At 41.3% G+C, this 72089-nt stretch overlaps 1 protein-coding gene across 1 annotated transcript; it reads left to right on the top strand.

Moving 5' to 3' along the window:
• The first annotated feature begins 26037 nt into the window (after positions 1-26037).
• Positions 26038-68089, top strand: Frrs1 (ferric chelate reductase 1). Its single transcript, XM_051185608.1, has 16 exons — positions 26038-26141; positions 38249-38472; positions 39880-40016; positions 41458-41552; positions 42861-43008; positions 46052-46234; positions 53677-53778; positions 55257-55404; positions 58751-58864; positions 60063-60178; positions 62310-62396; positions 63741-63838; positions 64113-64171; positions 66762-66905; positions 67324-67385; positions 67470-68089. The coding sequence occupies exons 2-16, from the start codon at positions 38277-38279 to the stop codon at positions 67560-67562; spliced, it is 1782 nt and encodes a 593-aa protein (XP_051041565.1). The 5' UTR covers positions 26038-26141; positions 38249-38276; the 3' UTR covers positions 67563-68089.
• The last annotated feature ends 4000 nt before the right edge of the window (positions 68090-72089 follow it).

Genomic DNA, 72089 nt, shown 5'->3' with positions numbered 1-72089 from the left:
AATGTATATTATGGGCCTAGAAAATTCTGAAGGAAATTTAACCCAAGGAATCAACCAGATGAGGTTCCTCTGGCCTCTGTGGAACAGCCTAGAAAATGACCAGTCTCCAGTTCAGCAGAAGAAAGGGGTTCTAAGAGAGGAGTCTCTCGAAGCAAAATGGTTCCTGAGAAAAGTGTTGGAATCGTTTAAGTGTGGGTTTGATGAAAATGTGTTTGGGAAGAGGAATTGAAGACAACGTGACTACCCATCTTCAACACCTACTTCAAAGCATTCTGTCTCATGAAGCCTTTGTTCACTACTCTCTCCCATGCTATTTTTTTTTTTTTTGCATTGCACTCTATCTTATAGTGAGTTTGTTTTCTAGTTATTTTTTGTTGTTATTGATCTTTGACTAGAAGGTCATCTAAAGATAGCAGGGATCATTTTCTTCCATAGTGATGGATGGCAGGCTTGAAATGATCTCATTGAACGGTTATTATATTCTAACATATTATATTTATTATATTATATTATGTTAATGTATTATATTTAGATATAATATAGTGCCATATATTTGCAATGGTTTTAATGCATTTTTTGAAAGATTTATTTATTTATACAGGTTCTTTTATCTGCATGTACATCTGCACACCAGAAGAGGGCGTTAAAATTCATGAAACTACAGTTATAGGTGATTGTAAGCTGCCATGTGGGTGCTGAGAATTAAACCCAGGTCCTCTAAAAGAGCAGTTAGTGCACTTAACCACTGAGCCACCTTTCTGGCCTTTTTAATCAGCTACATACTCCAAAGGAAATTGTGATTACCACTTGAAGAACAAAAAGAAAAAAAAAAAAAAAAAAACCAAAAATAAAAAAAAACAAAACAAAACGAAACAAACAAAAAAAAACCTTCTCCAATGGCCTGTTCAGTTAAGTAAGTTAACCTGAACATGAGCCAAATGCACTTAATATATCACAATTATTATAGGGAAACCCTCTGAGTTTGTCATAATATGATAAACAAGATATTTGGGGGCTGGTACTGGCAATCAGTTGGTAGATTCTTTCCTAGCAGGTAAAAGGTACTGGATTTAGTTCCCAGTACTGCATGAACCACATGTAGTGACACATGCCTACAATCCTAGTATGTGGAAGGAGGAAGCAGGAGGCCCCTGAGCTGCATAGTGAGTTCAAGGCTAGCCTTGAAAATAATAATTAAATAAATAAACAAAACTCCGAGTATTTTTAGTTCTAATTTTACTATAACTTAATATAATTATTACCTGATGAAATCTGAAGGTTTTGGGAACTGGTCCCACAGAAAACCAAAGGGATGTTTCATTAAATACTCTGTTTCTCTCCTCCTTGGTAACTCTAATCTGACCAGTTGACAAGCTCTGGGGATCTGTATCTAAAATAATCCTAATAATCTGGTTGCCTCAAATTTCACATTTATAGAACTTGGGTTGCAGGCTCCTTCACACGCTCCTGTCTCCCTTCGTTTCCTTCACCAGCTAATGTAGTAAAGGTAACCTCAGGGCACCAAACTGTGTCCATGTCTAGTTAGGGAATGAAAACAAGTCACTTTCTCTTGCACGACTTAGAGCAAGCCCAAATTCAAACTCTCCCTGTATCTTCAATCCGCCTGTAGTTCGTAGTTACCGGTCTGTAGTCTGTTGTTTGTCCCTGACAATGGCCTTTGTTCTACATTGATCGAACAATACAGAGCACCCAGCATGAGAAAGGGACGAAGACTTCCTTACAGACTGACAGAGTTTCACAAGGGAAGAGGTCACTTTACTGACCCAACAGATCACGAAGCTCTCACTACTGCAAACACATTGTCAAACTTTATCCATGTTGTTTGCAAAATTTATGGTGGACGTTTGTTTTAAGGCTGTTTTTGGCAAGTGATCACCACAACACATACATACATACATACATACATAATTTTGGATTAGGGACACAAAAGAGTATGTAACAAGATTAAAGCTATGGCGGCCTAGAGAGATGCCAGGGAAGTTAAGAGCACTTTTTTTGTATGTTTGTAGAGGACCTGGGTTCAATTCCCAGCAACTACATGACAGTTAACGACCTGTATCTCCAATTCCATGGGATCTAACACTCTCTATGGGTCTACATGGACACCAGGCACATGGTGCATGTACATGCAGGAAAAATATTCATGAGTATAAAATAAAAGTAAATAAAAATTTAAAAATTAATTAAAGCTATCATTTAACTTAGGTTGTAAAGCTGGTTGAATGCACAACCCCAGGTGGCTACTTTGTTCTCTCAAAGGCAGGTTAAACTTACATCGGTCAAGTACATAGCAGGATAGCAGGTTAAGTATGTAGTCTTGAATGATCTCATGCTAACTATCTTATTAACTTTGGTGGCAAGATTTGGAAAATACCTTATTTTTAATGCAAGATATACTTTCTCAGACATGTTTCCCTTGTCTCTGTCCACAACATTAAAACAAAATGCCATATACCTGCTACCTTACAATGCTGAGGCTTGGCAAGTCCGTGATCAAGGCTCCCAAAGATGCAATGTCTATTGAGGGTTAATTTCCTACTTCATAGATGATGCCTTTCTCACTCAATCTTTACATGCTGGGAAGTGACAAGTTTCTGAAGCTTCTTGTACAGGGCACTAACTCAGGGTCCACTCTGACAGAGACTGGCTTTACATCACACCTGCTGGGCTCTAGTTGTGACTTAGACATCTGAGGCTGTTAGTATTGACATCTTAAGTCCCTGTTTCAGGGGTTCTCATTGCTCCTCCCCAGATTGTCACTGTCGTTGTAGGAGTTGTGGAGGATACAGCCCTTGCTCTTTGCAGGTAATATTAGTAACAGTGTTTGGGAATGGATGAGGAGAAACAGGGTAACCATTTGAGGAGAAACAGAGTAACCATTCAAGGATCAGACAGAGGAAACCTTGAGTTGCCATAAAAGGAAACAAACTTGTTCTCACTTAGAGGCAGGCATTCTCAACCCAATTTCTGGTGTCTGCTGCCACCATGTGGACATTTACAGTTGTTGCCTTTAAACGGGTTTTCTTTATAAGGCTGGTCCTATGCCCAAAGAAAGATTGGTCAAATACAAAGAATTTACCGCCCATTTTTAGCCTTTGTTGGCCCCAGTTTGTCTCCTAAATCACCCTAGGTTCTCTGTGCTCTCAGGTTCACAAGTTCCCGCTATTAAATGCCTTTTTCTCCTATTAGTGCAGGACATATGTCCCTCTATCTATCGACATCCCCCCCCCCCTCCAAGCTTGAGGCACAGAAAACTCCAGATAATACTCTATCAACTCTATCATCCCTGAATTCTAATATTGATGGCTTATGTAATCCCTTTTCTCTTTACTTTGAATGTAGATGGCATCTATGACTTGTTTGTCATTAGTAGAGCAGGGCAGAGAGGATGAGTTGTCATTTCTATGATTATATCATCTGGTGCTTAGAATGTGGTATTTATATTGCTACTAGGCTGTCTCAATCACTTTCAGAGCTTTTCATGTGTGAATAAGTAGCCACGCTTGGGGAAGGGCAGTGAGCAGGAGCTCAGGGGGGTGATTGCTGTCAACCTGAAAGGAAGGGAGCCATTGGAGCAGCAGGACCGGCACAGTCAACCACATGAAATTGGAAGCACATTTCGCTATCAACCACGTGAAACTGGAAGCAGACAACTCTCCAGCCGAGAGCCCAGACCCAGATATCACCTGACTTCAGCCTCCCAGTGATGTAAAAACCCGAGAGCTGCATGAGGCTGTGTCCAGATTTTGCAGAGGAAGAAACAGGTGCTATTTTCTACCAGCAGGCGTATGAGAACATTTACCCATTAGCAGAGAATCAGAACACCGGCTCTTGGTTTTACTTATCACTTACCTGTCTCTAGGGCTGTACCACACATCCTTAGACTATGTGTTCTAGTGTGCTGTCTGTTGCTGTGATAAATACCAGCAGCTTGGGGGAAAGCAAGGGCTGAAATCTATAAAGTAGAAACCAGGAAAACAATACAAAAAAAATCAATGTGACAAAGAGTTGGTTTTTCGAGAAAATCAACAAGATAGACAAACCCTTATCCAAACTAACCAAAAAGCAGAGAGTCAGAACATGCAAATTAACAAAATCAGAAACGAAAAGGGGACATAACAACAGACACTGAGGAAATTCAGACAATTTTCAAGTTGTCATACTTTGAAAACCTGTACTCCACAAAATTTGAAAATTCAAAGGAAATGGACAAATTTCTGGATAATTATCACTTACTGAAATTAAATCAAGAACAGATAAACAACTTAAATAGACCTATAACCCCTAATGAAATAGAAGTAGTCATCAAAAAAAAAAAAAAAAAAAAAAAAAAAAAAAAACTTACAACCAAACTTCAGTGCAGAATTCTACCAGAAATTCAAGGAAGAGCTAATACCAATACTCCTCAAATTGTTCCACACAATAGAAACAGAAGGTCCATTACCAAACTCTTTTTACGAGGCCACAATCACCTTGGTACCCAAGCCACACAAAGACAGAAATAAAAAAGAAAACTACAGACCAATATACCTCATGAATATTGATGCAAAAATACTCAATAAAATACTGGCAAACCAAATCCAAGAATACATCAGAGAAATCATCCACCATGACCAAGTAGGTTTCATCCCTGGGTTGCAGTGATGGTTTAACATACGAAAATCTATCAATGAAAAAGAAAAACCACATGATCATCTCACTAGATGCTGAAAAAGCCTTCTACAAAATTCAACACCCTTTATCTTTTAGACAGGAATAGGGAATGGTTGGTAAAGGTATGGTTTAGATGGGATATAGGTAGATTAGCCTATTTTCTTGAAAATTTGAGTAAGAATGAGATAGTATTTTACAGCTTACATTGTTGTGTATTCTTATGTGGTAAGCTATGTAAAATTAAGCTTATATTTTGTTATATTGTGTTAAATGTTTCCACTTATAATATTTTATGCACATTATTTTTTACCATATTCTATGTATGTATACTTTTCCTGTATTCAAGACATTTTGTATATTGATACAATTTAGGATATTTATCTTGCTGCCCTTTATAGTTCTACCTCTTGTCTTGACACTTATACTCTACCTCTATTTTAGGGATTTACATGTAGGTATATGTAAATAGTTATATTGTTTAAGTATTTGTTCCTGCTTTACTCAGGAAAGTTTTAATCAGTCTTTTTAGCTAAGTTCCCGAGTATTACAGATTATCTTCACTCACATTTCCTGTACCTATGAGATTAGTCAGATATAGATGCTTAATCTTCAATCACTTCATAGACATGCAGAACATGGCATTTAAATGTTTTAATATTAGTACTCCATTGACATGAGACACTGTTGCTCCTGACAGCACCGTGCACTTTCCCCGAAAATATGTTGGACACTGTTGTTGCTCCTGCTGGAGTTCAATCTCGCCTCAGCTAATGGCCTGTTGGGCATAGAATTGCCCCCACCTTGACCATTGATTTGAACATGCAGTCCTATGTGCTTGCAGGAGACAAATATAAAAGACTGCTTGACCTTGCCAAGTCAGGGTAAGACAGCCATTCTATTTCCCTGCTGTTGTTGTGGTCTGTCAAGTTCTCTTGGCCTTAGCCAAATCTGGGTGTACCAACGTCGCTGTGAGACCTAGGGTGACTGTTCAGGTGGCTTGCTGTTTCTGTCCTTGCTGCACCGTTTTGGAAGTTGTCCATCCGCATTTCCTGTCTACTCTAGTATTGTTATTTTCCTTCTCAGGTCTTGATGAGGTTGAAGATTAAACTATCACAACTATTATTCTCTCTTCCTAGTTAGATATATTAGGTACTAGACTTACGTTTTCCAGCTTAGGACAACTCTATTGTAAACTCCATTATGCCCTCACCCTAGAACTAGATATGTAGGTCATTTTGTTCTCGATTTTCCTTTTCTTAGAGCACACTTGTTATTCACTGTTTTGTATATAGTTTTGTATTAAGCCTAAATCTTTTCTTTAGACTAAAAGGGGAATTGTAGTGAGGTAGTCCTTCTGTAGCACTGACCACGCCCATTGGGGGATGGAGCGATGGGCGGAGGAAGGAGGTCGAAGGGGGCCAGGAAGGCGCTCTCTCTTTCTGGCGTGACTCGGACAGGAGAGGATCGGGTTAAATTTCCTGGTGTTCATCTGTCTAGGTTGTAAGTTATTTCTCCCTAAATAAACATCTATTCGGCCTATTTGTTTATCCTGATCCTTATTTACCACAATACCCTTTCATGATAAAGGTCTTGGAGAGATCAGAGATAACAGGAACATACCTAAACATAACAAAAGCAATATACAGTAAACCAATAGCCAACATCAAACTGAATGGAGAGAAGCTTACGGCGAGTCCTCTAAAATCAGGAACAAGACAAGGCTGCCCTCTCTCTCCATATCTCTTCAATATTGTACTCCAAGTTCTAGCTAAAGCTATAAGACAACAAAAGGATACAAATTGGAAAGGAAGAAGTCAAACTTTCACTATTTGCAGATGATATGATAGTTTACATTAATGACCCAAAAAAACCCTACCAGGGGACTCCTACAGCTGATAAAAACCTTCAGGAAACTAGCAGGATACAAGATAAACTAAAAAAAAATCAGTAGCCCTACTATATACAGACGACAAAGGGGCTGAGAAAGAAATCAGAGAAACATCACCCTTTACAATAGCCACAAACAACATAAAGTATCTTGAGGTAACTCTTACCAACCAAGTGAAAGACCTATATAATAAAAACTTTGTGTCTTTAAAGAAAGAAATTAAAGAAGATACCAGAAAATGGAAAGATCTCCCATGGTCTTGGATAGGTAGGATAAATATATTAAAAATGACAATCTTGCCAAAAGCAACCTACAGATTCAATGCCATCCCCATTAAAATCCCAGAACAATTCTTCACCGACCTTGAAAGGATAATAATCAACTTTATTTGGAAAAACAAAAGACCCATGATAGCCAAAACAATCCTGTACAATAAAAGAACTTCAGGAGGCATCACCATCCCTGACTTTAAGCTCTACTACAGAACTATAGTCCTGAAAACAGCCTGGTATTGGCACAAAAATAGACATTAGCCCATACACCTACCAACACCTGACTTTGAAAAAACAGCTAAAAGTATACAATGGGAGGAGGAAAGCATCTTCAACAAGTGGTACTGGCACAACTGGATGATAGTGTGTAGAAGACTGCAGATAGACCCATGTCTATCACCATGCACAAAACTCAAGTCCAAATGGATCAAAAACCTCAGTGTATATCAGCCACATTGAACCTCTCAGAAAAGAAAGTGGGAGGTACCTTTGAACAAACTGGTACAGGAGACCGCTTCCTGAACATAACTCCAGTAGCATAGACGCTGAGATTGACAATTAATAAATGGGACCTCCTCAAACTTAGAAGCTTCTGTAAGGCAAAGGACAAAGTTGACAAGACCAAATGGCAGCCCACAGACTGGGAAAAGATTTTCACCAAACCTACATCTGACAAAGGGCTGATCTCCAAAATATACAAAGAACTCAAGAAACTAGTCAACAAAACACCAAATAACCCTATTAAAATATGGGGTACAGAAAAGAATAGAGAGTTCTCAATAGAGGAAAAAAAAAAAAAAAAAAAAAAAAAAAAAAAAGGCTGAAAGTACTCAACATCCTTAGCTATCAGGGAAATGCAAATCAAAACTTTGAGATACCATCTTACTCCTGCCAGAATGGCTTAAATTAGAAACACCAATGACAACTTATGCTGGAGAGGATGTGGAGAAAGGGGAGCACTCCTCCATTGCTGGTGATCAGTATGGTGGTTCTTAGGAAAATGGGAATCAGTCTACCACAAGATCCAGCAATCCCCCTCTTAGGCATATATCCAAATGATCCACATCCATACAACAGAGACGTGCTCAACTATGTTCATAGCAGCATTTTTGTTATAGCAAGAACCTGGAAGCAACCTAGATACCCCTCTACTGAAGAATGGATAAAGAAGACATGACACATTTACATAATGGAATACTACTCTGCGGGAAAAAAAAAAACAAAAGAAAAACAATGGAATCTTGAAATTTATAGGCAAGTGGATGGAACTTGAAGAAACCATCCTGAATCAGGTAACCCAGTCACAGAAAGAGGAACATGATATGTACTCACTCATATATGGATTTTAGAATTAGAGCAAAGGATCACCAGCCTATAATTCACATCACCAGAGAAACTAGGATACAAGGAGGATTCCAAGAGATTCATATAAGGTCCCTCACAGAAGGGAAAGTGACAAGATCTCCTGAGCATATTGGGTTTGGGGGTGGAGAGGGGGCTAGGAGAAAAAAAGGGAGGAGAGGAAAGTACATGGGACTAGGAAGATTGAGTCAGGGGAGGAGTAGAGGAGAGAAGAGATAGTGAGACACACACACACACACAGAATGAGAGAGAGAGAGAGAGAGAGAGAGAGAGAGAGAGACCATAAAAGAGGGAGCCATTATAGGTTTGAAGAGAAAACTGAACCTAGAGAAATGTCCAGAGACCTACAAGACTGACCCCAACTAACAATTTGAGCAACAGTGGAAAGGCTAATAAATGCCCTTCCTTGATAATGAGATCAATGACTAACATATCCACCATCATGGAGCCCTCATCTAGTAGCTGATGGAAACAGAAGCAGACACCCACAACTAACACTGAGCCAAACTGGAATCTAGATGCAGAGAGGGAGGACAAGACCAGGCAGGCTACAGAAACACATAGAGACAGCTGACCTGAACAAGGAGGAGCTAATGGAACCCAGACTGATAGATAGCTGGGAAACCAACATTGGTCCAACACAGACTCCCTGAATATGGGTCTCAGCTAGAAGTCCTGGACAGTCTAAGGGACCTCAGACAGTGGAACCAGGATGTATCCCTGGTACACTAAATGACTGTGGGAGCACATTCCCCATGGAGGAATATTCCCTTAACCTAGAGACAGGAGAGAAGGCCTAGTCTCTACTCCAAATGACTTGACAGATTTAGATGACCCCTCCTGGAAGTCATCACCCTACATGTGGAAAGGAGGTGGGTGGGAGGGGAGGGTGGGGGGGCATGAGATGGGAGGAAGGGAGGGTGAGGGAGCTGGGATAGATATGTAAAATAAAAATTAAAATTAAAAAAATAAAAAAGATGCATCGGGCTTGGGATGCAGATTTACAGTCATATTTCCACTATCAACCTCATGGAATTGGAGGACAACTCTTCGACTGAGTCCAGACCCACATGACTCCTGACTTCAGCCTCCCAGGTTCTCGGGAGTGTTTGTCCAGTATGTGAGGTGTCCTGAAGTCAAGACCCAGCACCACAAAAGAAAATAGAAAGTAAATAAAAGGTGCTTTGTTCTTAAAAAAACGCTTCGGTATCAACATCAACGTGTTGCTGAGAGGGAAAGCTGGGCCAGGACTGTCACAGTCTACTTAGTTTCAGAGACAACCAGGAGCTTAAAAACAAACAAACAAACAAACAAAAAACCGTTATCAACTGAACATATGCCATTGGAGAGGCAGGCAGTCGGTTATTTCAATAGAATGCTTCTGAAAGATCATCCTGATTAATGTAAGAAAATTAACCTAGGATGATAGTTAATTATGAATTAGCTTCTACCCAAAAACATCTGCTGGGGCTGCGAGATGTTCTGCCAGTGAAGGAAATGATTACCAAGCCTATGAGTTAAGACCCAAGGCCCACATGGTGAGAGGAAGTAATTCCAGCTCCTTGTCCTCTGACCTTCACATGTATACTGAGACATACATCATGCTCACACATGTATACATACTAAATAAATGTTAGACACCTTGCTTTTATTCTCAAATATTTTTAAATTGATTCTAGGGTTTCTTCAGGTTTTAGAATTTAATTTTACTCTTTTGTTTGTTTTTTAAGGTGTGGTCTCACTTGTTTGAGATCTCTGGAGCCACATTTATACTGTGCCTGTGGGCTTTGTGCATGCATTCTCCCAGGGCTTTGTGCATGCATTCTCCCAGGTGAGCAACACCCTAGCCTTAATTTTCTCCTTTCCTGAAAATCAGAACTGCATTGACTCAGGTCCAGAAGCTGAGCTGTGTGTAAACCTCAGGTGTGTGCTGTAGGTTTTTTGTTTTGTTTTGGCTTAGTTGAAATAAGCTTAGCTATATAGCTTGTTTGAATTCAACCAGAGGGGCGGTCTGTAAGGGAGGGAGGTTGTTGTGTGACGTCCTATGCAGAACTGCTCAGGCTCTATAATCAGCCCCCCTGGGTAACTTGGTGTCTACAGTGTGTTCCAATGTCCTGCCTAAAGCGAGACGACACTTAAGACTTAAACCTGCCCCGTCCCAATATTTTAGTTTTCATAAACATAAAACAATCCCCATTGTCCAAAGAGGTATAAAAGGTGTAGTTGATAGGTAATACTGGAATTCAGGTGAAGTGTCATGGTAAAAAAAAAAAAAAAAAAAAAAAAGAAAGAAGAATTGAAGATCTGTGAGATAATTTCCATCCTAGATATATATCTTAGAACAACTTTTCAAAGCTCTCATGGCAGATATTTAGTATGTCTGAGGAACTCAAGGGAAGGACACCTGAGCTAAATAAAGCCCAGACCTACAAACTGGACCAACATAGCAAGGGCAGAATATTCATGGTAACACATAGCACAGGATATTGGATAGTCCGTCCAAACCCAGATCCTACCACTCATGACACTAAGCACCCCAAATACTCCGATGTCTTTTAGTTTACAGCAAAGTGGGGCTACACAGGGTGGGACTTGCATAGATCTTTAGAGTACTAAGACACATGTATCAAGTCAAAATTGTGGGATTCTGGGGACAAAAAAAGGAGCCACCTGAAGACGACCCAAGATGTCCGAGTTTAAGCAGAGGAGTTGTCGGGCTTAACCCTGGAGAAGGGAAGAAGTGAACATCCGCTCGGCTGGAAAAGGGGAAGAGACTCTGTCGCCAAAGGAAAAGCGACGAGTTCTAGGAAAATGAAATGGAAAGATCTACGCTGCAGACGTATTTCCCTGTTTTTTGTGAAATTGCTTGTGAATTTTGTTTTTAGAATTTGGCTTGGGGGAGGCTCCCAAATTACGTTGATGAAACAGTAATTGGGCATCAGTCACTGTTGGGGTGCAGGGCACAACAGAGAACATGATAATAAACTCGGAAGCAGCTGTAGCTCGTGCTCCTCGGGACTGATCTGGGACCTCCACTCTCTCCTCACCTGTGTCAGGGTCCTGCTGGCGGCTCTAGGATCCCAGCATGATGCGTAACCCTAGGCTTGCACTGCCAATGAGACGATCCTCTAGAAGCCTGGTTGTGTCCAGGACTTGACTGCAGCTTGGGGTTCTGTTAGGGGTCCACCCACCTTTTGTTCGCATCTTTCAGTCTGTCCTAGTGGCTGCACTTAAAGTTTCTGTCTGGTTTGTGCCTTTAAGCAAGGCTTAAAGTTTCTCAGCTGCTCTTGTGAAAGAATATTGGTTGATTTTTTTTTGGTATTTGGGAGCTAGCAGGCGGGTTGGGCTGTTTTGTTTTGCTTTCAGTTATCTACTCAAGGTAAAGCTGGTTTAATGACAAACTTTGTTCTTTCACAATATGCCCTGTTAAGACTTTCCATGGCCTCATTCTTAAGTTGCAACAGGCTCCTTAATCCGTCCACAGTTACAGGAAGCTTATAACACAAAGAAGAAAACCAAGAGAAAACGAAGCAACAATTCCTGAGGAAACAGATAATTCACAGAGTGGAAAAAATTAAGCAACTATTGAATTCATAAAGAAAGATAAAAAGCAGGCTATGATGAATGTCACAATGCAGCTATAACATGAAGACTTCAGAAAGAACTGTTCAAGAAACACATCCTAAATTGATCCAATATGTAGCATAAAGTCAGCAGATAAGGAAGAACTCAATAGATTTTAAGCTATTCATAGAGCAACTGACTATTGTCTGGGTAATTGGGTGGGATGTGTGTTTCTCTGTTCAAAAAAATGACCAGTGAGGGATTAAGTGATCAGATCACATAGAAGGGAGAAGTAAGAGAGTGTAGCAGGAATTTAAAAGAAAAAAATATCCCGGTGGTGGTGGTGCACACCTTTACTCCAAGCACTCAGGAAGCAGAGGCAGGCAGATCTCTGGTGAGTTCGAGGCCAACCTGTCTACGAAGCCACACAGAGAAGCCTTGCCTTGAAACTCCCAGCACTTGGGAGGCAGAAGCAAGTGCATCTGTGGGTTCAAGTCCAGGCTGGTCATATAGGGCTACACAGAGAAAATTTGTCTTGAAAAAACAAACAAACAAACAAAAAACAACAAACCAAAGAGAGAGAGAGAGAGAGAGAGAGAGAGAGAGAGAGAGAGAGAGAGAGGTATGGCAAATTACTGGTTGACTGGACTGTTTGGGCAGTGAGCTCCAGGGTTCTGTCTGATTCTGTCCCTCTTCCCCCCTCTCAGGACTGGGGCTTCAGGTATGTGGAGAGCAGCAGGTAAAGAGGATGTTTGTAGAAGTAATTTAGGGTAGTGGTTCTCAGCTAGTGGGTTGAGACCCCTTTGGGTTTTGCTTGTCATGTGTTTACATTATGATTGATAACACTATCAAAATTGCAGTTATGAAGTAGCAATGAAATAACCTTTTGATTGGGGAACACCACAGTATGAGGAACTGTATTAAAAGGTGTCAGCATTAGGAAGGTTGAGAACCACTGCCTTAGGGAATGGGGCACAGGCTGTATTGTGTGTGCGTGTGTGCAAGATGCAAACTTCAGGGGCTGGAGAGATGGCTCTGTGTTTCAGAGTGCATACTGTAGGCAGCAGATACATAGGCAGGAAATTTGTCAGGATGTATGCTTGCTCCTTATTGGATAAAGGCTGGAGGTATGTAGTTTTGTGGGTTTTGCCTTTATAAGCACCTGGCTAATGTAATTCACAGCTATTCTTGGGGAGTCCCAGGTATGGACCTGGCCAGTGTCCATCATCATGGACAGTACTTAGTAAAGCTTGCTACTATAAAGCACATGGAGAACCTTGCAGATTCCATGGCAGGCTCCACCTTTTACTCAAAAGTTGTGGCAATGATCTTATTCTCAACTGGTAGGATTAACACTGAGAACAACTGTGCCAAAATTTTTGAAATGTCTCCTTCAACATAGAGTGAAAGTATATCTGACTAAGAAAGTGTCTTTGGCATATTTTGATGGTTCATCCTTTTAACCAGCCCATAGGAGGCAGTGGAGATAGTGAATTCCAGGGCAGACAGAACTACAAAATGAAACACTATATTAAAAAAAAAATTGCATCATTGAGTTGTTTGTGGTGGTACACATATACAATTCTACCACTTGAGAGGAGAGGTAAGAGGATCACAGCAAGTTCAAGGCCAGGCTGGTCTTTGTACCAAGTTCTGGCAAGCCAGGGCTCCTGGTGAGACTGCTTCAAAATAAATAAATAAATAAATACCCCCCAAAACTCAAAACAAGCAATATCTAACAGAATTGCTGTTGTTCTTTTGATACAACTATTGTGTATGAAACACAAACACGAGACTCAGCCCCCACATGGAGTTTATTGAGGGAAGGGAGAGAAAGAGGGGTAGCTGGTGGCCAACCGAAAGCTGGAGAGAGAGAGAGAGAGAGAGAGAGGGAGAGAGGGAGAGAGAGGGAGAGAGGGAGAGAGAGAGGAAAGAGAAAGACAGAAAGAGCAGAGAGAGAGAGAAAGCCAGAGAGAAAGAGCAAGAGAGAGGCCTGCTTGGTGGGCTTGCTTTAAAAGGGAAACTTGGGCATGTGTAATTGAGTCCTCTGCCAGCCAGGTAAAGCTTGAGCAGCCAGGTAAAGCCTGACATAGGGATGACATGGCCATGAGCATCCCACCCATTGTTGGGGGCAGGGTCAGCAGACTGCTGGTTCCCAACAACTGCCATCTGTGAATTTCTTCTTAAGGAGAGAGTGTTGGTTGTTGGGAGATGTCATTCTGTAAATATGTTTCTCATATTGGTTAATGAATAAAGCACTGTTGGCCAATAGGAAAGCAAGATAGGTGGGACTAGGAGACAAGGAGGATTCGAGGAAGTAGTAGGGAGGAGTCAACATGGAGAGACTGGGTAGAGCATACCCTGGCTCCACTTCCCGGTAAGATGAGACCACGTGGAAATACTTAGATTAATAGAAATGGGTTAATACTTAAGACAGAGCTAGCCGATAAGAAACAAGTAACTGGCCAACAGAATTATATCAAATACAGTGTCTCAGTGTGATATTTGGGGCCATCATGGCGATGGGACCAGGCAGGCTGGCGGAAAAATCTTACTCGTAACATATGGCGCCCAATGTGCAGTGTCCATACATCCAGACAACCCTATCTAGCAGACAACAATGTACCCAATGTTTTTGTAATGAAGGTCACACAGTCTATCACATCTCACAGTTACATGAAGGAGCAGTCTGCATGGAGACATTTCTACTAGTACTTTCCCAAGGTGGACACTCAGTATCTTAGAGATTATGTCCACCAACCTCCTGAGATGACACACCTGCTGCCCTACACATCAGCCATCCTGAGACTGCAGGTCTTTGGCCAAAGGCCCAGAGGGTGAGCCATCTGCAAGATTTACAAGAGGGGAGGTGGACAGAGACACCCACAGAAGGACTGCTGTGCGCCTGGGTTCTGACAAGGAAGCTGAGGCTAGGGCTGACTCAGCAATGGAATATTCTAGCTCAGAGGCAGCTTTAGTCCTAGACTTGATCAGCCACCTCAGTGAAGGTGGAGAAAATTGTTTTGTGTTGAATAAACTAAAAAGAAAACCATGAAAATAAAAACACCGTAACATGGTCTACAGAGAAACACTGCCTGCTTCTGAGTTTCTCTAGATTCATCACATTTCCCTATTGATCAGTATGGTAGTTTGAGTGACATGTCATCCACAGTGTCTAGGAATTTGTGTCCTTGGTCTCCAGTTGGTGGCCCTGTTTGAGCAGGTTTAGGCCTTGCTGGAGGAAGTGTGTCACTGGAGGTAGGCTTTGAGGTTTCAAAGCCTTGCACCATTCCCAATGCACCATCTCTGCTTCAGGTTTGCAACTGAAGATGTGAGCTGTCAGCATCTATCTGCTGCTGCCCGCGTGTCTGCTTGCTTCCACACCTCCCTAGTGTGGTGGTGATGAACTTTTATTTCTCTGGAATTGTATGCCCAAAGACACACTTCCTTCTACGAGCTGCTTTGGCCATGGTGTTTTGTTAACAGCAACAGAAAAGTAGCCAAGAAATGCAAGGTTAAGAGAGAGTTCTGGGGATGTTGTTTTCTTTGCTCTTAGATAGGTAAAGCTGTCCATAATGCAGATAAAAAATTTAACAAGTATTTTCTTCTATAGTGTCATCATCAAGATTTTTTTCTTTAAATTATGATGATTTTAATAAAAGTCATAAGCTGGGAGGTAGTGGTGCACACCTTAATCCCAGCACTGGGGAGGCAGAGTGGATCTCTGTGAGTGCAAGGCCAGCCTACTCCAAAGAAAGAGTACCAGGACAGGCTCCAAAGCTACACAGAGAAACCCTGTCTCAAAAATAAATGAAACCAAAACAACAACAACAACAAAAATGATAATATTCATAAAAGTCCCCAAGTCTCTGGGTAATACTATAAAACACAGTAAGGGTGACCAAGAATGTTAATTGCATAACTTCCTTGTCAAGTAGTGTTTCCCTCAGGGAGAACAAAGGCTCTCTATATTTAGTTTCCACATAATTATACATTGTGGCCTCCCTGGTTTTTACTGAAGGGTGACACTGAAGTAGGTAGGTAAAGGAACTGACATGAAGTCTGATCACAGAATACACATAGGAAAGACCCAGAAATCTGTCATTCCTTCATGTCAATATCTTAAAGAAACATGTAGTTGGTCTAGAGATGACAGACATCCCAGCACTAAGTTAGAGTACAACTGCCCAAAGCCTAGATAACTGGTGTGGCCAGTCTTCAGCTCTGCTGTTGGCTGATTGGAGGTAAGAGACTGGAACAAGGGTGAGTGATGCAAAGAGAGGCAAGACTAGGTCAGGATCAGAACAGAAAACTATAGTGCAAATCCTTTTGACTTCTGCCATGTTAGATTTGCCAAGAAGTAGTACAGTGAGACCAGTAGGAGTCCAGGATAAAACCTGAGGGTGGGGGCGGTGTGAAACATCAGGCTGGAATTGCCAGGCTAAGGAACCATCCCCCCCCATTGTTCTGTGAGTCACGTGTACTGATGTGGCCACTGTGTCATAGTCTCTTGTTGCTTTTGTGATTTCTACTGGGAGTGTCCCATCCCTGTTATGCTTGCTTGTCTAATAACCGGGACATCGATCACCATTCTTTGTCAAGTGCTCTTCATCATGCTTCCAAACTTGGGAACTAGGGAGGTGGGTAGTGTATGAGTCAAACACAATGCTTCTGTATCTATCTGTCTGTCTACTTATCTATCTATGCATCTATCAATGTATGTATGTATGTATATTTGGTAAGTGATATTTTGTTTTGTCATTGACTCATGACACTTATTTATTTTCATTTTTGCTGCTGATTAAGAACAAGACACACAGGACTTAACACATATCTTTTCATTTATATATTTATGAAATATTTGTTAAATTCTTACTGTACACTGACATTGTTGTTAATATAAAAGAAAAAGAAAATGAAGGCAAAATAAGTTTTAGGCAATAACATGCAGGCATATACAGCAAAGAGTGAATGACATTTTAAAATTTTACTTATTTATTATGTGTTCCATAGCACACAGGTAGAGGTCAGAGGATAACTTTAAGGAGTTGGTTTCTCTTTCTACCATGTGGGTCTCAAGAATCAAATTTAGGTTGTGAGGCCTAGCAAAAAATGTCTTTGCCCTCTGAGCCATCTCCCAGGGCCAAAGAGATAACCTCTGAAGTAGTCTCCATCTCATGGGTTTGGCAGTATTCAGTGAGGGAGTTGGGAATGGAGAGGTCATTCCAAGAAGGGACATAGGTGGAAATTCTTGGTGACCTTATACATTTGAGTAATTTCAAGCAGTTTAGTTTGCCTAAGGGTAGAGGGAAGAGGAAATAAGAACAAGTAAATGATCATGGAGAAAAGACAGATATAAAAACTGGCCTCAGCTGGGCGGTGGTGGCACATGCCTTTGATCCCAGCACTTGGGAGGCAGAGGCAGGCAGATCTCTGTGAGTTCGAGACCAGCCTGGTCTACAAGAGCTAGTTCCAGGACAGTCTCCAAAGCCACAGAGAAACCCTGTGTCTCAAAAAACCAAAACCAAAACCAAACCGAAACAAAACAAAACAAACAAACAAAAAAACCCCTACCACAGGGATGCCCATTTATTTGCAACTAGGTAGATGTAGAGCCAGAGGAAGTTCGTGCTAACACTTTGACCCTTGGTGAATTCCAGTTTTATCTAATTTACTAATGTGTTATGAAGCTGTGTGTGCTCCTCATCTGTATGTGTGTGAGGGAGGGAGGGAAGGGGTGCTGTGTTTGGGTTGGGTAGAGTTGAATCTAGGCATTTACAAAACCTTAGCATCTTTCTTTACTGGGCAAGGTTTTATACCTCACCCTGCTCCAGTAAGGTTGATTATCTCTGGCAGATTTATTTTCTTCTTGAGGGTACTATAGGATTTTATAAATAAGATAAAAAAGGAAAAATAAAGAGTGTCCTAATGACTGAAGTGTGAGGGATAAGAAAAACTAAGTAATGAACAGAGAGAAAAAGGAAGCGCGAGTCTATGAGCCTGGCTGATCAGTCTCTTATATGAAAGTCAGCGGAGTTGAGCCAACCGAGCCTCAAAGCCAGGAGCTGGAAAAGGGGCAGTGGATTGATGCAAACGACTCCTATCAAATTTGATTATGCAAATTAAGAGTGCAGGAATGTGTGTGGCTTTGCTGCTAAGGCAACAAATGGACACTTTGGTGGGTTTTAGTCTTTGAGATGACAGGTACTCAACCCATGAATGTCATGCAATGTGTGGTAGTGTTACAGGTATCATTAAAAAAAAAAAAGAAAACAATCTTAATTCTAGCCACCATTGAGGCACACTCATGTAGCCCAGACTATAGTGTTTCATTTAGGCTAGTATTTAGTTAGCGCCTCAGGTGAGCGTATTGGAGCTTTCTCTCTCTCTCTCTAGCCCCTTTTCTCACATTCTACTACTCTACTATTTGCATGTTTTTACTCTGAGAGCTAATTCTATTTGATGGCTCTGCAAGGTCAAGCTTGGAAACAATGAACGGTGCTGACGTTGGTTTCTTCCAGTCCTCCCAGCTGTGAAAAGGGCAGGTGAAATTGCAACCTATATTTTAGTGGGAGAGCCGTGATTTGAAAGGTTCATGGAGAGAAGCGGAGGCTTGGCACCATGTGGTATTGCCAGAGTACCTGAAGGGAGGCCAGGAGAGGCTATTGGCGAAGGTACAGCCCAGGTACAGTGGGAACACCGGTCTATTAGAGATGCCAGGACTGTGGGATGACCACAAAGACACCGTGGAGTGCAGCTGGCCTGAGCATCGGAAACATTGTGTGTGTGCTGTGGAGGGCAGAGCCAGAGAAGTGGAGCGGCCCAGGCCCGTGGGAGCCAGGAGATTGTGAGTGAGTTCCAGATGGCCAAAACTGAACTCTTTACACTGTCAGACTTTCTTGAGACTATGCCCTGACTCTTACCTCTTGGAAGAAGAAAGTGTGAAGTCTGTTCTAATTTTTTTAAGGGCCCACACTGAGAGATTTTGAACCTTTCAAGAGCCATTGGGTATTTTAAAAAAAGATTAAACTTTCAGTGTGTTTGAATTTTAAAGACTGTGAGATTTAAACGTTATAATTAAAAAAATATGATGCTCATATTAATATGAGATCCTGGGAATAAACAAGAAAGTATATGTTCTTGTTTAATAGTTTTATATTATATTGTAATAGCATATCAGGTTTTGTTTCACTTGACACAAACAGGGTAACCCTGGAAGAGGGAACTTGAACTGAGGAAATGTCTCTTGTCTTGGCCATGGACAAGTCTGTGGGGGCATTTTCCTGGGAGGGCCTATCCCATTGTGAGCAGCGCAACCCCTGGGTTGAATAAGATGCAGGTTGAGTAAGCCATAGGAAGCAAGCCGGTAAGCAGCATTCCCTATGTCCTCTGCTTCAGTTCCCAGCTCTAGGTTCCTGCCATGAGTTCTTGCTCTATTCTCCAAGTTACCCACATCACCGCTTCTAACCCAAATACTATACCTCATGGTAGCGTGAATAATAAAAACCCAGAGACAGATATTGAGGTTCAAGCTGAAGATCAGAAAAGCAAAACAGCCAGCCAGCAGCTCTTACCTCTACCAAGGCTGAAATGGAGATCCTGTCTTCCCTGTAACTGGAAACTAAAATCACATGAGACCCTTTGCTTCTTCCTTATATACTTCCCTAGTGCTGGGGTTAAAAGTATGAGCACTGTTACTCTTTTAGACTGATTCACTCTCATGTAGCCCCAGGTGGCCTTGAACTCACAGAGATCCATGTGCCTCTGTCTCCTGAGTCCTGGGATTAAAGGTGTGTGCCACCACTGCCCAGCTTCTATGGCTGTGGCTAACTTTGCATTCTGATCTCTAGTCAAAATGTATTAAAACATAAACAATATATCACCACACCTCACTCCTGCTGTTCTTGGACCTTCTTATTTGACCTCTTGTTTTAACCCACATTTCCTGACTGGTTGCTCTGAGAAAGGCAGAATGAACTTGAACTCCTTGGTTTGATACTGTTGCCATGTGAGGATCCCATATTTATATCTGTAGTTAAGTTTTATGCAATTAGACCCTTTTGGGGAAAGGCCTTTTGCTTTTCTTGTAGTGAAGTCTAGGACACAGAGGGTAGAAGAACAATTGCTTTCTCTTATTGGGTGGAGGATCAGGAATCACTGTCCATTCTACACACCAGTGAGACACAAGGCCTCCCCCGCCCCATGCTTTCTAAGACACCTTCTTCCTAACCACGGGAAATTCCTTGCTTTTCCTTCTCAGGGAATGACTCACACAAGCATTAGGACTTTCTTGGCTTCCACACCTTTATATGGAAGTTCCTGTAACAAAGGAGCAACCGTTGACACTGATGAATGCATTTTTTAATCTGTCCCATTGAATAGGGGCTCCTGGGAACTGAGAGCTTGTCTTACATCTCTGCTTATCAGTAATCAGATTTAAAATTCATTAACTTTGAAGGTTTACTTAATTGATGGGGAAAAGTTTATTACAGAAATGGCTGAGTTGGCAGAGCTTTAGTTATATATGTTGCCTTGATTATGTAATGTTTTGTGCTTAAAACAAGTGACACTTTACTGAAGTGATAAATCTATTACTTCTTGCTCTTACCGTAACTGTGTGTACTCTTTTTCCAGTATTGGAAACTACTTGACACCTTTAAATATTAAAGACACTCAAAATGAGATGACTCATCTAATAAATAAATGACCCTGACTCTTTTCACATAGTTCAAGAACCACTAAGCAACATAATCATACCATTCTTGCTTTGTTATAATTTGGTAAGTAAAAAAAAAAAAAAAAAAAAAAAAAAAAAGAGAGAGAGAGAGACAGAGAGACACAGAGAGAGAGATTAATCCTGATTAGATTTAAATTCCATTTTACTTTTATCAATTTTTCTGGTTTCTTTTTTACATTTGTTTAATAATAGTAGGACAGAAAATTTTAGTGCATTATAACCTTTATTCATAGGAAATGGAATAGGCCACTGACTATAATCACCAAGATATTTTACTTTGTGTCATTCTATAGATACAGAGATTTTATTATCTTCTTGGTTAAGCTGAGTCAACCCTTTAATATTTCACTTTGGTAGGCAATGCCATGCCTGTGATTTTTCATTAAAAAATGTTAATATTGTCTGCCACTAAATGAAAAAGGCAAGAAAGTAAATTACACCGCTAAAGAGGTTGAAAAAATGTCTACTATGCTTTCATTATAGTCGGTAATACTAGCCTTCGAACGGACTGAAATTTAAAGTGAGTTTGAAAACAAAGAGGCTTCCTATCTTTCTGCTACTTAATTAAGTAAGACCTTGCATTTAATATCTGCCTTTTGATTTGTTCCTAGTAATGAGAAGGAAAAGGAATGATACAGCCCCTGCTGCAGGGATTGCTCCTGGTGAGTGTAACTTTTCATCCATTGCTGTTGACTCCCTGGTGTCATGTGCTGAGGAGTGTTCTGAAGCTATGTTTGGGTCCAGGAGTAGAATGAAGAGTATTTAGTGACCGTGTGGCTGTGGAGATGGCAGCTTATATATGTGTATATTATCACTGTAATGGTAGTTATTAAACATTGTGTCCGAAACCCGTTTTCAAGACCATAGGTGTTCTAGTGTGCTGCAATATTACATCATGAAATAATATTATTAACCATCCTATTTATGCATATAATTTTTCTTATGCAAAGAAAGAGAACAGGAGATCACATGGCTAAAGTGTCAGCAAAGCTGGGATTTCAACCCAAATGGATGGACTTCAGAAAGTATTATCTTTTACTTGGTCGAGAAGTCATTTTTGTCATTTGTTTGATAAGGGTCCTGCTGAATAGCCCAGGATGGCCTTGTATTGAACATTCTCTCTTCCTTAGTGTCTTAAATGGATAACAGGCATATGCTTGGATTCATGAAGGAACTATTTTTAGTTTCCATTAGTAGGAAAATTCCACGGGTATATTCGGGATTTTTTTTCCAACTTAGAAGACTAGGCTATTTTACTTAGCACAATGTCCTTAGGGTTAGTCATGGTGTAGCACATGCCATACTTTCCTCCTTTGTCTGGCAGAGTAAGATGGATGTGGTGGTGGGCTCCTGTAATCCCATCACTTAGGTGTCAGAGGCAGAAAGACTGTTGAAAGTTTCAGGCTATCCTTAATACATAACAAGTCCCAGATCAGCCAGGGGCAAATAGTAACACCCTGTCTCAAAAACAACAACAAATACAAACACAGACAAAAATGAAGAAGAGAAAGAAGAGGTGGAGGAGAACTTAAAAACATGGAAAAGAGTTGGGCAGTGGTGGCACATGCCTTTAGTCCCAGCACTTGAGAGGGAGAGGCAGGCAGATCTCTGAGTTCGAAGCTGGTCTACACAGAGAAAAGCTGTCTCGAAAAAAAAAAACACCCACAACCAAACAACCAAAGGAATATTGTTAGCCTGTAATACAGAAGATTTTGGAGTGCATTTAACTTTCACAGAGCCTTTCTCCACTCTTTGGTAAACATAGTTTGAAGGCTAAGGTCCCAGAAAACTCAGTGGCCATTGCAGCTGAGAGCCATTAAGGTAATTGTCTCTGGAATCAAGGAATGGGTTTCAAGGGCACAGAGAATAGGTTTAAATGAGACGCTTATTGTAGATCCTCAGGTTGTAGCTGAAGACAGAGTTTGGGAAGAGATCCTTGGGATGGGGTGCCATCGTGCTACCAGTCTGGGGGCTTTATTAAGGACTTGTAGCAGAAACCGTGGTGCCTCCTCTCAGCACTAGCCCCACATTTAGGCATGGCTTCCAGGCAAGAGGTGACAAGAAGTAGGGAACCAGAACTTTCTACTGGCATCCCAGGAAGGACATTCTTGTAATGTGCTGCTTTGGGGTCCCAGACTTACTTGAGTAATTTCTATTTTCTGTTCCTCAGGACATATGGTAAATCTTATCATCTCTTATGTATGAATTTACAAATAAACCATATATTTGCCTAGTATTTGTATTTATTATGTGCATGTGCTTGTGTTTGCATGTATGCTCCACAGGGCCACCATTGGGGTCCATGGATTGAACTCAAGTCAGCAGGCTTGGTGGCAGATAGATACCTTCTACTAGCTGAGTCATTTTGCTGGCCTGTTTTCATTTTCTCTACAAAAGCACTGACAGATGTCGCCCAATAAGCAAATGTGTCTTTGAGGTTGTTGACAGATTTAGGGTCCCAGGCTCTGGCTCTCCCAAAGCCAGATTTGCCTATTTACCCTCAACATATCAATTTGAAGAGTCAAATTAATAGTGAACAGCAGAAAGATTTACTCAGTGTGTCAGTGTTGGGAATTGGAGCAGAGAGACCCAGGGATCTCTCCAAGTGCATCTTTGGGGTCCTGGCAAGAGGGTTTTATGAATAGTTCAGGGTTGCAAAGAAACAGATCACTATTCCAACTGAATTGTTTGGACAAGACAGACTTTTCTCTTGATCAAGAGAGTCTGTTTGATCTTCAGAAGGAACACATTTAGACAGAAAGTGCATTTGGTTTTTATTCTAACTCATGATGATTGTGTTTCCTCCATTGGCTGGGGTCTGAACTCACAATCTTATTCAGCTGACTTAGTCTGAAAAAAAAAAAAATAGGCCCACAGGAAGTGAAGGAGTAAGGGGAAAGGGAATCACTGCTTCAAGGAGGGTCACTTCTCCAGGCCACATGGAGCAGTGGGTTTTGTGTAAACAAAGGTTTTGCTGTGTGTGTGTGTGTGTGTGTGTGTGTGTGTGTGTGTGTGTGTGTGTGGTGGGGGGGTGGGGGGAGGGAGCAGGGTGGGAAGATGAAAATATCTGCATAAAAGTCTTACAAGGTGGGAGAAACAAGGCGTGGTCCTGTTTGCTTCTGTCTAGTTTTCATTGTCCTTCAAGGACAACTTGCAAATCTCTCCTGGAGAAAAAGTTCCTCCTTTGACTGTCTCCATCTTTTCTTTTCTTTGGAGGAGCTTGCTGGGAGTACTGTATAATTTCTTGGGGTCCCTTTCTCAGTAGTCTGATAGCCAAAGGAAGAAATGTAAGGCAAGCTACGAGTTGTAAAGGAACCCTGAATGTAGATTAGGATATGCTGCTTTAGTCTTGTGAGTGGTTCCAGTGCCTCAGATCTCAGGCTCCACTGGCATTTTAAGTGAAGTTGGCCTCTTCTGTAACAACTGATAAGAAGCTGAACAAGCAACAGGCTACAGAGGTGGACAGCTGGAGTGGGTGAGAAGAGGAATACAGCCGTGGACTTGGAGGGAAGTGGTAGACCTGGGAAGGATGTCTTAGGAAAAGGCTAGCTTCTTCATTCAGTTCACCCAACAGCTTCCATAGAGTGCTTTGCTAACGAAGAGCGTGGTAAGTTATTAAACGCATTACTTGTTTAAGAGACTTTTAGCATACTGCTGGCATGCAAAGCGAACAAGGCAGGTCTAATTACAGCGGTGGATAGCTAAGCCTTGCAGTAGCCAGTCTCTCTGGTTGGAATGAAACAACTATGGGGACATTTGTGCTCTTCTCTTTGGTGACCAGACTATTGAAACTAGAATCTCTCCAGGAACATCTTGCAGGGAACTGAAACAGTTGAAACAATGGTGTGTCCAGGAATTGTCTTCTAGAGAAAGATTAAGAATTTTCTGGATGACCTTGCACAAGAGACCTGGAGCTGAGACAGTGGTGGGTCAGGAACCACACCTTGACCTGCTTGCCTTCTATTCTAACCCTATCCTTTTGTCCAACAGGGAAGACAGACTGGTGTGTGTGTGTGTGTGTGTGTGTGTGTGTGTGTGTGTGTGTGTGATTAGACCTCTTTGTTCCTCTTTCCTATGTAGTTAACTACATTAGGTAAATCTCTTCTTTTTCTTTTCATTATTAGTTCGGCTTTTAAAATTGGCTTCTTGAGGATGGATGACTGAATGTGGCAGGGGTTGAACCCCAAGACTGTGGCTTTGAATTCAAAATCAGCTTAGTTGAAATGTTTTAATGCTCCAAGATGCTTTAGGTTGGGAAACAAGATCTGGACTCTGCATTTAAAGCCTCTCTTTAATCTCCTGGTGGCTGCAGTGGGGGTGGGGTGGGGTAGGCTTGGATTGTTTGTTAATTGTTACTAGTTCTTGCTAGGCAGTTTAGAGGTGGGTGTTCTTTCCCATCTCTTCTTTCTTCAAATGGATTTAGAGAATTTACTGGTGTTGAGCAACCGGTAACCACAGGTCAAAGCATGCCTCATGATCTGGTTTCCTGGAGTCTGCACAGGTTAGTCAAGGTTGGAAAGTAACGTGGTTAACAATTTCAAATACAGTTCGTTTCTTTAGCCCTGAACATTTTCTTTTGCGAAATAATGCAAAACACAGACCAAAAGCTTAAGAGAAAACGGAGCGGGGGGGGGGGGGGGGGGGAATCCCATGCATTTCAGGTAGCATTTTTCAAAGTAAAATAGTTCTGTCACAGGACAGTGGTGGTGCATGCCTTTAATTCCAGCACTTGGGAGGCAGAAGCAGGCGGATCTCTGTGAGTTCGAGGCCATCCTGCTCTACAAAGGGAATTCCAGGACAGGTTACAGTGCAATGTAGACAAACCCTGTTTTGGGAAAAAAAAAAGTTTCTGTCATATCTTATAATTCCTTTACAATTTTTTGTAGGTGATTGTGGAGTGCTGCTAGAGTGAAAAAAAAGGGGTGGTGGTGGTGGAGGGCTCTAAAGCCTGGTTTGGTAGCACACACCTTTTAATTACAGAGGTAGAGGGATTTCGAGTTCGAGGTCAGCCTTTTCTAATGAGCTTTCCAGGACAGCCAGGGCAGTTACACAGAGAAACCCTAGAAACCCTGTCTGGAACAAAGCAAACCGGTGCAGGTAGCTCTGTAAATTCTCATGGTAAATTTGAATTCCATATTCAACCAGTAATTAACACACACACACACACACACACACACACACACACACACACACACTTAGCATTCTCTGATATTGCAAAGTTCAATACTCAAACGCAGCAAAATGAAATTCCAATGAAACCGGGTATCCTGTTGTTTTTTTCTTAATGTATCTGCCTCACTTAGACACAATCAGGTGCCTTCTGTGTTATAGGCAACAGGTTGTATTCAAAGACATGTGTAGAGAAAAACAAAATGAAAATGAAATTTCCTTAGTGCAACAATTACTAATGAGTAAAAACCCAAAGACTTTCTTCCTTCCCTCCTTGTTTTTGAAGGCAGAACTCTTTTAGCTTCAGATACTACTCCTAAAAGCCCTTCCGCGCTTGGAAATCAGGTTGTGCAGCTTGGTAATCAGGCTGCCAGTCTTCCCTGTGGGTTACTCAGTAAACTGGCTCCGCCCAGCTGCTGCTCTGCGATACCGGCTAGAGCCAAGGCGGAAGTCGGTGAGGCTGCCTCTGCCCAAGGTAAGAGCTCCGCTCTGTTTAGTTTTCTGTATCAAGACTCTTGGCAAAGCGTGTAAAAATTGAAGCGAGCTGGGCGACCGCGGTGAGCGTCGGCTCCTGCGCCGATAGGGGCAGTCAGGAGGCAGAATGGGGGCTGCGCTCGCCTGCAGGGTTTTCTTGATCTCCCTAACCATTTAAGATCGTATGCCTCGTGACTTTGAGTGACCAGCCCTAATCCCAAGAACGCGGTGGTTGCATGGACAGAGAAGTATGCGGGTCTGCAAAGTACTGACTTTGTGCGCCGTAAAAAAAAAAAATTGAACAACTGGCAACTTGGTTTTTACATTTAAACCTAATGTCATTGCCCATGTGAAGGTCTCTCTCTCTCTCTGCCTGTCTCTGTCTCTCTCTCGTCCCTGCTGCCTCTTTTCTTTTTCTTTCCACTTTTGTCATGGTGCCTAAGGTCAAAGGGGAAATTTCAACTCGTAAATGTGGTATCGGGAATGTGTCTTAACACAGCTAAACTTTTAAAACTACATTCTTCCTTTCCTGAATTAAAAGAAAAAAAAAAGTAGCGTGACTCTTAATACTTTGCTAATTGGCAGGTGGGATTTATCTATGGACTTATTGGTTACAAAGCTAGAATTTTTGGAGGATGGTTTTGTTCAGCAAGGTTTTAGTAGTCATTTAGCGGGCAAATGAAATCTTTTTTGCTCTGTCTTTAGTGTCACACCTCTCTGTTCATGGAATGTCAGACTCTCTTGAAATTCAGTTTATAAAAGCATTGAAGCATGCCTTTTGTTGTGTATTGGGGAGGCAGAGGCAGTCGAATCTCTGAGTTTGAGGCCAGCCTGATGTACAGAGTGAGTTCCAGGACAGCTAGGGGATACAGAAACAGGTCTAGAAAAACAAATAAACAAACAAAACAAAAGTCTGTCTTGTGCATGCAGTCTTAGCCCTGTGAGTTATGTGTACAACGGCTCTGTCATGTCCGGCCAATACTATTGTGATGTGGACAGTCCACACCACCTCTGGCTCTTAAAATCTTTGTTATATTCCAGACCCCAAAGTCTTTGGGGAAAGTGGTGAGATATAGATGTCCCATTTAGTGATGAGCCCTCCACGGTCTTTTATTCTCTGCAGAGTGGCCGGCTGTGTGTCTCTGTATCAATCACCACCCATTGCAAATAGAAGTTTCTCTGATGAGGGTAAAAAGATAAGAACTTAAGGGGCAGTTTATTACCGAATCCGTTTAACAGAAGCTAGGCCAAATCCTAGTACAGATGGGGGAGGGGTTTATTGAGGTGCCACCTCTAACTCAGAAGCTCCTGGCAACTCATGGGTGGTCCCTGAGTATATAATCTACTCCGGCTTCTGTAGGTGGTCCACACCCATACTCTAATAGGGGGCACTAAGTGGACTCAGTGGGTTTATAAGGAGCAAGGGAACAGTGAGGGAGACAGGAGGAAACAGAAGGGAGTAAATAGGGGATAGATTTGATCAAAGTGTTACATATGCATACATGAAATTCTCAATAAAGAAGGGTGGCTTTGGGCTATAGCTGGGCACTTTCCCACCACAGCTTTGACTGAGTTCACAGCCTTGACTCTGGCAGCAGATCCCAAGCTGACCTTCTATGTTCTCATTAAAGATTAGTACAGGTGTCAAAGAGCTTTTTTTTATGTGCGGTGTGTCAGTTGGGGGATTCATCATATTAGAAATTCAACCTGGAGCTGGGTATGGTGGCTTACCCCTGTAATCCTAACACCTGGAAGACTAAGGCAGGAGGATTGCCTTGAGTTTGAAGCCACTCTGGGCTACATAGTAAGTTCTAGGCCAGTGTAGGTTACAGAGTGAGATATGGTCTTAAAAACAAAAACCCCAAACAACAGCAAAAAAAAAAAAAAAAAAAAAAAAAAAAAAAATTAAAACTGAAATTTAAAGAAACGAGAAACACATATTTGCATAAGTAACATTTTAATGACAAATATGTATAATACTTAACTAAAACAATCAAATAGTACTGTTTTAGATTTCGAAAGGAATATATATGTATATATATACATATATTTATGTCATATATTCACATAGATTTGAGTGTATGTATGTCTATATGTCTCTATTTCTGTTTGTCTGTCTATATTTGAGACGGACATTAAAGAGAGGAAATGCTCTTTACTTCCTGTTCTGTGCATTCTAAGGGTAAATGACTACTACTACCGTTGAGAACTGTTAGAAGCATGTCATAGTACTCTTTCCTTCTCTTTTTCCTTTTAAGCAATGTATGTTTTGGTACACTACATAGCATTTTTCGGTTTCCTTTGTTTTCATTTCTCAGTGTGGCATTAATGTGCTTTCGCTTTTTGTTTTTGAGACAGAGTCTCTCTGTGTAGCCCTGGCTGTCCTGGAACTTACTCTGTAGACCAGGCTGGCCTCGAACTCACAGTGATCCACCTGCCTCTGCCTCCTGAGTGCTGGGATTAAGGGTGTGTGCCACCACCTGCCCTGCTCAGACTTTTGCTTAAATGTGTTTTAGGAGTTTTGTGAGTTGAATTAGTCCTTGTAAAGCACTTGTTGTCGTTGTCTTTAGAAACTATTTCATTCTTTTGTTTTGCTTTCAAGATAGGATCTATGTGTCACATGGCCTAGGCTGACCTCAGGTTTGCAATGCAGCTGAGGATGACCTTGAGTTTCTGATCTTTCCACCTCTGCCTCCTAAGTGCTGACTTCACAGGCATGTACTGTCCTGCCTGTCTTTTTTGCTGTGTTCTTTCTATTGGTAGATAGTAGTCTATGTAGATATAACATAGTTTGCGCTTGTAAGGTCTCCAATTATCTTTATTTTATTATTTATTTATTTTGATTTTTTTTTTTTTTTTTTTTTTTTTTTTGAGACAGGGTTTCTCTGTGTAATAGCGCTGGCTGGCCATCCTGGAACTCACATTGTAGACCAGGCTGGTCTTGAATTCACAGAGGTCCACCTGCCTTTGCAGGAGGTTACCACTACTGCCCAGCTCTTAAACTATCTTTAAGCTTTGCTATTTTAAATGTTCCTTGACTAATTGTATGAGATTTTTTTTCCCTATAGGATGAATTTGTAGAAGTGGGTGTCTTGTCAGAGGTTAAGCATATTTTTAGATTACTAGGGTACTGTGAAATTTCCTTTGAAAATATTGTGGCATTCTGATCTCTGTAATATGCATACATTCTCAGTTCTTTATATCCTTGGTAATACTGAGATTTACTAGTCTTCTGTATTTTATTACTTTTATCTTTTGTACTTTTGCATTCTTGAGACAGGGTTTCTCTGTGTAGCCCTGGGTGTCTAGAAATTCTAGACCAGACTGGACTTGAACTCAGGAGGTATGCCTGCCTCAGATTCCTGAGTGCTGGGACTAAAGGCTAGGAATCTCTTGCATTTTAAATGAAACAATAGTACACCTCTCTCTCTCTCTTTCTCTCTCTCTCTCACTCTCTCTCTCTGTCTGTCTCTTTGTATGTGTAAGCATACTATATGGAGAGCTTCATCTATATTTGTATGATATACATGTATAAATATACTCCCCGCCATCCTCTGGCTTATTGAGACTGGGTTTCTCTGTGTAGTCCTGACTGTCCTGGATCTCACTCTGTAGACCAGGCTGGCCTTGAACTCAGAGATCCATCTGCCTCTGCCTCCCAAGTGCTGGGACTAAAGGTGTGAGCCACCACTGCCCAGTGCATATATACATTTTTAAATAACTTATGTTTATTTTTGTTCTACCACATCAGTCCTGAGGATTGAGCTCCGGTCATCAGGCTTGGTGACCTGAGCCTTTACCAGCTGAGTCATCTCACAGGCCCTATGTACATTCATATATAGATTTTTTTTTTATATAGGTAGGAAATTGATAAGAAAACAAGAGGTTCCAGTTAGAAGACACAATATGAATAAAAAAAAAAAAAAAGAAAATCTACTGCATATTATATGAATCAGTATAGTATAGTATAGAGATATCCTCAAAATTTAAATTAGTCTAAAAAGTATGAAACATGATATGGCTAATACTGGCACTCTTAGTTGGTAATTTCTGAGTAGGTAATGAATGGGGAAAGTGGAGATCGATGGAAATTTTTCTTTAGGGAACCATCTGGTGGTACAAAGCAAGATTAGGGTGGTGTGATGTCTGTTCTTGGTTGTCAGCTTGGCTGTATCTGGACTGAACTACAATTCAGAGATGGAGGGCACATCTGGGATCTGGATCTTGATGCTGGAAGATGTAGGCTTTTGAGTCAGATCTTGAGGTGGGAAGACACACCTTTATTCTGGGCCACTCCTGTCGCGCGCAACCTTTGTCCAGCAGAATCTTTATTGTAGAGCTCTTTACATGCTGATGGAGAAGGACCCCAAGCCCCAAATGCGCACGGCTTAAATAGCCCGCAGGGCGACGTATTCGTCTGTGATTGGTGCTCCGCAAAACGCCCAAATGATATAGCCTCTCTGATAGGGAGAGCTACCATATAGAAATTACCATATAGTAGCGCATGTGCAATTAACATAGCTAATGCTGTAAACAAGAACCAGGAAGCAGGAAGCCAGCGCCATCTTGTAATGGCGAATACGGCTCCCGACACACTCCTTCTGCTGGAAGCCTATATAAGGACAATGGAGGAAGGAAGCTCTTGTTCTTTGCCTGTTTGCCCTTGCCTTGACAGCACATCTATTCCCTTACTGGCATTGGAGCCTACTTCTTCAGGATCTCAGCATATATACAGAGGACCAAATGAGACACCCAGCCTTTTGGGACTGAGCAACTACTAGACTTTCTATTCATAGCTAACCACCGTTGGGTTAGTTTGACTGCAGCTTGTAAGTCATCCGAATAAATTACTTACACACACACACATTCATAAATGAGAGTGTTTCATTAGCCTGGGGTATTTCCTGCTTCAGAGGAAACAGCAGACAGATGCAACAGCAGCAGGAAACAGATGGCAGAAGGAAGATGGAAAGGACCATGTACTTGTGGTGGGCTTTGCACAACATGGGTGGAAGACTGGGAGCAAAGGAATGATATCACTTTCTGAAAGTAAGAGGTTTCGAGCCTTTCTGATTGGAAATATGTTGACAGACCATCATCAGGCTAGGACAACCAACCAGACACAAGAACCAGACCAGAGGAAAAGGTGTGCATCTCATTCAGCAAATTGAGCTTATTGTCATTCAAAGAGACATTGGAGTGGCAGGATTGTAGATGTGGGTTTAGGACAGTGGAAAGATTATGAAACATCCCGCTGGTGATGAGCCAGTGAGAAACTGGGGTGAGAAATGGGAAGCCGGGGGCCAAGGTTGAAAGTCACAGGGATAGATGGTGGTGGGGAGATGGCTCAGTGGGTAAAGTATTTGCTGTGGAAGTATGATGTCCCCAATTTGGATTCTAGACAGTCATGTAAATGCTGCACAGGTGTGGTGTCTTACCTGGGTTCTGAGGCACAGATGGGATCCCTAGGGCAAGCTAGCTAGCTATCTAGGCTAGTCAAATTGGTGAGCTCTGGTTCAACTGACTGCCTGGATAGGCAAGGAAGACATATATGTGCACATACATATGGCTTACCAACATTTGAGCATACTCAAACACACACACACAGACATACACAAACTCTGAGAGAGAGAGAGAGGAGGGAGGTAGTTGTGAGGAGAGGGAGAGCTAGCTAGAATAACAGAAACTCATTGGAATGGATATCTTCATGTAAAAGGCAGATTTGATTTGGGGGTGTTGCTTTTTGAGGCCAAAGTCTTGTAGTAGGACCTGGCTTTACAATATAGCAAAAGAGAGCCTAGAATTTCTGGTCTACCTGCCCCTATATCTTGAGTGCTGGGATTACAGATGTGCAGTATCACACCTGGTTTTACACAGTGAGTGATGTGGATGGATCCCCAGGCTTTCCTGTGTGATAGGCAAGCACTCTTACCAGTTGAGCTACAGATGTGGCGCCTAATATGTTTACAATGACTATTTGTGACACTTGGCCTTTGTTCTAGTTAGATTGTCCTTCACTGTTGCCCTAAAGTTTATTTTTACCTTTTTCTTTCTTCCTGTGATTCTTTTGTGGTTCCCACTCAACCGAATTCTCTTTCCTTCAGATGCCTTATCTACCTAAGGATTTGACCTTGGAAAGTGTGACAGACCATTTTTCTCACTGCTCATTTTCTATGACTTTGATATCTTAATCAGTGCCCTACTGTAGATATCTGGGACAGTCTTGTCCCCGACAAGACTGGGATATTGTGAAGAATGAGTACCAAGACCAGGCTGGCTTCAAATTCATGGATATTCACCTGCCTTTGCCTCCCAAGTGCTTGGATTAAAGGCATGTGGAACCATATGCTGGCTTCATAGAAATTCTTAATATTTCTATTATTATTTTCTCCCATACCTGTAAGTTATTATAACGAGCTGAGTTTGTTCCTGTGTCATCCTAGGTGATGTTTTTTTGAGCCAGGTTCTCTCTACATATCCCTGGTTGTTCTGGAGCTCACTGCTCATAGTGTAGACCAAACTGGCCTTGAACTCACACAAAATCCATCGTCCTCTGCCTCCTGAGTGCTGCCTTGTCCGCCAGTGTTTTATAAGCTCTCTAAGCTAGATATTGTGCATCAGTAAAAAGCCTTTGTATGTTTCTCATAAGGATGAGAGTGCATGCACACACAAGTTGAGGGTGTTGGCTGGGATAGAACAGACATCAGATAAAGAGTTACACTAGGAAATGATGGATTAATGGGTTTTGCTGACATCAGATAAAGAGTTACACTAGGAAATGATGGATTAATGGGTTTTATTTGCACTATTTCACTAACCCCTAATTTTGTTTTAAGAAGGGGGTGGTTGTGATAGCCATACAGAACACTGCAGACAAAAGCCCTGGAGATACAATGAGATATTTGCTCCAAATCGTTAATCCAGATCAGGAAGGGATATGGGAAGACCACTTGCTGATGATGAGTGGGTAGGGAAAAAAAAAGCAGGATTAGACTGTGGCATACAAGCTGCCTCCTCCGCCCCCTCCGTGGTTTTCTGAGCCTGCATCTTCATCTCGTATTTATTCAGGCTCTATGGTGGTTTTCAAAAGTCTTCTCAACTGTCTTAAATGGTTAGATCTCAGATTGGTATTCATTGGGCCATTTACACTCTCAGGTTTTGAGAATCTTTTCTGAAAATGTCATAACTTCAATTGTTAATTTAAAAAGTCATTCTCTCCCTCCCCCCCCCCCCCCATTTTCTGCTGTGAAAATGAAGTCTGGAACTTTAAAAAATTTTTTTTTTAAAGAATCTGGGCAAGTTGAAATACTTGACCCAGTTTTTGATTTCCCTATCATTTGAGATTCAGCTATCGAAGTCAATTTATTCCTTGGTGTGGAAATTTTCTGGGAAAGTGAAGTTACTAGAACGAAGGAGAGACAGACTTTCTGAAATATTTTAGAAGTTTGGCAAAATCCTAGCTGTTAACCATTGCGGTGTCTGGAAATAAGTTAGTGTAAATTGCTGATATGGAAGTTAGGCGTGGCGACACATATTGGCAACCATGTTTATCCATGTTTAAAACAGATTCATTTTATTTTTAATGATGTGTGTATTTCTGTGTGTGCATGCTCGTGCATGTGAATGCCAGTGCTGGAGTTATAGGCAGTCGTGAGCTGCATGATTTGGGTTCTGAGAATTGAACTCAGGTTCTCTGCAAGTGCAGTATGAGTTCTTAATCACTGAGCCATTTCTCCAGCTCTCCGCCCCCCTGCACCCTCCCTCCCCCAGACAGGGTTTCTCTGTGTAGCTCTGGCTGTCCAGGAACTCACTCTGTAGAGCAGGCAGGCCTCCAACTCAGAGATCCACTTGTCTTTGCCTCCTTAGTGCTGGGATGAAAGGTGTGTGCTGCCGTCACCACCATGACCACCTGCTTGTATCTTGCCCTCCCCACCTTCCCCCCAGAGAAGGTTTCTCTGTGTAGCCTGAGATCCGTCTGCCTCAGTCTCTGAAGTGCTGGGACTAAAGGTGTGTGCCATCACCACCAGGCTTCCTGCACCTTCTTACTGACAGTTTTACCTCCAAGCACTGAACTACTTGTTACTACATCCATTCTTCCTGGACCTTTAGGTCAACGGGAAATCTCCACATTGTTCCTCAGATTCATAAAGGCAAAAGGGTTGGAGAGATGTCTCTGCTCAGTGGTAAAGGGCCCTGGTGGCTTTTGCAGAGGACTTGGATTTGATTCCCAGCACCCACGTGGTGGTTTCCAACTGTTTGTAATTCCAGTTCCAAAGGGATTAAAGTCCTGGGCACTGCACGGACGTGGTGTACGGATGTACATGCAAACAAAGCACCCAAGCAAAGAGGTAGCTATTTCCATGGCAGAATGTAGTTGATTGAAATGGTGAAGGCTTTATTTAGGTACACGCCTTTAACCCCAGCATGTGGGAGGCAGAGGCAAGCAGATCTTTGTGAGTTTTAGGGCTGCCTGGTCTACAGAGCGAATTCCAGGACAGCCCTGGAACTGTAGCCCAGGCTACAGAGAAACTATCTTGAAAACTGACCCCCCCCAAAAAAAATCCAAACCAAAACAAAAAAAATTATGAAGGCTTTCAAGTGTTTTAAGGATAGTAATAGTTCAATATTATAGTTAATTTTAAATAAATTTCTTATAAGGAAGTTATTATGAGGGGAAAATTATTTATTAGCAATCTTTAAATTTTTTGTTTAAAATAAGACACTATTAAAAAAATCCTTCTTTGCATAACTTGTTTGCTTTTTCCTTACTTCTAAGAATACCCCCCATGCTCTTTGAAATCCTTTCCTTCCCTCTCTGAAATCCTGATCTGGAACGTGATTCAAATTAAAGCTTAATTGTTTGTGTATGTTGTAAAGTAACCTCCCATTCTGAAATGGGAAGTTAAGATCCATTGGTTAAGTTGTGAGATAATAAAATGTAGAAGACTGCAAAGTCTTGATTTTTTTTTTTTTTTTTTTTTTTTTTTTTAAAATGAAGCAATAGAAAAATATGTGAATTTAAGCCAGGCATTGGTGGCGCATGCCTTTAATCCCAGCACTCAGGAGGCAGAGGTAGGCAGATGTCTGTGAGTTCGAGGCTAGCCTGGTCTACAGAGGTAGCTCCAGGACAGCCAAGGCTACACAGAGAAACCCTGTCTCAAAAAACAAAACAAAACAAATAAACAATAACAAAACAGAAAAAACATGTGAATTTATCTGTAAAATGAACTTTCTTGAAATGGTAAACAAACAAACAAACAAAAACCCCAAACTCTTTCAAAAATCACGTAAATAATTCATTAGGTTTGTTTTGTTTATTTTTAAACTAAAGATATATTTATTTTTATTATTTTAAATTGTATGTAGGTTTGTGTGTCTGCGCATGGTATGTGCACTTGAGTACAGGTGCAGAAATGAAGGGCACACCAGTGACAGATTTTCTGCTTGTTTGAAGTGGTTGAATCTACTTTTAGTCCAGACCTTTGAGGTAGGAAGGTACCCGTCCGTCTGTCCGCCCGCCCGTCCATCGAGACTCGTCCCATAAGTTCTGTGACTCTAGAAAACCCTGACAAACACATGGGTCCACTGATGATATGGGTACTGGGAAATGAACCCTGTTCCTTTAAAAGAGCAACAAGTGCTCTCAGCTGTGGAGCATCTCTCCATCCCCTTGGTTTTTTTTTTTTTTTTTTTTTTTTTGTGGCTCATTCATTTTTCCTAGTTGAGAGGCTGTTACTGCCTGCATCAGCTAGGGCTGTACAGTGTGTAGAACTTGGATGATTAGTCATTTGTAGGCTTATTCAGCCAACTTTTTATTTTATGGGGAGGGAGCGTGGGGCAGGAGTTGTGCATGCCAGCTAGTCAAGGTTTCTACCACTGAGCTACACCCCTAGACTTTTAAAAAATTGAAAGCATTTAAAACTTACTAGGTATGTGTGTGCGTGTGTATACACATACGGAGGTCAGAGGACGTCTCTTTGGAGTTGGTTCTCTACTTTGATTTTTGCATGGGATCCAGGGATCAAATTCAGGTAGTCAGGCTTGGTGGCAAGTGCTTTTACCTACTGAGTCGTGGCCCTGGCCCTGCTATATTTTCTTAATGAATGGCGCATAACTATACCTAATTGTTGTAATATCTTGGGCCAAGACCAGGCCCTTTAAACTATGACCTCCTCCTTCTGTGCCTCTTGCTTGGCTGTGAAGGCAAGTCAGCCTCTGATAACATTGACTCTTCACTTGGGTGCTTGTGATAACTAAAACGCCCAAGGCTGGAGTCAGATGAGAATCACTGTAGTAAACCTGCGCTCACCTTGGATTCTGGAAACAGTACAGTCTAGCAGGGCAGGTGAGGACAGTACTGTGATGGTGAAGCTGCCCCTGGAGTGGGGGCAGTCACTTTAGGGGAACCAGATTGTTCCCCTCCAGCAGTGATAGCAATAACGTCATTGGACCAGAACTGACGCTATGGCCAGCCAGAAACTACTCTTGTACCTCTTGTTCAGTACCCCGATTCTACAGCTCACTGGACCCCTCTGCTGTTTCTCTTGCTGATGGAAGAATTGATTGAGTCCCGTGGCTCTGAGTTTTGATATTATTCAACTCTTCAGTCGGAGTTTTGGAATGGGATAATTTTAGGGGTAAAGCCCCCAGCTGTAGGCACCCCAACAGGCTAGGGTGCCTGGAGCTGGGGGCTCTCCTCCTAAAATTATGGTAGCAGGTATGTGCCTTGGAAGCCAGGACTTACTTGAAAAATCTCCAACTGCCCTGTTTACCTACCAGTTACATTCGTTAATATTCTGCTTCCTCTAGTCATCAACCGTGTTTGTAGTCACACTTGTCTTCTAAGTCTGCCTAGAAGCATTATGCTTCTCATACTTTTTTCTGAAGCTCATGATTGGTTCCATTTATCATTTTTACAGAGAAGAATTCTGTATAACGGATGTTTGATTTGACAGAAGGTAGGAGTGCACAGGACTCTTGGACCCTATGTGGTCTACTTGTGCATCCCCCAGAATAGACAATGGTTTCTGATCACATATGTGTTATAGAAAGTTCCATTTCTGTGGAGAATGAGCTGCCTCTGGGCTTTTCCATCTGCATCCTGTCTACAGAGTTAACCTTCCACAGTGCCATATAACATGATCCTACCCAGTTACTTCTAGCTCCATGGAGTACTGTGGATCTGGACTAGAAGAGGGTGGGGTTGGTATAGAGTGGCTGGTTTCCTAACACATAGCTGGGGAGAGGAAGCCAAGAAGAAGTATGCATGGCATGTAGCTGACAGTCATTTCTTAATTCAGAAATGTCTGGGATTTGAGGTGTTTCTGTCCATTGTTTATCTGTTTTTCATATTACAAATTAAATGATACATCTGCCATTATAGTTAGTTTGTTAGGAGTTGAGAGAATTCACTCCAGAAATTTATTCAGATGATGATTGTTAAATCCAGAAGAGATAAAGTGATGGTGGGTCACACCTTTAATCCCAGCACTTGGGGCAGGCAGATCTCTGTGAGTTTGAGGCCAGCCTGGTCTATAGAGCTAGTTCCAAGACAGCCAGGGCTCAACAGAGAAACTCCACCTCAAAGAACATAAACAAACAGAAATCCAGAAGAGATGTTCCTTTAAGCTTCTTAGGGTGAGGTGCAGTGAAACCTTTTGTTTTTATTGGACCGGCTTACTATTTTTCAGCATTTTTTTTTTTTCTTTAGAGGCAGGTCTGACTATAGTTTTGGTTCGTGTAGAACTCCCTATGTAGACTAGGCTGTCGGTCTCTTAGAAGAGATCCTCCTGCCTCTGTTTCCTGAGTGCTGGCAACACATCTGGCTCCATCATATTATTCCTAAAATTGCTCATGATCTCCCCTCTTGGATTTTGGATTGTATTTTCATCTCATTAAAATAAAAGAACTCATTTTTTTTTTTTCAGGTAGGGAAATAGAATCTTGCTGAAGTCTCACAGTGGTGTTTAAGAAAGCTGAGATTAAATCATATGCCATACTCTTTTTATTATGGAGCTTGAGAATTTGGAGAATCAAGCATTGAAAGCAAGTAATTGTGTAGGATTTGTGCTCCCTGTTATGAAAGCTGTGTTTTAATTATATCTGCAGGTGAAGAGCTCTTAAACTTGATGTGAGGATGGCAGCTCCTGAGTTTTCCGTCAGTGCCCTAGTGTTTACATTGCTCATTTGTTCTTCGGCTGGTTACCCCGATGGGAAAGTAGCCATGTCCTGTGGTGGGATGACCCCCCAACATGGCCACAGTCCACAGTCCAAGCCTGTTCACCAAATCACCATGAGTCAGATGAAGTTCAAACCTGGAGAGCAGATCCAAGGTACTAGTGCTGGGTGTATTGATTTGCATTTTGAGTTTGACTCTGTTTCTACTTGTTGGGTTTTTACTGTGACTGTAATGAAACAATTTCATTTTAACCTATTCACTTGCATTATCTATTATATCATTATATCTATATTGTGTAGGTGGCATCTATTCCTTATTGAGAACAAGGTCTAATATGAGTTTTTTTTTTAAGGATACCAAGGAATATATTTGTTTTATTATGTTAGCAGTGCATTCATTGTATAATGTGTCTAGAACACCATTAACTCAATTGAACAGGAAAAATGATTTTGTTTTACTCCCCGTCCATTTTAAAAAGTAATACAATCTCTTATGTGTTCCTGATTCTGCTGGTAAAATGTATGCTGAGTGTTAAGGTTTATTTATAACCAGGTGTAGTGGTATGTGCCTTAATTCCAGCACTCTGGAGGCTGAGGAAGGATCAGGGTTTGAGGCAGCTTGGACTCTGTCTCAGAAAAACAAATAAGTATGCCTATCATAGCATTTGAAATGACTGTATTTTGCAATTATAGAAATACATAATATTAATGTTAATAGTTTTTTTTTTTTTTTTTTGAGATAGTGACAGTGTTTTTCTGTGTAACCACTCTGGCTATCCTGTCACTTGCTCTGTAAACCATGCTGACCTGAAATTCACAGACCCACCTGCCTCTGCCTTCTGAGTGCTGGAATTAAAGACAAGCATCATCACTGCCTGGCTTGGTAATAGGAGTCCTTAACAAATAGGATGTGGGAAGAAATAAACTTGGAATACGTTGTGTGCTTTAGACATCTCTTAGAATTTTAATATGCACAATAGAGTACTAAAGATAGTCAGATGTGTAATAAAAACATGTTCATTCATCTAGAATTTTCTAAGTTAATTTTTCCTATAGACTATTACCTACTCATCACCCATGCTTTTACCCTCTTGTGGAATGGTTATTAATATCTCATGGTGGTTGGCCTACAGGCACAGGTCTATCTATAATCCCAGGCACTTGATAGGCTGAGACAAGATGCTCTTAAGTTCAAGGCCAGTCTGATATGGAAGGAATACAAGGCTAGCCTGGGTAACTTACTGAAACTCTGTTTCAAAATAAAAACTAAAAGAGGGTTGAAGATGTAGTTCCATGTTGGAGAGGTTGCCTAACATGTGTGAGGTCCTAAGTTCAATACCTAGTATTGTCAGATAAACAGCCAACCCACCCAAATAAAAAACAAACAAACAAGTCTCCCAAAACATGACATTCGTACCGCAGACATTTTTCTGCAGGATGATTTCTGTCCTGTGTATTTTGCAGAGATACATCCTATTCTAACTAAATGAGCTCCTTCTAAATGCTTTTTCCTTGAATATTACTAAATCTTACCCTAACCTCTCTTGTTATCTGTTGCTCAGTGACTTTATCAGGGCCACAGTTTAGAGGCTTTCTCTTAGAAGCTCATGATGCCGAGGATCTGAGTGGCCCTCCTGTTGGCTCCTTCACACTGATTGACAGGGAAGCGTCGCAGCTTCTGACTTGTGAAGATGTTCAGGTTTGTGTGCAGTTTGAAGTTGCTTTCCGTTGGTTCCTTTGGGCTGTTTCTAACTCGAGGGTGGTGAATGGCTCAGCAATGGCATCACCATGTACAGCAAGAATTTGAACAGATTTAGTCATCAAACCTGACCACTGGTTTACTTAGCAGCATCTAGGAATGGGAGGGTAATAGCTCTCCCATTGGAACTGGAGAGCAGATCCAAGGTACTAGTGCCTCCCAATAGGAATGGGAGGCACACTGTATCAGGAGCTTTGCTGAGTGCCAGAGATATGGTAACAAACAAAACTTACTCCCTTTCCTTGAAAACCTCAAACTCTTATGCAGAGTAGAGAGCCCATGGACACAGGGTAGCTGGCACAAGGGCATGGCACATGCACTTAGGACAGACACATAAGTAGTATGAAAACTTAGGTTGGAGTGTGTACAGAGTCATTTGGGAATTGTAGCATAGGCAGTCACAGATTAGAGCAGGTGAATTCTAAGTGAGGCTTTGAAGGATGTGTAGGAGTTTGCTAGGTGACAGAAAGCGGGAACAAGACTGTTCAAAAGTAGGAATTGCTAAAATAGGATACATGTTTGGAGGTATGAAATTCTTCTTTTGAAGAATCTTCTGTATTTTATTCATGTATACTAATGGAAGTAATATAAATTTAAAGTGTAAATTAAGACAAAGAACAATCTTCAAATAATAACAACACATCCAATATTCATGGCTTCCTTCAATATTTAAGTTTCTGGTGACTTTTTTTTTTTTTTGGATCAAACCACTAGGGTTTATTTAAAAAACAAAATAAAACAATGATATGAAAACAGCAAGGAGGAAAAAGAAAAACAAACAAAAACCAGCAAGAAGGCCCGCCTGAATCTAAAGTTTTTCCTCTAACAGTACCAAAGTTACAGATTATTATTACAGATGTGTACAGATCTTTAATACAAATACAGAGGGCTAGGCTTCAGAGAACAAACAGGAAAAAGCCAGTTCTCATCAGGACTTTACTGCTGCCTGTAGCTATGACAAGGGAGGGCTGGCTGCTTCCTGCACCGTGGGTGTCTTCTTGGTCTCTACATCATCCCCTGTTTCTCAAAGGAAACTTCTGCTGGCTCAAATGAGGTTCTGACCCCTTAGCTGCAATTGGATTTCTGCTCATCTTAATTTCAGTTCACACATGTTCCTGTTTTGTTCTCCATTAAGCCTCAGAACTGTTCTGAGCTGACTGATGACTTAATTTATCACAGAACTGATAAACATGACTGATAGTACATTGTAAACCGATGGGTATAAATTTACCGAGGACCTGGCCTTGCTCTATGTAGAATAGTCTCTATTCAAATACTCCGGATTGTGTAGTGATCGTTTATTTTGTAGATGATTGCACTCCGATGATGCTGAGCCGTCTGTCCAGTGATGGGATGGTTCTTCTTTTCCATTTTATTTCAGGGTTTTGCGGTGAGTCATACGACTTCATCCAAGAAGACTGAAATTAAAGTCTACTGGAACGCTCCAAGCAGTGCCCCAAACCACATACAGTTTCTGTGAGTATGAGAGCTCACATCTCTGTAACCATTACCATTGGGATTGAAACCATAATGGGTACTGCTTTGCCATTTACTTTTCACCTGTGTAGGAGAGCTTTAGCAGTTAAAATCTACTGACAGAAGAGTAGTTTTGCTTCTTTCCTTTATTGTTATTTGAGACAGCATCTTGCTATGCAGCATTGGATGACCAGGAACTCCCTACTTAGATGAGGCTGGTCTTGGCTTTGAACTTGTAGCAACCCTCTTGCTTCTGACTCCCTAATGGACCTGACTTTTTTTTTTTTTTCTCCTTTCCTTTCCTTCAATAGAAAACAACTTCTAATACTCCTTTTTTTTTTTTTTTTCTTCTAACACATAGCCCAGGCCTTTACCCATACTCACAGTACTCACTGTACTCCTTTTTTTTTTAAAGCCTCCTCCTGCTTTATCCTCCCACGTGCTCAGATTACTGGCATGCACTTCCAAGTCTGGCAGGACTTGGTACTTAAGGGGCGTTTTCTGGACATTGTTGAGTGAATGAAGTATTACACTGCTTTCAGACTCATAAGAGCCATCAATTAGTACTTGAGTATGGGGTGTGCAGAGTAATACTGCTTGTTTTAGTATGAGAGTATAAATAAGACAGGGATGAAAGTAGGGTGACTTCTTTGGCAGCACTACAACTTGTAGATAGCTTATCAGATAAGAAAATAACTCGCTGCATGCCTCTTGGAATTGGAATTGTGAAACCAGAATTACGATATCATCCTTTTCCTGTTCATCTGCACAAGGCAGAATGGAATGTCATAAAGCCATGTAATGATTCCTGAGTGGTGTCCCAGACATTTGTGTACCTTATAGGAGAGAATCTTCTCCAGATCTGTTTTGCTTTTCTGCTTAACTTTGTCCAAGGCCCCCAGCACGCCAGAGCACTGCTTTGTGTTAGTTGCTAAGTGAACCTCACTGAGCACTTAGGTTGAGGCAGTCTTTATGATGCTGCCTCTTACACATGCCCGTTGGAGGAGTGTGACTAGTGTACTGTGAAACGACTAGGAATGTGCTCTTGGCAGGGAAAAGAAACCTATGTAGTTGAGTTGTGCAACCCAGCATTAGTGGCTGCTGTTAACAGGAGAACATACAGCAAAGAAGCAAAGAGGGACAGAGAGCAATAAACCTCATCTTCTAATGGGTGGAGGACAGTTGTAAGAGATTTTCCTCATACACGTGTGTTCTTCATTCACCTCTCCTCACACATTTTCACTTAAAGTTGTGATTTGTTTATGATGGGCTAGGGTTTTGTCTAATCTCGTTGGTATTCTATTTCAGAGCCACAGTTGTTGAGAAGTATAATATCTACTGGGTGAAGATTCCTAGTCATGTAATTTCACAACCAAATGCTCCTCCTTTCACGACGCCCAAACCTACAGCACAACCTTTGACAACCTCACCTTCTGTCTCCCAGTTAACCAAGCCAGTGAGTAACGCTTCTGTACCTTCAGCAAATACAATTCTGAGTGGCTTTCCTGGCAGCTGGTCCTGTGGTTGGTGTTAGCTGTCCTGTGCCGTGGGAGGGAGTTTTTGGGGTCTCTGTAGAAATGTGAAGGAAGTCTTCATTGCAACATTATGATTGATGGGTTTGAGTAACGGACATAAAAGATTCTCCATTCAAAGTATAGTTGCAACACTCACAGGTAGTTTTGCTAATGAGGAGTGTGTGTTCACTTGAAAATGAAGCCAAGAAAACTACCCCTTCCCTTCTCTTTTCTTTCTTCCTTCCTGCCAAATATTAAACATAGGGGGAAATTTCATTTATAGTTAGACAAGATTTGGAGGAGAGCCTTGAAGTGGTAATATAGTATAGACTTTATCTTATTAAGATTAGACTGTTGGGGAACTCAGTGGGATATGGCGGTACCTGCCCAGAATCCCAGCAGTGAGGAGGTAGAAAGCAGGAGGATCATTGCAAATTTGAGGCCAGGCTGGGTTACAGGGTGAGTTCTTGGTCAGCCTGAACCATAGTAAGACTATTTCAACTCCCTTTCCCTTAGCAAATAAAGAAACAAATAATGTAGGAAGTTTGAGGCTAGCCCAAGCTTCATGAGGTTCAGCTCTCTTTATCCCCGAACAGTACCAGAAAGTTCAGTGTGCTGAATCACAGAAAAAAGTCACTCACAAATCGTGTCAGCTACTCTTCCATTTAGACTGTCTGATTCAAAAGACTATGATTGAGAAAAAAAATTGGAAAGGGTAATGTTTAGAAACAGCAGGGAGGTTTTCACTGGAGGGAATTTTGACGAATTAGATTGCTTATTGCACAAATACAGACATAGAATGAAAAGGTGTCAGGGCATTACTGTAGTTGGAAGACCATGCTTCTGCCTAAGTGTGGACGTGCCTGCCTTCGGTGGGTCTTTGGAGGAAATTATTCCTGTGTCAGCTTCCCTTAAGAATGAGGACCAGTGTGTACAGCTCTTTATGACCAAGAATAGCCATCAAAATAATGAATGAACACCTGCTTTCATTTGTGCCTTGTGCTAGACAGATGTGAGGTAAATACTAGGCCAGGAGTTCTCAACCTTCCTAATGCTGCGACCCTTTATACAGTTCCTTATGTTGTGATGATGCCCCAACCATAAACTTAGTTTGGTTACTACCTCATAACTGTAATTTTGAATTGTCATGTAAATATCTGCATTTTTCCATGGTCTTTGGGGTCGCGACCCACAGGTTGAGAAACACTGCTCCAGGTCCTTTTTCTATTTTGTCTGTATGTCTCTTCTTTCACTAAATAGGGACTGGAGAGGTGGCTCAGCAGGCAAGGGCACTTGTTGCTTGCTTTTCTACAGGACCCGAGTTTAGTTCCAAATCCCCAGATCACAGCTGCCTCTAACTCCAACTGCAGGGGGTCTGATGCCCTCTTCTGGTTTCCTTGGACCCCTAGCATGCATCCACACAGATGCATATACACAAATAAAACTAAAAATGACTAAATAAGTCGTTTAATCTACATAATAGTAGTCTTATTTGGCTTCCTTCTCTCCCACAGTTTTAAACAGTTCTCTGGATGTTTCATTTGGTCACATTGTAACGAATGCTGCAGTTTTGTTTGAAGTACAGTTATCGAAGAGGCCATTATCTCTATTAGCTCTTAATACTTAACCATTCTTAATACTTAGCCAAAAACTGCTTTAAATAAATGAAATGCTTGCACATCAGCTTCCTAATAGAAAACATTGCCCTTCAGGTAGTCAATAAAAGGGGTCTATTCTTTGGAATTTTACCATGCCTCTGTGCCAAGGTGATAATCTTTAATTATAGGGAGATTTATTTAGAGTCCTGGCATTTACAGGGGGGTTAGAAGAGACTTCATAGTCTCGTTCATATTCTTAAAAGTAAAGAGAATCTTAGGGAATAGTTTCTTTGACAAGGAGAATAGACCGAAGTGGAGCTCAGAGACCAAAGTCACATTTCCAAGCTCCTGGTGGTTTCTGTCTTCAACCTACGGTGGAGTATTTATGTCCCTATTAAGCCTAAGGTGATGGTGGGTGTGGGTGTGGATGGGCCTCCATAGGTGCCACACAGGAAGGCTCTGGATTCAATCAGCGTAGGAGACTGGCTGTGCCTCCTGACACAATAGAGTTGCTCCTACAGTTATTTGGAATGGCAGTATCTACAAGCATGTCATCTCCTGTATCATTTAATTGCAAATTCTGAATGTCAATTTTAAAAGCCATTCCCAAGACCTATACATAAAGACTTGCCCATGTTTGGTTTGTCTGCTTTTTCAAATACCATCTCTTGAAAATCCGAGGGTACCTGTTAGGCAAGATTGCCAGTGTGGACTTAGTCCTAAGAAATTTCTCCAAATTTACAGGGAGCCTTGCTCTTCCTGGTCTTAGATGATGTGAAGTGTCTTATATATTAAGTGAACATAAACAGTCTTGTGGGCTGGAGAGCTGGCCCAGAGGTTAAAAGCACTGGCTGCTCTTCCAGAGGATATGGATTCAACTCCCAGCACCCATATGGCAGCTAACAACTGTCTGTGACTCCAGTTCTGGGGATCTGATACCTTCATACCAATGCACATATAATAAAGTTAAATAAATTATTAAAAAATAAACACTCTTGTATCACTACTGGCTGACTAGTATAGTTTTCCAAATTGTAATGATAACTGACTATGTTTAAAATCCACAGCTTTTAATCCCAGCACTCGGGAGGCAGAGGCAGGAGAATCTCTGTGAGTCCAAGGCTAGCCTGGTGTACAGCTAGTTTCAGGACAGGCTCCAAAACAATACAGAGAAACCTTGTCTCAAAAAACCAAAAAAAAAAAAAAAAAAAAAAAAAAAAAAAAAAGAGAGAGAGAGAGAGAGAGAGAGATCCACAGCTAAAGAATGTGCTGATCATTTCTAGTTTTCCATGTGTCTTCTGTTCCCTAGGTAATGGCTATCTAGTTCTTGGCAGTGAACTCCATGTTTCATAATTAAGACTTTTCCCTCCTTGTCATTCTTTTCTAGTTTAGTGCTTCCGAGTGTGGGAACAAGAAGTTCTGTGTCAGGAGTCCTTTGAACTGTGACCCAGAGAGTGAGCCTGCCTGTGCCTTCTTGTCCTTCACCAGAGATGACCAGTCGGTGATGATTGAGATGAGTGGTCCCAGCGAAGGCTACCTGTCATTTGCATTTTCTCATGACCAGTGGATGGTTTGTATCTATTGCTTACATTTTGGGATGATAGCAGGGGATTAACATCAGCAGTAGATTAGCTGTGTCTTCCAGATCTAAGGGTAGAATAGGAAAGGAAAACACAAAGAACAGATTTGAATATAAGTGGCTGTTTCATGATTTCAGCAGGTAGGCAGGAATTTCTAAGAGCAGGTCAGCTTATGTCCCTGACTCTTTGTGAAAAAGCAGGAATCACAGGCAAAAGAAATGTCTGGATTAAATGTCACGTTTGTACTGCCCTTCAGACTATTGTTCATGCAGGCACCAGAACTAAAGCCGGTGCCCCTGCTGTTGTTGTCCATGCTGTTGTCATCCCTGCCGTAGTCTTACAAGTTCCCTGCGTGCAGCTATGTGCAGGCGATGTGTTCTGACTGCTCCTTTGTCTGATCAGCATAAGGCAGCACGTTTTCCCTGATTCTTGCTCTTCCCTGGGGCGGGGTGGCTGGATGGATTTGTAGGTGGAGCTTTGTGCTGCTGGGGAAAATGCTACAGAGGCGTCCGGTTTCCCGAGGGACAGGAAAGAGGACCCTTGGCAAATGTAAGTCCTCTTCATGGAGGATTGGCAGTGAGCAGAGTGGATGATCGCCACCACCATGTGACTTCCTCATTGGGAAAGGCAAAGTCTTTGGAGACTTTTCTTCATGTCAGGGTTTAAACTTGACATCCCCCTCTGAGGGAGCCATAGTTCAAAATAAAACAAAATCAAGCAAAACAGCTCTGACAAGACTGATAAAGGAGAACCAAGGTTTATTCCAAAATGCATTCCACCTAGGTTGTTGGCACAGGCTCTTAATCCCAGCATTCAGGAGGTTAAGGCAGGAGAATCAGGAGTTCAAGATCATGGCAGATTTGAGGCCAGCAGCATAGGGTTGTGAAGCTGCGTCTCAAAACACAGAACAATAGTGATGGAGCGACACGCTACCACATGCACTTTCAAAAGGAAGGAAATTTCAAACTTTTCTCTTCAGAGTCACTTTTTATGGGAAGCTTTCTACATTTTTATGGAACATAATACTGTAATTGTGCAAAATATTTCCCCTGCTTTCTCTCTGTAATTACCATCAGACCTGCAGCTTATTCTTTTGGGTGTTCTTGGTGCTAGCAAAATGAATCAAATTTGTTGCCTGAGATGAATAATGAGGTTGAGTTAAGAGTCAAATGTGACTCTAAAGCAATAAGGAAAGGCGGTGGTAATGCTTGTTATGAGAATGGGATGGAATTGGCTGTGAAACAAATTCCGAAGAGGAGTCCAGGTAGGATTAAAAGGCCTTGTTGGATAAACACATAATTTCCTTAAGCTGAATCTCTGGGGCACTGCATTCATTTACATATGTCAGTGATGTATTATTACATATGACACATTACATCATATTTATTTGTCATTGAAAAGTAAAAACAGCATATTTCCATAACTGTATATAGCTCAAATTCATGCTGTAATGTAATAGCACATTTCCTCCTACTGGCCACAGCGAATGGGGAAGAGGGGAGGGTTTTGTTGTTGAGTGGGATGGCAGATGTGGTCCCACAGGTAGGTTAGTTCTTGTAAATTGTAGGCAAGACGGCACAAAAGCATTTATCTCTAATTTGAGATATTTTTATCTCATTTAGTAATCTTACCTATTTCTCTTACAGTGCTCATCAAAAGTGTTTATAAAAAGGTTTAATTATGCAGGTGCAGCTGGTTTACAGAGAGATCCCGCTTAATGATTAAAATCAGTTGTACACCTGGTTGCCTAAATGGCTGGAAATGGATCATCTTCAGAATATGCTTTAAAAGTGGTTATTTCTATTTGGGGTTGTTAGTTTTTCAACTTCAGTGTATTTTTATGAACACATTTTTTTTTTTTTTTTTTCTTCCTTGAGACAGGGTCTCACTAAGTGGCCTTGGCTAGCCTGGAGCTCTATAGACCAGACTAGTTTCAAACTCCCTTAGAACTAACTGCCTGCCTCTGCCTCTTGATACTGGGATTAAAGGCCTGTGGCACCACATTCAGGGTCCTGTTATTTTTGACTGTGTAATGTAAGTTGAGATACTGAAGATGTTTGATATTTTAAATGCTGATTAGATAACAACTTAAATTCTACATGAACAAAAATGGCTTATAAATTGACAGCAATTGCTTTCATCACTGAAATTTATGAAAAGTAATTTTTGCTAATAGTTGCTTGCTTCTTTTTGTATTTTGCTCTTCTGTATCTATAATTTTTCTTATATGATATAAAGTCTAACAATAAAACATGTTACTAGCTTCTATCCTCATTTCCCTCTTAAGTAGAAAACAGAGCCAGTTTCTCCAACTATACACTCATAACACAGGTCGCTTCTGTGATCCTCAGCAGTGTGGGAATATCTTGTCACACACGAAGCAAGCAATTGACTTCACAGCAGACATTCAACCTGGAGATAGTGTCAGATCCCCAGGGTTGAGGACTCAGTCCTCAACTGTTTGACCTGTGCTTTTGACTGTAGGGATGACTTACCAGGATTTCTAACACTCCCCCTAGGGTTGGGCTATTCAACAAATTCAGGGAAACACTCTTTTTTGTTTGTTACAAATGAAATTTCAAAGGATACCAAAAGAGAGGTGCACATGTCATTGTGTGTGTGTGTGTGTGTGTGTGTGTGTGTGTGTGTGTGTGTGTGTGTGTGTGTGTATGGGAAGTGACAGGACCTTCCATGGCCTCTTGAGGCACGCCATCTTCCCAGGTCCCTCGTAAGAGCAGCTAGAACTCTTAACTGCTGAGCCATCTCTCCAGCCCCTTTTAAGAACTATCTGGAAGTTCTCCAAACCCTGTCCTTTTGGCATTTTGTAGTTACTTCATCACATAGGCATGATCGATTGAATCTTTGACCATTGATGATCAACTTAACCTTTAGTACTTTCTACTCTTCAGTATATTAGTGGCGAGGTGAAGTTAGTTAAGGTCTTAATCCTTTAGTCATCTGAGTATCAGGGGCTGCCAGTCATCAGTCAACCCATTAGCACCCCCCACAAAAAAGCCCCTTTGGAGAGTCCAGAGGTTTTAGGAGTTCTATGCTAGGAGCTGGGGAATGAAGACAGAATATGTAGCTTGCTGTATTAGACTTGCTGCATACATAATCTTTTCGGTTTTTTTTTTCTTTTCAAAACGAGACATGGATCTTTATTGCTTGTACATTCTTTTTTATTTCTATATATTTTTATTTAATTTAGAAATGATCTTATTTTATATATCAATCTCCCTCCCATCCTCCCATGTCCCCCGTTGACCCTCCATCTCAACCCCCCATTCACTCCCTAGGGAGGCTGATGCCTTCCATGGGGGATCATCAAAGTCTGTCACATCATTTAGGACAGGCCTAGTCCTGCCCCTGTGTATCTAGGCTGAGAAAGTATCACTTCATGGAGAATGGGCTCCCAAAGTCCATTTGTACACTATGGATAAAGTATGATTTCACTGTAAGAGGTCCCATAGACTGCCCAGGCCTCCTAACTGTCACCCACTTTCAGGATGCTTGGTTTGGTCCTATTCAGGTTTCCCAGCTGACATAATCTTTCATTGACCAAACTCTAGGTTATTTCCAGTTCTTACCTTACTTGGGCCCTGGGTTGTAGATTTATTTCATTGTTGGCTAGTCTCATGCCAACGATTGTTTTTGGACAGCATAAACCAACCCCGTAACTTGAATTTATGATAATTTTCTCTTCTTGTTTTCCTTATTCTTGGTTCCCAACAACTGTCTTAAGTCACTTAGCATTATTGTTTAATAGTTTTTTTTTGGTCAGGTACAGTTTGAGGTATATCATAGGACCCCCCTCTCTTTATTTATTTATATATATATATATTTTTTTTTTGGCTGTTATCATCTTCCCTGTTTTTTTGGAGAAATTTTGGTTTTGATGGTGACCTGGATCCCTTCCATTAATAATTTCCAGGTTCTTCCTCCTGTCACAAGTGTAAACACCTATGTACCTTTTTTGCAGTGTTGGGGATCAAACTCAGGGCCTCGGTGCGTATTACACTGAGCTTCATTCCCAGTCCTACTGTGCTTTTATAAACTAATGCAGAAATGTTAAAAGAACAGCCCAATGAATGTCATTAGTCACTCACCTAGATTTGCTATTTTACCTTTATTTCTCTATGTCCAGGTCCATTACTCTGTCTCAGTTGATTTGTGTGGTATGTCTAAATACAGTTTTCTCTCTTAAACTCTTCCAGAGTAAGCAGACATGTCAGCATTTCATCCCATAGATTTTGGCACAACTCTCCTGAGAACAAGAATGTTCTCTTATAATTACCACAATTTTATCACATTGAGAAAATTTGATAATGATGCAATCATTTTATGCACTACATAGTTTACATTCCATTTTCCCCAGGCTTCCCAATAATGTTCCCTTGTAGCTATTTTTTTTTTTTTTAAAGAAAATTCTTTTCCAACCATGTAGTGATTTTCTTTCAGTGCCTTTATGTGTCTTGATCTTTACTTCAGCAGTTATTCTCCTTTTTTTCTTCTTCTTTCAGGCCAGTGTCTTTGTAGAGTGTTCTGCTGTTTTGTTTTTTTCTCTCCCAAGACAGGGTTTCTCTGTGTAACAGCCCTAGCTGCCCTGGAATTGCTTTGTAGACCAGACTGGCCTCAAACTCACAGAGATCTGCCTGCCTTTGCCTTCCAAGTGTGGGAATTAAAGGCATTCACTGCCATCACCTGGCTTGAGTATTCTCCTATTAACATGGTAGATTCATATTAAGAATTTTGGCACAGGGCTGGAGAGATGGCTCATCCATTAAAGGCTAGGATTACAACCAAAAATATATAAGAATTTTGGTACAATGGGCTGGTGATGTGGTTTAATGGGTAAAGGTGCTTGTTACCAAGTTTGATCACCTGAATTCAATCCCTGGGACCCACATAATGGATAGACACAAATGATTCTCACATGCTGTCCACTTACTTACCCTTGGCTGCTATGCTCATGCATATGCATGTGTGCGAGCATAGTCTCTCTCTCTCTCTCTCTCTCTCTCTCTCTCTCTCTCTCTCTCTCTCACACACACACACACACACACCAAAGTAAGTGTAGGATATTTTGCTGTTAATAATAATTCACTAATGATGAATCAGTACATCAAGTGAAGGTTTACATCGTTCCATCTGGTGTCTGCAGGCTTTCTCCATTGTGCAGGTGTAAAATGCAGGTCTTTGTACTTAGTAAAAAAATATGTAGGGTGTTGTTTTAACTCTTTGAGAACTTTGTGCTCTTCAGTAACCCATGACCAAATGGCTTCAGTATGGTATGACTCATCAGTCAGTCGTCACATCTCTTATAGTTTTCTGAAAAGAAGAAGCTTTTTCCTCTACACTTCTTCCTTTTGAGACTCAGTCTATGGACTGATGGATTGGATTTATTTAATTAAAATTTTTATATTCACTATGTGTGTGATTGTATGTGTGCAGCATGCATGTGGGAGTCAGAGAACAACTTTGTGGAGTCAGCTTTCTCCTTCCACCTTGCTGTGCACTCTGGGAATTGAACTTGGATCATCAGGCTTGCTCTGGGAGTGTCTTTACCTGCTGAGCCATCTTTCAGCTCCTAGACTTCTTGCCCATTGTGTTGCCATTTGTTGATGGAGACTCTTCAGCTGCCCTCTGGCCTCTCTTGGCATCTCTATCCATTTTTAGCATGTCCTAGTTTGCTTTGTTGTCAAAAGATGCTTTCCACTCATACTTCATCATTCCTCAAAATAACCTGTTTCTTTTTAGCAGGAATAATTCTTAGAAGTTAGGATTTGAATGCTAATATGTCATCAGATACTGATCGTTCTGTGGATTTATGTTGAGGGGTATATTCAGGGTAGGCAAGTACTCAGTACTACTGAGCTACGCATGTTATCCCCCCCATGTACTTTTTAAAAACATTATTAGTTTTTACATTTTCTTCCATTGTATACGTGTCTCTGTGTGGGCACAAATGTGGGGGTCAGAGGATAGTGTGTGGGAATTTGTTCCTCCTTCCAACATGTATGTTCTGGAGATCAAACTTAGGTTGTCAGGATTGGCAGTGAGTACCTTTTCCAGCCTTCTTAGGACTTTTGACCCTGTCTCTAACATTGTGTTTTAATTCTGTTTACCACATTGTCATCATCTCTGTGACTATTACCTCTATCTGGTTTACCTGTATTGTTCCAGAGTCCCTCCCTAGTCTTCCTGTCTCCATAATCTCCTTTCTGTATTTCCTATATTGTTTCCTATCCATGCTTCCAACATGGATTTCTGAAGCTTCAGTGTTTAAATAGTGATGTCTTCTCTTATCCTTCATTTAGGAGGTGAAGACTGAGTTATCTGCTCCCATTATCTCCTGCACTGTCTTCTCTAATGTTCAGGATGCCTCTCGGTTATAGTTAGTACTGCAGTTCTAATCAGTTTGCTTCTAAGTCAGCTACTTTGACTGTATTATTATTATTATTATTATTATTATTATTGTATGCTCACTGATTTGGAGGTGCATTTGGAGGCCTGAGGTTGAAGTTAGGTGTCTTCCTCAATTAATCCCCACCTTATACTTTAAGGTGGTCACTCACTAAATCTGATGCTCTCTCTGGTTCATCTAGACTGGGCTCCTCCTATCTTATCCTCCATTTCACCTGGATTACAGGTGTACATTGCTATATTGCCATGCCTGGCTTTTTATGTGGGTACTGTTTTTTGTTTGTTTGTTTTTGTTTGCCATGTTGGCTTTAGGCTTCAAATTCAGGACATTAGACTTGGTAGCAGGCACCTTTACCCACAGAGCCATTTCTTTGCTTCCCTTCCATCTCTTTAAACAAATTAGTTATATAGTTACAACATCCCCATTTCCCCCTTTCCTTTCGTCCCTCCAAACCTTCCCATGTAGCTCCTCAGCCCCATCCTCTTTCAAATTCATGGCCTCTTTTTCTTTATTTATTGTTACACCAGTTCCAGCTGGTACATCTACAACACAACTCTTGCAGCCTATGGCTCAGAGATCGGTGCAGAAGAGGAATGGAAAAGTCATAAGAGCCAGAGGAACAGGGGATTTGTTGTAAGATCTAGTTTCTTAGGAATGTGAGAAGCTATACCCTCAAAATCTCACCTGCATGGTGGGCTGGCTCAGGTCTCAGAGATCTGCCTCCCAGGGCTGGGATTAAAGGTGTGCCCCCACACTCAGCCATTTATTTATTTCTCAGACTGGGTCTTATTACAATGTGCCACCCGGCCTCTGCTTGTCTCTGTCTCCTGAGTGCTGGGGTTAAAGGTGTGTACCACCACACATAGCTAAAACACTATTTTTTAGCTCACAAATAAGCAACTTGTTCTCTAGACTTCGTAGATCATTTACTGCTGAGTCAATTATATCTTAAAAGTATCAAATGCTGTTTGATTAGGGGCTTCTTAAAATAATGCATTTGTTTTCCAGGGTGACGACGATGCTTACTTGTGCATTCGTGAAGATCAGACAGTGTATATACGGCCTTCCTATCTGACAGGGCGAAGTTATCCTGTGATGGACTCCACCAGGGTGAGTGTGAACCTGCTGGCAATGCACCAGGTTGGCCCGCCTTCCTGCTCTGTGGCTGCCTATGTAGGGCCTGGCAGCAACATTCTTCTCAGAATGATCTCCAAGACACATTCTGTACTTAGAAATCACAGGACACATTTCTCTGCTGGTAAAGGATCAATCATTGCTCATGCCACTTAAATTCTTTTTGTTACATCTTAAGGAAACGTATTAAAAAGTATTTAAATGTCTTATTGACCTCATCAGAGAACTAGCCTCTTTCCAAAAGCTTATAGGACAGGGTTTAAAAAAGTTTTTTTTTTTTTTTTCATATTTTTACATATTGATCCCAGTTCCCTTTGCCTCACTCCCTCCCTCTAGCCCTCCCTCCCTCCCTCCCATGACCCCCAACCACCCTCCCATCCTACCCCACCTCCCCCCACTCCACAGGGAGGGGGATGTACAGGACAGGTTTTTAAGATGAGACTTGGGGAAGGGTGCCACCTTCCCCTGCATAAAATGTTCAGGGCTGGAGAGCTGGCTCAAGAGTCATGAGCACTTACTGCTCTTGCAGAGGATCCGACATGGTAGTTCACAACCTTCTGTAACCCTAGTTCCAGGCAATCCAATGTCCTCTTCTGACATCTGTGGGCACCAGGGACACACACACACACACACACACACACACACACACAGGTTAAAATGTCATATACATATTGGGAAATGAGTAAATTCTAAGGGGGGGGGGTAGATAGTTTAAGATCACTGTTGGTTACACAGAGAGTTCAAGGCTAGCCTAGACTATACCCTCTCTCAAAAACAGTCAGTCAAACAGATAAATAGCCAAACTTCTGTTAGTTAGAGAGCTATTTCTTGGCTAGTGGGAAGGAGGAACACATGTAAACACTGATACCCAGGTGGTTGCCTTGCTCTCCCCCGATTTGCACCTTTGCCAATGTGTAGTGTTACTGTTATTTATTTATTTGTTTGTTTATTTTAGGACAGTTGGCAGGCAAATGTGCTATGAAGGTGCAGTGCCCTTCTAGTGTCACAGTGAAGGAAGTGTCACTGGGCAGTAACTTCCTTTCATGACACCATACTGTGCCTAGCTTTCCTTTGAGGTCCACTCCCTTAGAAGCCTGGGACACCTGCCTACACCTGTGTTGCATGCTGGCCTCCGGGTGTCCTTCAGCATTTCTGGTGGTGTGCTGGTGGCCAACTGGGCTTAGCCCATCAGTTAGATTTTCTAACCTAGGTAGAGGAACTGTGAAGGTGTGGCTCAGAGTGAAAAATAATCTTTGCCAAGAGGCATAAAGACGAACTGGCATAATAATAATAAAAACTCCTGGTGTTCTTTGAAGGGGAAACCTAAGGCAAGCCACTGAAGATAAATTATGCTCCTCCAACCTTAGGGAAAGGAAACAGAGCAAGCCAGGGTTTGAGCGTGTCTTATTTTTAGGAAATCTTTGGAAAGTGTTGAGAAGCCCTTGTGTTTGCAGGGGACTCTCAAGGACATGGCCTGGAGGCTGGTGGATGGCGTTATACAGTGTTCTTTCAGAAGAAACATCACCCTTCCTGGGGTCAAGAAGAGATTTGTGTTAAATGAAAGCTACTACATCTTTCTAGCAGAAGGTCCTGCTCATGACGGTAAGCACTTGGGTTAAATCTATCTTTGCAGGTCGTTTCTCTCTCTTCCTTTCCCTCATCCTTTGCGGATATCACTACAGTTGCTCATTTTAAGGTATAGAAGGGGTTCTCTTTTGATTTTGAGTTAAGCTTCTGGCTTTGTTTCATGCGAAGACTGTCAGCCAGGTTACATGGCTGCTTTGCTTATGATTTCAAAGGTCCCTGGTTTGTACAGTGGATTTGGACCAGAAATGCAAATCCTTTGCAAGAAGTAGATATGTCTTTGGGCTTTGCTGCACTTTCCTAGGAACAGTGCCTTTTGGATTATTGTAAGAAATACCAGCTCCCATGGGACAATCTGTTCTCCTTAGACACGAGCTTCTCCAGGAGGTGGAGTAAGAACCCTGGCAGCCATTCAAACTAGAAGGGGGTTGTGTCTGATGCTCTGTTGAGTCATTTCCTATCATGCATCTTCCTCAGTAAAATGGATACCCTGTGGTCCCAGTATTCTTTAGGAATCTGAATGTTTAGTTTTAGTTTTCTTTGTTTTGAGGCAGAGTCTCACCATATAGCCCTAGACTGGCATTTATGAAACTTTCTGTAATCAGTCTGGCCTTGAACTCATAAAGGTTCACCCATCTCTATCCATTGAGGGCTGGGGTTAAAAGCACGCACCACCATGGGCAGTCTCATCTTCATTTTCAAAAACAGTATCTTCAGTATCATTCTTAGTGACTGGACTGAATTACCAAACACTTAATTGATTCTATTGACATTTCTTTCCTGATATTCTAGATTACTATTTAGTTTGCTTCTCTGTCACTCTGACCAAAAGCACCTTGGAAGGATGAAAGGTTCTGTTTGACAGGTTACTGCCCATCATCAAGAGGAGCCAAGGTAGGAGCGTGAGGCAGGAACTGAAGCAAAGACTGTGGGGGAACTCTGCTTCCTCTGCCTTGCTCAGCTACTTATATATCCTAGGACTAGCTTACCTGCTTAGGGACGGCACCACCCACAGTGGTCTGGGCCCTACCACATCAACCATTAATCAGGAAAATGACTCATAGATGTGTCCAGAGACCAATCACATGGTGGTGATTCCTCAATTGAGATTCCTTCTTCCCAGGTGACTGCAGTTTGTATCAAGCTGATAAAAGCTAACCAGTACAGTTATATTTTGTTTTTTAACTAAACCACAAATTAAATGATTACTTCAATACTTTGTCTTTACTTTGATTGCATCCAGGTGTTTAGAAGTGTCTTTATTGTTAGCATCTCTAAGAAGGCTTGTGACTTTAGGTTTTATTTCCTGTTTAAACCATAAGTTAAGTGGGGCTGGAGAGATGGCTCAGCGGCTGAGAGCACTGGCTGCTTGTCCAGAGGACTTGTGTTCAATTCCCAGCACCCACATGGCAGCTCACAACTGTCTGTAACTCCAGTTCCAGAGGACTTGACACTCTCATATCAATACACATAAAAAAAGAGAGAATAAAATTAAATAAACTATTTAAAAAATAATGTTATAAGTATCTAGCTGGATCATCGTCCCTTCTTTTATTTTTCATTTTGTTATACAGATAGTATAATCGGTATCATTCACAAATTTTTAAAAGTTAATTTAGTTAATTTAATTATTATTATTATTATTATTATTATTTGTGTGTGTGTGTGTGTGTGTGTGTGTATGTGTGTACGAGCGCACATGCGTGCACACGTGTAGGGACACACAGTCCGTGACGTTCTTGTGGAGGTCAGAGGACAGCTTTGCTGAATCACTTCTATCCTCCAGGTTACCTGGTTTGCACTGCAAGCTCTTTTAGCCACCAGGACAGCTCACAAGCCCCATCCTTTTGAAATCACCATGATATAGTCTGTTACCTGACACCTAACATGTGTTTTCAACAAAAGTTTGTGTATCTATCAAGTTTCTTCACTGTCTTTGCACTCACATAGTTTTCTAAAAACATGTTTGTGTGCTCTGCAATTTATTCTACTCTAGTGATGGACATGTAGTTTATGTTTTCTTTTCAAACAATGTGAAAATGTTGCTGTGAATGTTCTTGTGCATATATATTTTTGGTCCAAAATCATTATGCGGAGGGGGAGGCAGACAGGTTGGAAGAACCAGAGGAGGTGGATGACTTCAAGGAAGTAGCATCCTCCAGACACAACAGGGCTGAAGCACACGTGAACTCACTGAGGCTGTGGCGGGATGCTCAGGGCCTTCACATGCTCAAAGTCCCAGCAAGGAGAGGGGCAAGTGTGCATAGAGTCCTGTTTCTAACCATTAGGCCATTTGCAGTTGATACCTGCTGGGAAAGGGAAGATAGATTTTTCTTCAATGCAGTGTTACTGCGAACATAACTAGAGGACAGGGTTTAAAGAGTTATTTTACCTGTAGAGTAGAATGAACAATACACTCATGTATGCACACACTTGGAATAATCTCATATTTTCCTCATTTAATTGTGTGTACAACAAATAGTAATAAAAGACACAAATAAGGCTGGACATGGTTGTGCACACCTTTAATCTCAGCACTAAAGAGGCAGGGGCGGGTGGATCTTTGTGAATACAAGGCTAGCCTGGTCTACATAGTGAGACCCTATGCCAAACAAAACAAAACAAAACAAACAAACAAAAACAACAACAACAAAACCTCAAAAGAATGAAAGAAAGGAAAAAAGATATTAATATTTTCTAAGTTTTAAAAGAATTGTTTTAGATTTTTTTTAATTTTTATTTTGTGTGTATGGGTGTTTTTTCTTGCATATGTGCCTGGTACCCTTAGAGGTTAGCAGAGGGTGTCAAATTCCCAGGTCCTCTGCAAGAGCAACTAAGTGCTTTTAAACACTGAGCCAACTCTCCAGCCCTTCCCTCAGTTTCTTTTTGTCACTGTTATTCCAGACTCGGACTTGTTACTCAAACCCAGTCAAACTGACCATCTGGCAAACTTTATATCATCAAAATGCTTTTCTTAGTTGTCTTCCCATTGTCTTCCCAGGCCCAATCTGCTAGCATACCCTAGGATTTTGGAATGCAGGCATGGCTAAAGGCTTGTAGCTTTCAGATACATCTGTCAGTGTTGGAGAATTACACTGGGTATTATTTTCAGTGACTTGTCATCTGCCGTTAGTTATTTTGACATTGTTTAACCTGTTAATCACACATGCTGGTTCTGTTCACTTTAACTCTTTCATTCCCTGTCCTTGTTTTGATTCATCTCGTTGTTGGCTCAATTATGTTCTTGATTTTTCAGGAAAGCCACATCTTTATGTTGCTTTTACAAGTGGATGTCAAGTCTTCCTGTTTGATTATTTTTCATTCCTGTAAGGCATTTTCATTCTATTCTGTGTCCACCTTTCAGGCCGAATTTTTAGGCACCCTCAGCAACCCTTGATAACGTATGAAAAATATGATGTGACAGGCACTCCAAAGAATGTAGGAGGGTCCCACTCTTCACCCCTTTTAAAGGCTCATGGTAAGTTAATGGAACATCGTTATCACATATGGGCTGTACTAACCAATGAGCAGGCGATGGCTGGATCAGGGAGAGCGGCAGGAGTCACTTAGCAAATTTTCATGATTCTTTTATTTTTAAATGTTGACAATTTCAGGCAGCTTGTCTCTCTAAATGTTTGTCAGTTTTATTAAAAGTGGAGAGGAATCTAATTCAGTCACACGAACACTGACACATTAAAATCAGTGGAAATTCTAAATTCATCCAGGTGGAGTATTACTGGATTAGTTAATTTAATGCTTTTGAATCCTTGTTTTTGTTTTTTATTAAAATAAATGCTAATGAAGAAGCTGTGTAGTTTTGGTTGTTTAATTGTAGCAGTAGTTTGGTTTCACAAATGTTCTTTCACTCTTGTGTAAGTATTTCAGCATAGGAAGTGCTTGGGGCAGTGCTTAGGTTTCGGATATTTGTGTGAGCAGTGTCACCAAAGTGGGAGAGAAGTTGCTTTGACAAAAGGCTCTCACATGCTTTGCGTCTCCCAGTGAAAGCTGATTCTGCTTGCAAGGTGCACTGGCTCTTGTTGCAAAATAGGATTCAAAAGCAAGAAACAGTGCAAACTGTACCATTACAGCACAATAACATCTCAGGGATTTTCTTGCTGCACTCCCTTTACGTTCTTCTCCAGAGTTCTTCATGGTGGAGGCTTTCCATGATTGTCACTGCAGCTCACCTGGAAAGCCACTTTCCCGTCTTCAGCTGGACTCTGCTCCTGCTATATCTTGAGTTGGGCAGGAATTAGATCCAGAAGTCACATGTCTTTTTGTCTTCCATTTGTTGTTTGGAGTAAGATTATGGGAGAAGAAAGCTACCGACAGACTGTTAGAAAGATGGTTAAGAACACAGTTGCTGTGGTCAAGCTATTGGAGTGCTCTGTGCCTTTGTTTCCCATTCAGTCAATTGGGGACAACATGAATACCTATAAACAGTGGCAAAGACCAGATTGACTAGTGCATGTAAAACACTTGGGGTACCTCATACCTGCTGGGGGCTATAGCCTTGCTGGTTGTTATCGGCAAAAGTGGTGGTTTAATACGAACTATGATACATTATGTTTTTGTGGTTTGCTGGTTGTTTATATTTTCTGAGCACTTGGCTGGGCCATTGATGCAGCAGCTTACTTACTCTGTGATATGAATCACTGCATCTTTCTCTCCTGTAGGTGCCTTAATGTTTGTGGCATGGATGACCACAGTTAGCATTGGAGTACTGGTTGCCCGGTTCTTCAGATCTGTATGGTCCAAAGCTTTCTTCCTTGGTGAAGCAGCTTGGTTTCAGGTAGGTGACAAAAAAGGGCTAAAGCCATTTCCATGTTATTCAAACACCATGATATGAAGTTTACATGCTTTTGATTTTACATTATTAATTCAGTGTGTGTGAGTATGCATGTGTGTGTGTGTGTGTGTGTGTGTGTGTGTGTGTGTGTGTGTGTGTGTGTGTGTGTGAGAGCGCATGCGTAAGTTCTGGGATCACTCAGGTTATCAGGTTTCACAGCAAGTCCATTTACCTGCTAAGCCATCTTACTGGCACACACGTGCTTTTCTTTTTCTTTTCTCAATTACAGCTGTTGCAGATCTCAGATCCATTCCCCCTCCCCCAGTTTCCTAAGCAACTGAACATCAGTGCAAGATTCCTTACACCATCTGGCTTTGTGATGAGTGGGCTGAATTGGAGAACATGTCAGGGTCACATGAGCCTTCCTTACCCCTAGGTTTGTAGTGGGAGGAGCTGAGAGAGACTCACTCACTGCTCTAAGTCAGTTTGAGTCAAGGAGGGGTGGAAAAGAGGAAGAAATGGTGGTGCTCACTGTATGTCTGTCCTCTGCTTGCTGAGCCCTTGAGACCTGGAATCCCCCTACTTAACAGTCAAGATCATCTGACTATGTGTGGAAAGAGAAACCGGAAGTGCTCTTTTCTGTCCTGAGCCTTCCTATAGATGGGAAGACAGGGTCCTACAGAGTACAGTGAGGGTCACAGGAGGGCAGAGTAGCCTGATCTCCATTGGCTGTAGATCATGGGTATTTGCATATATAGTGAGCCATCAATGAGTACATGCCATGAAAATGTACATACCTGCATCTAGGAAAACTGGAGGAGTTGTGACCTCATCAGAGGACACCCTTCTTAGTCATACAAATAAAGCTTTTGAGGCTCCTCTGTCTTACCTCGTTTCTCTTTTTGGTTGACAGGGTTATCTATTTTATTTATTCTCTTTAAAAACACTTTGTAAAAATTATTGTATTATTAGTTTTTTTTATGTTTATGGGTATTTTGTTTGCATGTAAGTCTGCATGTACCACATGTATGCCTGGTGCCTGAAGAGGCCAGAAGCGGGCATCAGATCCCTCAGAACTGGAGTCATAGATAGTTGGGAGCCACCATGTGAGTGCTGGGAATTGAATCTGGGTCCTCTGCAAGATTAGCCGGTGCTTTTAACAACTGAGTCATCTCTCCAGCCCCTCATTCATTCTCTCTTTTGTTACGTGTTGATTCTGTCTGTCTTTGCCTGTGAGCTCTCATGCTTACTCGTGTGTTCTTCTCCAATCTGCTCTGTAGATTTTCCATGTCCTTTATCAGTCTAAATGGCTCTTTGTGTGGCCATGTACCCATTCATGTGGCTCCTTGTGATGTGTACATGGGTGTGTGTGTACCACACTGAGCATGTGTAGTGGTCAGAGAACAGTTTTGTGGAGTTGATTCTCTCTTTACAAAGTAAGTGGCTTTGTGTGTGAGATCTCCATTCCTGCTGCTGCAAGGAGACAGAACCTACCAGGAACTGAACTCAAGTCATCAGCTTGTGCAGCAAGTACCCTTACCCACTGAGCCATCTTGCCCATCCTTCTGCTATGCTTAAATTAAGTATATGCTGTTGATGTGTGTATATGTCAGTGACAGTCACACATTCACATCTATAATACTATATGTCATATAGGGTAACCTTTTCCTGGAATAACCAGTTGTCCAATACATAATGGTGCCCACTTTCATTCTTAATATTTTCTTGATTTTACACAAAGAATTAGATGCTCCATACATTGTTCACTTATCTTTCCTGATTATACCACACATCCTGCAGGGTACTGTGTTTTTGGTTTCCTTGCTGTCCCTCTGCACATGGGCATAGCACTCTGCATGGCGACAGAGCCTAATGCATGCCTTTGGAATGAAATGAAGGTCTTGGCAAGTAAACGTGCTTTGCGTGTGGGATATCCATTCCAACCATAGGGAGTAGGCGAAGCCTTAGTGAGCCCTTTTGAATGATGGGATGGCAGTGTGGAGTTTTCTTTAGCTTAATGGTCTATGACATTTTATTTTTACTGTTTTGAATTGTATGCCTTCAGTGAATCTCCCATGACTGCCCCGCTGTGACACCAGATGTCTTTTATACAGTTAGCCATCTCCCCTTGCAGGTGCATCGGATGCTCATGCTTGCTACATCTGTGCTCACCTGCATTGCTTTTGTTATGCCTTTTGTGTACAGAGGAGGCTGGAGTCGGGTAAGGATGCCTTCAACAGGATGCTTCCCTATAAATCTGTTTTGATGTCAAAGCGGATTGCTACTTTATTCTCAGAGGTAGATAATGAGTCATTTCTGTGTACATCCCTTTTTTTGAGTAATCTGACGACTTCACCTGGTTGGGGGGATCAGGAATGAAGGGAGACAGTGAATACAGATTACTTGGCAGGGAAATGTATTTTTAGGCTATATCATAGTTCATGCATTCCTTTAGTGTGTGTTTTCCTTACAGAATGTTGAAAATTAGAAGTATGATACCTAAGATTTATTTATTATTTGTTTACATTTATGTATCTATTTTTTGAGATAGGTTTTTCTGTTTTTTTTTTTTTTTTTTTTTTTTTTTTTTTTTTTTTTGTTTACTTATTTATTTTTTTGAGATAGGGTTTTCCTGGCTGGCTGTCTTGGAACTTGCTCTGTAGACCAGGCTGGCTTTAAACTTGGAGACCCATCTACATTTGTCTCCTGAGTGCTGGGATTAAAGGCATGCGCCACCACAGCCCAGCTATTTTTGTTATTTTAATGGTGTGTATTTGTGTGATCGGTGTGATTCCAGTACCAGCAAGCACAGTGGTGGTGTGCTGCCTGTTGTGGATCCTGGGAACTGAGGTTGGGTCCTCTGGGAGATCAGTAAGCTCTCTAACTGCTGAGCCATCGCTCCAGCCCAAGCGTGATGTCTAAGAAACAGCATTAATCAAAGTGGCTTTCTCCTTGGATTGCCATTAAGCTAATAGAAGTTGCATCTCTACTATATGAGCAGTCTTGCTAAGTGCTGTATATATGCTATCAATTTTTAAAAAATTAATTAAAATATAATAATTGTATCACATCTCCCTTTTCTTTCTTTCCTTTAACCCTTTCCATGTCTCCTCATCCAACTCTTCACATTTCCCCTTAACTTCTCAAATTGAGTGAAGGGGAAATGTGAAGAGTTCTTTTTCTTTGGTTCTTATTCTCATTCTCTCTCTCTTTTTTCATCCATCCACCCACCCATCCACCCCCCAAAACATAATTATATAAACATAAACTTCTGTGTCCAATTAGTATTGCTTGTGTCTATATGACTTCAGGGTGACTCTTTGTATTCAATTACCAATTAGGGAGATCATCCCAGGGATGACATTTCCCTCTTCTGTGTTAGCTTATCAGTGGTATTGTTTAAGCTTTAGTTAGGCTAAGGGTTGTTACTACACACCATCTCACAGCTGACTTCCTGGTCCTCTGCTTCTCACAGTCATTCCATGCCCTCATCTATAATCTGTATGGTTTAAATATGATTTAAATCGACAGGAAAGATGGACTGTTAACAATGCCCTTTGTTCAGCGTGCAGGCTACCACCCATACCTCGGTTGTACAGTGCTGACTTTAGCTGTCCTTCAGCCTTTGTTGGCAACCTTCAGACCATCTTTACATGACCCAAGGTATGGACAAAGCTCTCACATTCAAACACCCTCTCTCTCTCTCTCTCTCTCTCTGTGTGTGTGATTAGATGGACAACTAATTTCTTTTCAAAGTAGAAACATTTTGCATTTTGTAGCACACAATGATTGATTGTATTCACATTTAAGGACTTTAAAATGGGTTTCAGATACCCAATTCCTCTGCATAGGGACATTGCATGCTTCTTATTCTTTTGGGGATAAATTGTTACTCCATCACTTTAAAGACTACCGACTGGTTCTTTTATTTTGGTAGGAGGCAAGTGTTTAACTGGACTCACTGGAGTGTGGGGACAGCTGCTAGAATAATAGCAGGTAAGTAACTGCAACGCCACTCACTCCTGTATAATTGCTGGTTGTTTACACTGAAAGTTGTAATTTGGCTTAAATGATTTTAGATGCATTAGTAATTGGAGTAATTGGTTGTTGAGGAGAAATCAGCCTGAAACATTGAAATCCAGAAAGTAATTTCTCCAACTGTAGAAATCATTATTTAAGCTTGAAGTTTTCGAAAATGACTTTAAAACTTTCTTTTCCAGTTCTCCCATTTGCCTTTGCAAACAAATGAGGCTATGTTAATGGCCAAACACTCAAGCAGGGCGAGTGAGGGTCCCAGGGTGAGGTCGATGAAGTGTGCTGGTACAAGCCTCTGAGTCCAGGCCATTTCCCTACAGTCTGTACTTGGAGGGTAGATGGTCTCCAGAGGGCAGCTGGAATTATATGACAATTTTTCTTTTCAGTACTGGGATTCAGTATCCAGGGCCTCATAGATGGAAGGCAAGTGCACTACCTCTGAGTTACATCCCCAGGCCTTTTTATAGTTTTTATTGTGAGAGGAGGTCTCACCAGTTTGTTAAGTCTAGCCTTGACCTTACTTTAGCTCAGGCAATCCTTGAGCATGTGATTCCCCCTGCCTCAGCCTCCCAAACAGCTGGGTTTGTGAACCTGCACCAGGCACATCTGATTGATTTCAAGGGAGGTACCTTTCACCTGTATACTCTATCGCTTGTGGGATTAAGTGCGGGATGAGTGTGAGGTCAGCAGTTACCTCCTCATCTCTCCCTCTTCATTGCACACCTACTTTTCTGGAGAGGTTAGGTATTGCGGTAAATAAGGATCAGGATAAACAAATAGGCCGAATAGATGTTTATTCAGGGAGAAATAACTTACAACCTAGACAGATGAACACCAGGAAATTCAACCCGATCCTCTCCTGTCTGAGTCACACCAGAAAGAGAGAGCGCCTTTCTGGCCCCCTCCGACCTCCTTCCTCAGGTCACCTCCGCCCATCGCTCCACCCACCAATGGGCGTGGTCAGTGCTACAGAAGGACTACCTCACTACAATTCCCCTTTTAGTCTAAAGAAAAGATTTAGGCTTAATACAAAACTATATACAAAACAGTGAATAACAAGTGTGCTCTAAGAAAAGGAAAATCGAGAACAAAATGACCTACATATCTAGTCCTAGGGTGAGGGCATAATGGAGTTTATAATAGAGTTGTCCTAAGCTGGAAAACGTAAGTCTAGTACCTAATATATCTAACTAGGAAGAGAGAATAATAGTTGTGATAGTTTAATCTTCAACCTCATCAAGACCTGAGAAGGAAAATAACAATACTAGAGTAGACAGGAAATGCGGATGGACAACTTCCAAAAGGTGCAGCAAGGACAGAAACAGCAAGCCACCTGAACAGTCACCCTAGGTCTCACAGCGACGTTGGTACACCCAGATTTGGCTAAGGCCAAGAGAACTTGACAGACCACAACAACAGCAGGGAAATAGAATGGCTGTCTTACCCTGACTTGGCAAGGTCAAGCAGTCTTCTATATTTGTCTCCTGCAAGCACATAGGACTGCATGTCCAAATCAGTGGTCAAGGTGGGGGCAATTCTATGCCCAACAGGCCATTAGCTGAGGCGAGATTGAACTCCAGCAGGAGCAACAACAGTGTCCAACATATTTTCGGGAAAGTGCACGGTGCTGTCAGGAGCAACAGTGTCTCATGTCAATGGAGTACTAATATTAAAGCATTTAAATGCCATGTTCTGCATGTCTATGAAGTGATTGAAGATTAAGCATCTATATCTGACTAATCTCATAGGTACAGGAAATGTGAGTGAAGATAATCTGTAATACTCGGGAACTTAGCTAAAAAGACTGATTAAAACTTTCCCGAGTAAAGCAGGAACAAATACTTAAACAATATAACTATTTACATATACCTACATGTAAATCCCTAAAATAGAGGTAGAGTATAAGTGTCAAGACAAGAGGTAGAACTATAAAGGGCAGCAAGATAAATATCCCAAATTGTATCAATATACAAAATGTCTTGAATACAGGAAAAGTATACATACATAGAATATGATTGCGGTAAATAAGGATCAGGATAAACAAATAGGCCGAATAGATGTTTATTCAGGGAGAAATAACTTACAACCTAGACAGATGAACACCAGGAAATTCAACCCGATCCTCTCCTGTCTGAGTCACGCCAGAAAGAGAGAGCGCCTTTCTGGCCCCCTCCGACCTCCTTCCTCAGGTCACCTCCGCCCATCGCTCCACCCCCCAATGGGCGTGGTCAGTGCTACAGAAGGACTACCTCACTACAGTTAGGTATCTTTGTTGTTATTGGTGTTGGGTATCGAGCCCAGGGCTTTGCATTTATTGGCTACTGCTCTACCCCTGAGCTACATCCCTAGTTTGAGGGTGCTCTCTTAGCAATTGTTAGATCACAATTTCTATCTTGCTTATGTAGTCTTACAGTAGGGAAGTCCAAATTATCTCAGCCTCAAAGATTATCCTTTTCATAAATGTTTAATATATTCTAATTAATGTAATGCATCAATTACTCTTTGTTCCTGGGCACACATTTGAGCACATTTCCCCCTCTTTCCTATATAGTGGCTGCAGTGTTTTTAGGAATGGATTTACCAGGACTGAATCTCCCCAGTCCACAGAAGACCTATGTGATGATGGGGTTTGTGGTCTGGCACATTGGGACAGAGGTGCTTCTGGAGATACATGCTTATCGGCTCTCTCGAAAAGGTAACCTGCTTGAGAAGTCCTACTGTGGAGCTGGAGAGATGGGGCAGATGCCTTGCAAACATCAGGATCTGTGTTCAAATCTCCAGCAGCCACACAAAAGCAGGGCATGGTCATGTGTGTCTGTAACCCCAGTGCTGTGCAGGTATGGAGACAAGAGGATGGCTGGGATTGGCTGGCTTCCAGCCTAGCTCCAAGTTTAGTGAGAGACCTTGACTGAAGGAAATAAGGCAGAGAGTTTCTGTGTGTGCTTGCACACGCAACCCGTCCCACCCAGGTGCAGAAAGTCTGCAGCATTTAGTAGCTTGAATGACCAAACCTACAGCTTAGAAAATTGGGGAATGTTAGGACTCAGGTTTTATCATATTTTCATGACAACTTGCATATCATCATTCTTAAAAACTTACATTGTTCTTGACAGTTGAAATATTGGATGATGATAGAATTCAGATCCTTCAGTCACTAACTGTCGCGGAAGCAGAGGTGAGATTCTCCTCTCTTGTTGATTGACTTTAACGATGGTGCTTTCTGGTAAATCTCAGTTTTTTTTTTTCTTTTCTTCTTCAGGGTCATGTTTTTAAGAAGGCAGTGTTGGTGATTTACATATGTGGAAATGTGATTTTCCTCATGATATTCTTATCTGCAATCAACCAAGTATGAGCCAGCAAAGACTTTTTTTTTTGTGGGCTTGGGTCTTTCAGAACGAGAAGGCCTGGAGCTTATGCTGACTACCTGGAGCATGTTTTAATTTGAAGACTCATGGGCATGGCTAGAGAGGAATTCTGAAGTCTGGTCTATCCAGATTATATTTATAGCCTGTGCATTGATGTCAATCAAGCCTTCATGTGTTAGTCTTCATCTTAAAAGGAACCGTGTACTCGAGATGACATGACTCTCAGCATCCCATGCCAGATTTAAAACAGTAAACTATAATGATTAGCAAATGAAGTTAATCTCAGGCAAAGGATACAAGGAGATTGCATCTTTGGAAATGGGATAGATTTTGTATAGCCCAGGATGGCTTCCAACTGGCTGTGTAACCAAGGATAACCCTGAACCTATCTTCCTGCCTCTGCTTCTGGGTGGTGGGATCACAGGTGTGCACCACTGTATCTGGTTTTAAGGGGACTATAACTTTCATGACAATGCTGCTGTGGGTGCTGAAAAGAAAATATTTATGTTGACTAGTTTATTTAGAGATCTTAGATTTTTAAAAATGTTTACTACACACACACACACACACACACACACACTCACTCACACCAAACAAAGAAAACCTACAAGAACAAAACATGTTTTCTAGTCCAGGCTTTGGATATTTTCTTTGCTGTGTGTGTTCCATTACTTCTGGCTAAAGGTGGAGGTGTGGTTGATTTATCTCATTGTACATTTCATTAACATTTAATTATATTATGAATATTGTATTTTCCTTGTTAGCAGCGAAGTGCGAATAGGCATCTTTTGTTTAGAGATATCATTTGTTTTTTCATCCATGGAGCTGGAACGGCATTTTGTTTTGTTTCAGCCCTAAGATTAGTCCTTATAGGAGATCAAAGTCATGAATTTCACATTTGCTAAAACTCGCCCTTGTGAGTGTGTCCAGCAGGTGTTCTTGTCTTTTGTGAAGATAAAATGACATGGATGGATGGATTGATTCCCTTGGATCGTCCCTGGTGCTCTAATAATTCAGCATGGGCAGTGAGTGCAGTTTTCCTTTCTACTCATTGTTTCTATTCTAGTGTTTGCTATGAAGGCTTACAGCCAGTGGATGGTGCTGTGATACCGGAGGAGGACTGATTTGCTCACCTTTTTTTTTTTTTTTTTCTTTCTTTTTTATTTTTAAATAATGGGCTATTTCCTTACAATCTAAGGTTCTTAACTTTCCTCTTTCTTTCTTTCATTCTTTCTCTCTCTCTCTTTTTGGGTTGCAGTAATAGGTGCTAGAAACTTAAATTAGTGATTGGTGCTATTACATTCTGACTTTTTTTGTTTTTTAAAATTATTTATGAAGACTGCTTGATAATTTCTTTTATATTCCTCAAATCCTGTAGCAAATGAAGATAATTTTCTTAGGTAAGGAAAACAAGTGAACTTGGACATTAAAAAAAAAAAAAAAGATAATTGGGAGGGTATATTTGTATTTCTTTGGGTATTCTTTCCAGTTATGATATAATTTCTGTTTGGCCCCAGAACCCTATTTCTATCTCCGAGTAATGACCTCAGCATCATGTTTTTACTTCTAATGAATAAAGTGAAAATTTTCTTTTTTTTCTTCATATAGATCTTAGTTAAAAGAAGCTTAGAGTTCAGGTAGGAATTTCCCTGTGTTCATGTTCGATGGGTTTTATGTTACAGTTTAACTGGAGAATGTTTTTATTTCACAAGAAGAGGGAATGGAGATGTAGCTCAGTTGTGCGATGGTTGAGTAGTGTCTATGAGGCCTTGGCCCCATCCTAGCACTGGAGAAACAAGGTATTCTGAGTAACAATTTAAATCTGTATGAAGACATTTTCTTTCAGTTTTCCATTATGAGCTGCTGAAGGCCAAAGCATCTCTCTTAGTAAGTCATGTTCAATAACTGAAAAGAAAAATTATTTTTAGCAAAAGGTGGAATTTTCTTGGGCTCTGTTTCCAAATAGATGAATTTTCTGGCTTTCTAATGCTGAGGCCAATATTATAATGTATTCTTTTTTAAAAAAAATATTTTTTATTAACTCCTTAAGAATTTCACATTTTGATCATATTCACCTCTGCTCTTCCCAGATCTACTACTGCTTTCCTACTCCAACCCTGCATATAATTTCACTCTAGTTTGTGCTGTCCATACACTCCTGGGTTTGGGGCCACCCACTGGGGGTCAAGGTTGATTTGCCACAAGCCACAGCCTTAAAGAAAACTGACTTACTCCCACCAGGAGCCTGTCCATATGTCCTCAGGGGTTGGGTGCATGGGTCTCCTCCCACTCCATGCTAGAGTATGGAATTGGCTTGATGTTGTATGGGCGCTGTGCAGGCAATACGAGTTCATGAGTGGAGTGGTCCTGTTAACTCCTGAAGACACCGTTTCCACCCTGTGTCTTCTTCCTCAGTCTCTGCCTTTGTGCCTCTTCCTCTGAGATGCTCCCCAAGTCTTGGGGAAGGTGTGATATGGATGTTCCACTTGTGGCTGAGTACTTCACAGGCATTTACTCTCTTACTTTGGTCAGGTGTGAGTTTCTGCATAGCATATTCTTTTTACAGGATGCTTGCTCTGGTTTGTTCCTCCATCAGCTTGTGCAAAGGAACTCTGTGTCACTTAATCCTAGCATGCCTGTTGTTTCCCTTAGGAAAACATTACACCTAACATACCTGTTGTTTCCCTTAGGAACACATTATATGTCTTTGGCTCCCTGTGCCTTGCCTCCACAAATTACAAATGCTGCTTTTTAATCCTCAGGTTTTCTTCTTGTTTCTGTAATAAACAATATGGGTAGTCAAAAATATATACATACATACATATGTATGCATATACAGATAATATATATATGTATCATCTATCTATCTATCTATCTATATCTATATATCTTTTAATGAGAACAATTGCTAAACTAAATTATTTTCTGTGTTTAGGCAAGTTGTCAAGAACAGTCAGTAAAATCATGTTTCCTTAAAGAAGGGATGTTCTTTAAAATAAGGATCAATATGTTTTTCACAAAATAGAAAACATAGGCTAGAAAATCATGATAGCATGTATAAACTGAATCTGGTTTTGTTTCTGTTAGTTTCTGGTATGAGGAGATGGAACCAGGACACAGGTGGCCTATAACTTGTTATTGAATATGTGAATCATATTTGTGTTAGCACTCCTCAATTTGTGTCAGACTTTGGAGCTGTAGGTTAGGTGACACCTCACCCTTCCGATATCCGGCTCCCACCTAGGAGGTTGTGGGTAGGATAACACAGCAGATGCCAACCAGGAAGCCGTGGGGGCTGTGTGATTCTTGGCTGCAAGTCTATTTGTCTATGTAGTCTAGTGAAGCAAGGGGAAGCAAAGAAGAAAGGCCCTTGTTCAAGACAGTCCATTATTAATGGAAATAGAGAAATGATTCTTTTAAAAGTTCGTTATAAATTGGATCAGCCCCCACAGCTCCCATGTTTGTCTTCCTTCCTTGTCTAACCCCTACCACACTCATTTCTGTGCCCATGGCCTCTGCACTCACCCACCTTCAGTGCCTTTCTGTCCTAGCAAGAACTGGCAGATTTATGTTTTACTCGAGTTCTTTCTTCTCCCTGGTGCCGCCTTGTCCCGTTCCCAACACTGTTCCCTCCTTGTCCTGACCATCTTTGTAAGTGAGTGGTGGGATGGGAAGCAGAGACTGCTGTAAGTTAGAAAGGGCCAGGGGCTTGGAGGTCTGAGTAGCCACTTGCTTCTGAGTTCTATGCTCATGGCAATGCCATTTGTTTTCCATGAGTCCTCCATCTTCAAAACTCTATCTCACTAGTCTTCATGAGGACTGCAGAAAGTGATGCCAGCCAAAGGTGCTTGCCTTGTACCAGTTGTTAGTGAGGTCTCTGTCACTTGGTTACAGTGCTAAACCTTAATAGTTTCATATATTTTATTATAAGAATATATGATGCTCATCTTGAAAACATTGTGCTAGATGGAATAGTCCAGACACAAAGGACAGTTGATTCTGTTGTGGGACCCAGCAAGATCAAATGTGCAGAATGCAGATCAGTGGGTGGAGAGTGGGTAGCTAGGGGATGGGAGTTGTTATTTAATGAATATGAAGTTTGTCTGGGAACAGGTAGCAATGGTTTTACAACTTTCTGAATGTATTTAATGCACTGAACTCTGCACTGAAACATGACTGAAATGGGAATAAACAAATAAAAACCGAGGGAAGTGTTCACTGTAGCACTGTTCATATCAAACGATGGGTGGTACAGCCCACATGCCCATTGACAGATTGTAGAATGTGTATGCAGTGGAAAATTGTTCAGCCATACAAAGGGAAATGGTACCAATACCTGCTATAATGTGAATGAACCTTCAAAATATACTAAGTGAGAGAAGCCAGAGACAAAGGTTAACTATTGTATAGTTCTATGTATATGGAAAAACGTTTGATGGAGGGAGACCCTAATTCCTGCCAGCTCGAATGTCCTATGGTAACTTTGTACTTGGAGGTGAGTGACTGCACACTTC

Source organism: Phodopus roborovskii, unplaced genomic scaffold (genome assembly GCF_943737965.1).
Source record: "Phodopus roborovskii unplaced genomic scaffold, PHOROB, whole genome shotgun sequence".
In the NCBI taxonomy this organism is placed as follows: domain Eukaryota; kingdom Metazoa; phylum Chordata; class Mammalia; order Rodentia; family Cricetidae; genus Phodopus; species Phodopus roborovskii.
The sequence above is the reverse complement of the archived record's forward strand: the minus strand, read 5'-3'. Positions and strand labels throughout refer to the sequence as shown.

Excerpts from the sequence above, each read along its gene's own strand:
- Frrs1 (XM_051185608.1), top strand. The coding sequence starts at position 38,277 with ATGGCAGCTCCTGAGTTTTCCGTCAGTGCCCTAGTGTTTACATTGCTC. Across the intron at positions 66,906-67,323 it reads TTATCGGCTCTCTCGAAAAG|TTGAAATATTGGATGATGAT; the intron begins GTAACCTGCTTG and ends TGTTCTTGACAG. Across the intron at positions 67,386-67,469 it reads TAACTGTCGCGGAAGCAGAG|GGTCATGTTTTTAAGAAGGC; the intron begins GTGAGATTCTCC and ends TTTCTTCTTCAG.